Source organism: Poecilia mexicana, unplaced genomic scaffold (assembly GCF_051168715.1).
Source record: "Poecilia mexicana isolate PSO_F unplaced genomic scaffold, ASM5116871v1 scaffold_4, whole genome shotgun sequence".
NCBI classification, from domain to species: Eukaryota; Metazoa; Chordata; class Actinopteri; order Cyprinodontiformes; family Poeciliidae; genus Poecilia; species Poecilia mexicana.
The window spans coordinates 16928266-16992185 of record NW_028263373.1 but is presented as its reverse complement, the minus strand read 5'-3'; the positions used below and the strand labels follow the sequence as shown (position 1 = coordinate 16992185).

Genomic DNA, 63920 nt, shown 5'->3' with positions numbered 1-63920 from the left:
TGTCTCACTTTCCCTTAACATGCATCTCTTTGGTGGCTTTGCCAGAAAACGAAACCCCGCCCCCCTTTGCTTTGAAACAGCACGGTCTCCCAGCGTCTCTTCTTGAGCTTTACTTTGATGGTCTCTCACCTCAGACATCTTTATTAGCAGCTTTATTTTAGGTCCCACGTCCAGACAGAGAAGTTTATGTCAGCATCCTGAATATATACAAGGATTAACACTTTGCTCTGGGCAAAACCGTCAGTGTCTTGCCAAAGACACTCTAACTTTTTCACGTCATCAAACTAAAATCACAAATTTTAATATGTTTTATCAGGATTTTATGTGATAGACCAACACAAAAATGGGCGTAATCCGCAGCAACCAGTTGTTTTAACAGTATAGACACAATCGTTCTGGAAAAGTCTAGCTTAATGAAGATCAATAAACACAGAAGACAGGGCAATGATAAAGATGTGTACAGGTTTAAAACAGAATTAGTACATAAAACATTATACCAAGTTTCCAATACATCAGATGTCAGATGGCCATTCAATCTGTCATCTGGAAATGAAAAAAGTATGTTACAGCTAAAAGTGGCCTAAAAGTAAGACTGGACAAAGTCTACGGTTACTCTGCCAGCTGTGCTGTTGATCTTTATTGTTTAATAAAGATCAAGATTGTTTCGTAAAGATCAAGATTGTTTAAAAAAGATCAACAGCACAGCTGGCAGAATCTGTTGATAAAAACTTCTAGTTGTGAACTTCCCAAAACTGTCATTTTCTTAAAGCATACATCTATTGCTGCAATGGAACAGTCTGGATAAAAGCATATTCATGTGTTTATGTGCAAACCTTTCAGAAGAACAATGCTCATAGAGACATACCCTATCAAACTAGCAACTGTAATCACAAGAAAAGGTGATTTTATCAAATATTGACTTACTGCATTTTTATTAGTGGTATCGAACGCAAAGTGCATGCTATTAGATTTTTTTAAATGATTAATAAAATGCTTTGTTAACCTTGTATAAGTTTCCTTTCAGTTTAAAATCGTGTGCTACGTTGACCTTTGTTGTACTGTATACAAACTATGGTACGTGCACAAGTTTGTGGTGGTAATGTGACAAAATGTTCAAGGGTTCCAGAGGTATGCAAACTTTTCCATGTACTCTGTCTGAGTTTTAATGGATTCCAAATATAGAAAGATTGAATTTCTGTTTTATTTTTGCCACCAAGTTTATCAGATTTCAAACTGACATTTTCAACACTAAACATGGCTTTGACCATTAATCAATAAAAATACCAGATTGCCAACACCTAGAAACCTCCCGTCCTTTAGCCACTTAACTATTTAAATCAGTGGTAGCTGGTGTTATGAACTTTAGGAAAACCAATAAAGATGTGTCATTACTTATGACTTCCCAAGTTCTTTCTAATGCAGGAAGGGTTTGCATTTCAGCAAGTGATAATTTATGTTCACAGCACCCAATCATGGTCAAGTTACAATCAATAATTTAACACCAGGATGTGAGATGATCCCCATCATCATCACCACAGCAGTTTGATTAGGTTAATTCCATTTAATTGTTTTCTTTAAAACTCAAATAGAAATCATACTCTTGCGGTTTAAAATTATTGAGGATGATTTGAAAAATGAAATTAGCTAAAATCCAGTAAGAAGATCTAAAGTCTAGAGAACCATGCTTGAAATCACTAGAAATCATGAATGCACTGTGGTGTTTGGCTAAAATTGTTTATTTTGAATCTCAAATTAATCTGGTATATTGTGCTTTTACTCTTCCAAAATGTGGATTAGCCATTTAAAGTTTTAATGACTTTTCTCCAGGATGATTTTAGCTGGCATTAATAGCGGCTGAGAGGATTTTGCGGTCTACTGACTTAGTTTGGAGGAATTGTTAAAGGTTTTTACTCATTATCTGTTTTTATAAAATAAATTATTCTGGAGACTGAAGAGTTCATTCCACTTAACACTTTAACAAAACCCTGTCTGTGTCAGGAAGGCGAGACATGAGTCCCTTATTTTTGTACAATTGGACACACACACACACACACACACACACACACACACACACACCCAAGGGGATAGTCAGACAGACAAATGCTCTCAGACAGATAAATTTTCACGCAGAGGGCCTTCAACATTCTCAGCAAACCCCAGAACACAGAATCATGCTCACACACCCTCTCAGTGGATATAACCTAACCCTTAGCCTGTTATATCACTCTCATGTAACGGCGCAAGCCTAATGAGCCTGCATACACTGTGCTCCCTGTACAAATTAATATCTCTGTGCTGCTTGGGTCTGTGGGAAGCATCGTAAAGCATGCAAATCTATGTGAGTACACATACATTTGTCCAAAACATTTCCTCTGACAAGAAGATACGCCCACACAGACAAATGGGCTCCTGGACAGATAAATAGAGCTGTATAGACATTCTCAAGAGATATACGATTCATAGGGTGAATCTGCTTGAGACTGATCTGAAGATATTAGCATATGTAGTATGGCTGTCACATAGAGGAGTCTCAAGATGATTGGGACATATTTCTATAAGTAACACGGCACTCTGAGAAATGCGGTTAAGGAGAATCCTAACAAGACAGGCGTGGCCGTCTAGTAAACGGGTGTGCTTCTCAGTGTGCCACACGCATATGTTTTCTGTCTCACGGCAGAGCAGAATAACAGATTTTTGTTTTAGAGTAAAAGCTTGTTTAATTTGTAGCTGTTCCTTGAGAGACTGAGGCAAAACAGGTGGACGCTGCAAAAATCAAAGGCGTTCTTAAACTGCAAAACATGCCCGCGTTTCTCACAGAACTGTGTCTTTAAAGGACATCTTCGCAACCAAGACAAACAAGTCTGCATGCACTCAGGCAGATATTGTTATGGGCATATCAAAATTAAATTAGTCAGTGCTATTGCATTTCTCCTTGGCGCAGCAGAGCCCATCTGCAAACATGAAAGAACTGGATGGTTGTCTTTGTTTAAAGCCAGCTCTCACCTCCCAAACCCCAACTTAATAAGCGCCCATGTATTTATACAGAGCACATTTTCATTAACTGTAGCAAATTGCATTTTAATCCATGAAGCCCATTTCGTTGTAGAAATCGTTTGACTGGTTTGAGATTGGCATGAGTTACTGGCAGACAGAAGGCGAGGAGACAAAAGTGAAGGATGATAAAAGCTGTTATTTGTTCTCGGTTGTGTCAAAGGAAATTAACGAGATATGGGCATCCTAAAGAGGGTTCAGAGCAGTAAACATCTATGTAAACTGGAGGCCATCCAACCAGTTCCTTTCTTTTACTTTTAATCCTTGACAAGTCAAAAAATTGAATTACCCTCCTACCGAGTTGTCATATACTATGTATATGTAAGCAGTGTTTATCTACTTGTTTTATAGCATATCTGACAAGTTGCTTAGCAATATGGGGCCCATTTTCAGACAAACCTCCTTTGGTTCAAATATTATCAAACAATATATTTTCATTGGTTCGGCTCCTATTAGACCAGACTGTTGCTTTGTAAATCTCCAGAGTGGCTTCTCCTCCTGTCGTCTGCTTTGATCCCTAAGCTGTTTCAGGGCCTTAATTGCCCTTTAATTTGTGTGACTACTGGACCCTGATGTTTGAGGCTGATAAAGACTTAAAGCTCAGCTAAGTAAAAACAGTGACCCACTGTGTGACATGGGCAGTATGCTTCACTGACTCACACAGATCTTCAGCGACCCTGTGATGCACACTGAGTCTGAAGGGTGTGCGGTATATTGACGAAACACCAGCAATGGAGGTTTCTGCCTCCTAATTAGCAATGTCGGATGGGCAACTCAAAGTTTGAGCAATCCTCCATAGCAGAAGTCTTCTCTCTGGTGAGTTCTGCTTGAGGTGCTTATAATGAGGATTCTCCCATGAGTTTGCCAAAAAAAAAAAGAAAGAAAAGAAAAGACAACATTTTGTTGTTAGACAAAGTTATTTGAAAACTTTGGTCCTCGTCCAGCCTTGTTTGTCACTGTTCCAGTACAACTTTCTTTTTTTTTCTGTTTTTATCATGGTTGTGATTGTAGAGAAGTTTGGGTGAAAAGCTTTTCTGAATGGATTAGTAAATGTTCCTTGACCTAATTTGTAAAATGTACATTAGTTTACAGTTAAATTTAATGTATTATTATTGCAGGTTCCATTAACAGTGATTTCAGTAAAACGTGCTTCAATGAATACAGTCTTAATTAAAATATATCTAATGATGAGGCTCTGTACTGCACCCTATAGTTTGAGTTTGATTTGGTTTGTCCTAAAAGGCTCCTGTAGTTCGGGCAAGTTCCTGAGTAAGGTTGTTTCGGCAATGCTAAACTTTGTCATTATGCTTTGCTGACTACCAGGAAACATCTGTCTGTGAGTATTCTGTCGATATAAAGTGTTGTTGTTGTGTTAGACACTTATTTGAAGTATTTTATATTGTTTAGCCCTGAAAAACAACACTTTAATTAGCATTAGCATCTCTATTGTATTTCCAATGCAAATTAGATTCATGCTATCCGTTATTTGTGGTCATTTAGGCAGCACTTTAATCTAACTGGATTAGAAGCATTGTTTTTCATGTATTATTTCTAATGTTAACTTGTGTGAGTGTGATTTATTCCAGTGTTTGTAACTTGAATACAATTATGTTTTTTGTGTGTTCTTTATTTTTAGAACATTCACAGTAAGACTCTTCTGAGTATTTGTTAAAGCCACTGTTAGCTACCTATAAAGCTAGTTTTACACATTAGTGGAAGAATAGGCTTTTTTTTTTACATAGTTTCGAAGTACGTTTTGAAAATAACAACCTTTAAGCAGTTATTAAACCTACGTTTCATTAGCCCACATTTCTGTATTATAAATGTTTTTTTAGGGGTGCACCAATTGCAAATTCTTATTTTGTCTGAGTGTTGCTAAATACAGAAGGAAAGTTGCTGAGCTGGTAACAGTGGGATGACCTTCGTCAAAGTGGATGCACCCCTAGTTTGTTTAATCGGCCTAATGTAATATTCTGATCCTAAATGTTATTTCATTCGCTTTTAAGTTGAAATCCTCAATATTAACAGAAATGAATAAATTAATACATACAGTGTTTCATTTCGTAAAGCGAGTTACTAAAATAACTCATAAAACTAGATTATAGTTTTAGCTGATGTAAGCTACTTAAAACAACTAAAACTGAAACTGTTTATACCAACAGGAGGTAAATAATTTACCCCTTCACAAAATATCACAATGTAATTTGGCTCATTATCAGCTTTATTCCAACAGAAATGTATGTTGGTAAAGGCTCTTGTTATTATTGACCAGAAGATATTGAGCAGGGCTGGACTGGGACCACAAAACAGCCTAAACATTTTTGGTCATGGCAGCCCACCATGATTACAGTATTTATACAATTTATACAGTGGGTAAAAATCCCAGGACAGGTTAAATTCTGAGTCAGTGCCTGGTTTTGTTGATGGTGCGGTTTGATTCTACAAAGCCTCTTTCCCATTCTAGCAGGGCTTACTGTTTTGTCTTCTCTGCTGTTTTTGCTTCCTTCCACTTCCTGATGTGGGACTAATCAGTACAACTGGGAGCTCCTGACCAGTCTTCTCAGAGGGGCTTGTATCAGCTGTTTGTGTCTGCCTTGACCTTCTCTTTCTTCTGTCACTGTGTTTGTTTAGTGAGCTTGAGATCATGTTGGGCTTTTGGTCTACACTATACAGTAGTCCCAAAACCAGTGCTAATGCACTAACAGTGCCAATTGAAACACCCACGTTTCTCAATATGTTTTGTATCTGTTCATTCTGAAGTCAAAGTTGATTATTGTGCTCAGTTCGAAGATATGTCTCATTTGTTTTTGTCATGGCTCAGGATGTGATAGACACATTATGAAGATTTCACCAGATTTGCTATGCAGTTCCAGCATCTGACTTGTCTGGTTCATTTGCTTGGAGCAACTTAAAATGTGGCAATAGACATATGGAGTGACATTCAGCGAGAGCTGTCAGTCAGCACCGTGAGCAGGCATGCCTACAGCTTTTATGCATCAACATTACTGCTCATCTTCTGTTGATTTTTCTGTTAAACTCTCATTGCAACAAAAATAGTTTAATGATGTTGTTTGCAAATGTAATCCATAAGAATTTAATTACTAAAGAAGATTTAGCAATAATCCATAAAACGTGTTTACTCCTTGGAGCTGTGGTTACTGAAACGAAATGGAAATAAGCAATTTAAATATATATCGACAGCTATTTGTACCTCATACGACTAAAAAAAAAAACTTTAAATATTAATTATACATTCTGTTTGCAAAAAATCAGGGGATTGGGTTTGTTCTGGCAAAAATATAGGCAGTGGAAATTTTGACTAACGAGTCTTATTTTTTATCAATCATTTCAGAATGAATGTTAATCTAATATTTGCAAAAAACAAAACAAAAAAAAACTAAAATAACATAATGGTACAGTATAATATATTTTTAATGTTAATTTGCTGGGTTACATGTTATGTTATTTCTATGTGGAGAAAATACAACCATAGGAATTTAAGACCACTAAAGACTTGGTGCTTTAGCTGCAGCACAACTACAACAGCTAGTATTTGGACTTCTTGTTGCAGAGCACATTTAGGAAATTTTGGTATCAGCTATTTACACAAAACACATTAAACAGTTTAGCATTAATGTAAAGGGGAAAAGCCAAGACAGAGATGGGTATTTCAAGAACACACATATTTTTTTTACAACAGTCATGTAAAATTGATTTGTGACTTGTAAATGATCAGAGGCAGGTTATGGAGCAGTTCTTCTCTGCTGGTTTATGGTGGAGCTGTTTTGTAAAAGCATATTGGGTCTTGTTGTTAGGTTGTTGAGAAAACTGTTTTCACCTATTGCAGTTCTGACTTGGGGGTCAGAGGCTTCTTTTTTCATCTTTTCAAGGTGAAACTCAGATTTTTTTTTTATATCAAACATACAATACAAACATATCACTGTTATATTTTTTCCTTTCTTTTATTTATGCCAAAACAGGAAAGGTAACGGGCGATGTTGTTTTTAAGATGTCTTGACAACAAGGTTGTGTTCAGAAAACGGTGGTAATAAGCAATAAATTGAGTTTCCTCCATTTGGTTTGTAAGACGTCTGGCCTGGACAGAAGTTCCAAAAATTACTTTCTAGTTTGCTTTTCAGTTTCTTTTTATATACTTAATGAAGCCGTGAAACAACTATTGCTACTTGCTTTTTGTTGGATCTTGTTAATGACTTGTTCTCTGAAGTGTGGACACAATTGCAGAGGTGAAAACACTTTGCCAGGCTGCAGACACTGTTGAGAGATTGTCTCATTAAAATGTAAAGTAATATGCCTTCTCATTCAAAAATCAAAACAGGCACTGTCAGGCAGTGGGATATGATATTTCTGGATTAGACACAATTTGAGCTGATTGTTTGACAAGAATTCAAGACTGCAAGTTTAGCAAAATCTAAACCATTGTTTAATACGTTGAGGTTAAACGGGAATGAGAAAAAGCTGTAAACTGCTGACATTAAGTTGTTGGATTGTTCCCTAGTTGGGCATTTTTGTGGCCGTCTATGGACAGGTCCTCCAGGCATAATCATGAAGACGACCTGAGAGGCCAACATGCAAGTTTGAGAGAAGTTGAGTTCTGTGCTAAGCCATATTATTCCAAGCCGTGTTATTTTGGACAGTCCAGCCAGAGGGGTCATCACAGAATGACTTGTTGATGATGTAATAGGTGGAAAGCTGTACATGTGCCACACTATCATTTCGTTCCCTGGCTTGCCAAGCCGAGAGACAAATTTGAGCTAGAGAAAATCCCCATCTAATAGCTGTTTACGAGTGGCTGAGTCACCTTAGTGAAATCTTACTTCTGGCCAATAGCAGCATCACTCCAACTGCTGGATTCAGTAATACTTGCAACAAAGTTTTACAAAGATCCAATTCCTCTCAAAAATCTAGAGCAGAAGCCAGAATCAACATTATGACTCCTCTTTTTATTTAAAGGCCTCCTATTTGCTCCCATCAGGCGCCAGCGATTTGCACTGAGCAGGGTGGCCATGTGAGCCGGCCACCCCCGTGGTTACACAGATATGCAGACAAATGAAACGGAGATCAAGACACACAAGGCACTGGTGTGCTCTCAAAGCATAACGGCATCATTTGACCCAGAGACATTTGGTCATATTTTGTCTATTTGTGATGCAAAAAAAAAAGAAAACAAGTTGGAATGCTTTGTTTTTCTCAATGATCTCAGTGAAATCTGGCATTTGTTATGTGACTTGCTCAGACTACTTTCTCATTTTTCATCAGGCGTAACTGCTGCATATAAAAAACACTCCTAATCCAGTTACAATCAGGGTTCATAAAAGAATTTCTTGACATTCATAACTTGCGTAAAGTACAGTTACATTACATTGGATCCTTGCAGACCCTTCACTGTCGTCACAGCCACACCTATTCCCAACTTCATTTCCCTGCAAGCCCATAAATTCCACTAACTGCCACCACTTGCTCAGTATAACCACAAGAAGTCACAGCTGCTGTCTCCCTTACTCTCAATAAATACCTTCTAATACAACGTCATTAACTCTGATTGGGGTTTTGTTTTTATTATAAACTCTCACTAATGCAGAGAATTCTTTATTGCAATGTCTGCAGTGATTTTCTCAGCCACGCTGGCAAGGGCTCCATCTCCTTCTTTACTCGATCAGCGCAGCCTCTGGATCACATCAGAAACACCTTTCAACTGTACATCTGAGTTCCAAGGTCCATTAACCTGATGCAGAATTGAAGGTAGTTAAATGTAACTCGCCTACTGAATGATTTGCAAAGTCGTCTTACAGGACAAGCTGAGTGGTACAATTTGAGACAGAGCGAGAAAATGTGGAGAGGAGAAATGAACCTTCTCTTATGGGTTGTTCTTTATCTAACCAAGGCAATTACATTTACAGCTGAACATTTCCACCTTTCCTATTACTTGTGAACAAGCAGTAGTTCTCCTGCAAGCTTCTTTCTCAGTTGATGGAGTACAATTGCTGTATTGTCAGTGGCAAAATTTGCAGAAAAGTATTCATACCTCTTAAATTGTTTGACACATTGTCACATTAAAACTGGATAGTTTATTCTGTTTTTTTTTCCTGACTGTTCAATGTATCAACATTTTTAAATATCATAACGTTTATGTCACAACAACGTTTTGAAGACAGTCAGATGTGGAGAAGTTTAAAGCAGCGGGTAGCTTATACAACACTATGTCAAGCTTTCAACATCTTTCTCCTCAGTCCATATTCTAAAAATTGAAACAAAAACTCATTAACATTTTGTGTTTTAGACACAACTCAAATTGTAAGGAACCTCCCCAGTATCCCAATATGTGATTCATGAAACTTAGTGGAGTGTAAAAATTTTGCTAAAAGTCAGACAAAGTCAAAGAGGATTTTGTCAATATTAATTTCAGATGTTATTCTCGCTTCATATTATCGAATGCCACATCTAGTCGGGAAGATCAGGACAAAAAAGGCTCAGGTGATTTAGAGGCTTTCCTCTTCATACATCGTTGACCAGGAAGGGTGACTTTAAAATGGAGGAACATTTGAGACTGACTGAGGCTCATTATAACTTCTAATGACTTTACACTGGAAACAATTGCCCTTGGTCTCTCTGGTGATTATTCTAGCACAGGTTTTTAATTGATAGGATATAAGAGATGAGGTGTTTTAATAAAAGAGGGAAAATGGAAAAGGAACGTACTGTTCCATTTCCACATGTTTTCTAAACTTCTTCTAGTCACAAGAACAAATCTGGACAAATCACAGTTTGTGAGGTGGTTGATCTGATTTGTCTCAAGCAAACCAATAGTCTGAGAATGAAGAAGATACAAGAAAATGGGGAAAACGAGAGGTCTTTCCAAAGGGGAAAATTGGAATAAGAAAGGAGGGAATTTCTACCAGAGTCTTGGGAGCAAAAGTTGGGATTTGCAGCAGGAGAACGAGAGGGACAGGGGAGAGATTTAAAGGGAAAGGGGGAAATTGAGAGCCCGCATAGCACTTTCCTCTGTGAGCTGACAGGGCTTGACGCTCAACTAACAGGGCTGTTTTGACAGGTGTCAGATGGTCCATATTACTATTTCACCGCCGGGCCCTTGGGACCCTGCATCACGGGCCACAGCAGGACTGGCCAAGCAAAAAAAAAAGAAAAAAAAAGTGAAATGGCAGGAAAAGGAAAAAAAAAAATCCCTCACTTGACTTCCTTTCTGTGCAGCTCAGTGACTACGTTCTTCCAAACGATGGACATCTCCTTCGACTTTTCTGTGTGGGCATAATGGAAAAGGTGTGTGTGAATATAAAATAGACTTTCTTTCCAGCAATCTGCATAAGTGAAATTGAGAAGAGGTTGTCAGAAAAGAAAATGTGGAATTGTTAATTTTGTGCATCTGCAATAATTAGTTTGCAACCACACACAGGTGGAACAAATCCCATCATCTCTGAAAGAGGTTAAGCTGTAATGCTAGAGGCTTTCCTTAATGTGGTTACAAAGATCTCAGCAGGTAATAAAAATATTGATCCGATGGTTTTCATCCTGGAATCTATTATCTGTACATAAAATGCGTGCACAGGCAGTGTGGTAAGTAAGTAAAGGATTGTATAATTTGATTACGGCTTTTGACTTTACACGCTCTGTGATGTTAAATCAAAAGTCAACATGAAAGACTGCAGTCACAGATAATTTGGTTATCAATATTGTGATGCTAGGCAGTGCTTCTATTGCTAGATTACACAGCACTATCTGTAAGTGACAAAGGGATTCTTGGGTGCATAATATACTATACGTGGTATGCTGCCTGTACCACGACAAAAAAAAAGATAGCTATGTATATTTCAGATATTCAAGTTCTGAAGCATCCCAAATCTTTTGGATATTCTGAAAACTCCCAAATGCTCACAGCCATGATTTACAACAAGTTTGTAATTGTCTCTTGTTAGAGGGAACACTGCGGCTGCGGCTCTGAGCAGAACTGTTGCAAGTACTTGGAGCATGTTTCATAGTTACCGCATGAAACGAGAGAGTCCCCGCTTGCCTGATGCACTGGGACTCCGAGGGTGGATCTGATTCTGCTTACTGCTGCTGAACAAAGGCCTGGCATGACCAAAGGAATGATATGGTCTGGGATGTTGTTTTGAAAACAAATGCAACGAAAGACGGTCGACATTAGAACCATATGAGCTTGTAAAAAATATGGATACTTATTTTTCTGGTTCATTCATTGAACTGTAAAATCAAAATTTTACTCAGACTTTTACACTTATTTATGTAGGCAGAAATTACTAGCAAAATGAACTGTGCTAACCTATTAAACCCTTTAAAACAAATGTTGGAACAAAATATTGGCATTTTAATATTTTGAATTAAGCTTTTAAGTATATACTACATAGCACTGATTGAGCGACCATTAATCTGGTTCTGGACTGGTTATCCGTAGATATTTGATCTTAAATGAGTCAAATTGGAGTCGGGGACAAAATATGATGGTCACAGCTTGAATTAAAGGGGGGGGGGGGGAAACATTTGCAAGTTTGTGATTAGTTTGGGTGTTTTTTTTTCCTCATGGATTTTGTACATGAGAATTTACTGGATCTGCATACAGGAAAGCTACTAAAATATTTTGACAGTGTGCTATCTTAACATGCTTAGCTTTTCTATAGTCTTTAATAAGACTTTTTTTTTGCTGTAGAGTAGCTTGTGGAACTGCTGGATATTTAATCCATGTTTTGATATCACTCATAAATAATTTGTGCTGTGATCTTTTAGACTTTAGCTTTGAGTTTTCCTAATTCTTTCCTTATTTCATATGTATTCATATTCCGCTCACTTGTTCCCTGTGTGTTCTTCAGCAATGTATCCCATTAATTTAGCTTAAAAGGGGGTATTATACAAAATAATACTTTTCTGAGCTTTATATCATGTTATGATGTAATTTGGAGGGGGCCTAAATGACTCGTCATATGATGTGCTGTCTATTTACCCGAAGCTCTACCTGGAAGCTTCAGTCCCCAGCTCATCTCCCACCTGATAGAGCATCCCTCCCTCATGCCTTCCCCATCAAACTAGGAGCAGCAGCAATTAGCAAAGACCTGATGTGTGTGTCTGCTGAGCATATCAAAAAGCCCTTCTCCATGGGCATGGCTTTAATCCGTTCTGGCGTATGTTTTACGCACGCAAAATGATTGAGTGTCTGAAAGGGTAGGAGGTTTCTAAAGAAATAAATGCCAACTTCAAGGCAAGTCAAATTTATTTAAGATGTAAATAAATTTATGTGACAGGATTCTCATGACATCTGAAGATAACATAGTGTTTTGATGGACCTGGAAAATCCATAATTCCGTCCTTTAACTTCTCGTATTTGCCTTCCCTCACAGCTCCACTTTGTTTCTGATCAACCACCTGCTCCTTGTTCATTTGTCAACTCTCCAGCTTTAATAGCTCAGTTAAACAGGTAAGATCATCTTGTTATTCCCACAAGCTTGTTTCATTGTGTTTCTCTTGTTGTTATTTTGGATTTTGCTCTGGATCTTAGTTTTTGAATTTCCTATTTAAATAAAATATTTATTTTTTTTTTTTTTGGGGGGGGGGGGGTAATTATTAGTTTTGACCAGATTCAACTTATTTTAACACTGGGTTGCAAAATAAAGGGGGAAAAAAAGAAAGAAAAACAAGCTTAATTGCTTTCCTTTCAACACTTCTTAAACTGTCTGAAATAAATTATTCTAACAGGGCTCACACTAGTGACAACCAGATTGTCACTATTGAGCTAGTTTCAATATACACTGCTCAAAACAATAAAGGGAACACTCAAATAACACATCCTAGATCTGAATGAATGAAATATTCTCATTGAATACTTTGCTCTGTACAAAGTTGAATGTGCTGACAACAAAATCACACAAAAATCATCAATGGAAATCAAATTTATTAACCAAACGAGGCCTGGATTTGGAGCCACACACACAATTAAAGTGAAATGTTCCCTTTATTTTTCTGAGCAGTATATATAGTCTCAACTCAAAATGTCAAAAAAGTTTTCACCGGTATTTACTTAAATTCTCACATTTTGCCACCAAGAATTTTTTTAGGATTATTACTGTCAAAACTGTCAGCAAAAAAAATATAAATAAATAAATCAACAAAAGCAATGCATGCTATGTGTTTAAAATAACATTAGGTAGAGATGAAGAAATCGGGAAACTACATAAAGCACTTTAAGAGATTGCATTCTCTATTAAATTACTTCCACCTCTATGATCTCATATTAACTCTCGTAATATACTTTTATTTTAGTTTGTCCTTTTGTCTTCCTCCCTCTCTCATCCAGGCTTCCTCTAATCACTCAAACAACAAGATTAAAAGGGGAGAGTTTAACCCTCTTGCCAATCAACAAAATGGACAGTTAAAGTAAAGGTGTTCCCTGACTCTATAGACCTTTGCCCTTGTTTTTCTCTGTCTCATCATACCTGTAACCTCACCTTACCTTTTGTCTCATTTGTCTGAAAACAGAGAACTTTTAATATCTGCCGAATCAATGCAAGTTAAAGAGAAGACCGATAAAGTGCCCCTGAACTTTGCTTCATTATTCGTCATTCCAAAGCGAGCTCTGTTTTTAAAAGCGTCTGATTCAGTTCCCCATGAGTATGTTAAAACAGGAGGCCATTTTCAGGATTTTATGGGGTGTCCTGTTTTTCCAACATACCTCCTGTGATTTAGGCAATATGCTTGAAATAAGAAGTTCTGAAGGGTAAGAGGCAACTCGGGTTTTACTGCACCTCCTCTAAAAACTAAAATAAAAGTAATGTGAAATAGACAAATGACAGGCCAGAGCATGTACTCTCAGGGGTGGGATTTGTTGTAATGGCACTAAAGAGACCGCTGTCCCCAGCCCTGTTATCCAGCGTCTCGTGCTTCGCCTTGAGATCACACTTTTGCAGAAGTTGGCATTTAGGCAACGGTTTCGTACAGTGAATGTCACCTCTAGCAAAATGTGGAAAACAAATAAGACTTCAGAGCTTGCGAGGGACGAGAAGAGGGTGAGAATTTACGGCAGGCTGGGTGAGGTGAGCTGGTTCTCCGAGCACTTTGGCAGCCTTGAAGCATGTCGGCCTTCCAAGTTAAACACCGGTTCAGTTTCCTGAGCACGGCTATGTTCCAATCACATCAGCTAAAAGTGTACACAAAGAGAGTATTTACATCTGTCCACTCAAAGCAGTCTTTTTTTTTTTCTTGGCAAACAATTTTTGCTTAATTCACCCTGTCTGATCAAGGTTTAGGAAATTTTAAGATTTTACAAAATGTGAACAGAGCCATTTGTCATATTCATGTGCGGATTATTAATGTTCTTTTTTGTAGAATTACATCCACATAAAATGAATAGTCCCAACTAACATCCACTTCTGGAAAGTAAAGAAGAGAAAAGGGCCATAAAACCTTATAATCACAAGCTGAGAGGCTCTTCTTTTATTCATGCTTTTAAGCTCTTTATGTGTCTGTGGGATCTGCTTAAAATTCATAGCTCAACGTTGAAAAACCCTAACATGAACCCACTGTCCAAATATTTAACTTCAACCAGTGATACTGTATTTCAATTAATCTCTGCTTGTTTATTGGCTTTTATACTGAAGTTCCCATTTAATCAGCATTTTATTTGTTTTTTCTGTCAACGTACCTCGGTGTTTTCATCGATTTACATTCTCCTCGTGTCTCGAGTTGATAAAATGAAACAAATCCGAATTGCTAATCAGCTTGGCATCATTGCTTTCTGTTCTCATATATCTTACTATAGAACATCTGCCTTTGTTCGGCAAACATTTTAAGCTCTTTATACGCATTACGTTGTTTTCTTTTACAAATTAGACCTCTGGCACAGGGTGATTTGTTGCAGGAGCTCACACCTGCGTCTGGAGGAATTAAATAGGTTTTCTGGCACTCTTCCAGTCCTTTTATGGAACTCCTATAATTCCAAGTATATCGTTTACTGTGTTTAATGATGCTCTGTATTTTTTATTTATTTTATTTTTTTTACTGAATCCCTGTTTTACCATTGCAGACTAATGAGAGGGGATCAAGACTAAAGCTGAAGCAATTGGAGATGGTGATAAAAGTAGTTTCTGGCTGCGTTACATAAGCATAAAAATATTCAGTAAAAACATAAAATAAAAGCGTAAGTGAATGTATGTGCAATGAGGCTGGACAGCAATAAGAATCAACAACCCTTCAACATAACTGGGGCCTGTCAACATAAACTGCTGTTAAAAATTCAGACTTGACTAGCAGGTCCCAGGGTGAACTAAGTGAAACATGTAACGTTTATTGACTCCATAAGTTTAATAAACCTAGTAAAATACCTCAAAATAAGGTAGCAATTGGTGTTTTTGAACAAAATATTTTGTTCCCATGATACAAGGAATGCAACCTAGTCTGGCACTTTCTGAATGAAGTTATGAGTAATAATTTTATTAACTGCAAACGTCATTTGCCCTCTACAGGTCTGAATGTCCTTGCTTCAAGGTTTTCTATGTAGGTAAAATCGGAATAGATTAGCAGAAGACGAGCTTTTAATTCATGCAGATAACTTAAACTATATGTAAACACATCTGTGGTTCATCGAATGCAGTGGGATTGATCACATTCATATGCCCATAGAAAAGTAGACATGCAAAGAACAATAAACCAAAGGCGAACCTTTGGTTTATTGTTGAGAATTGAGAATGCTCAACAAAAATCAATTTGCTTTCTTGGAAATCTGTGCCATTCTGTGTTGAAGTAAGTGTCAAAAGTGTAAAAGAGCTTTTTTTTTTTTCCACTTCTGAGTGGAGACGCTTGGGTCCTCTTTTTGGTGACATATAACAAGAAATTATGACAACATTCTTATCGGTTCGGTATAATGACGAATAGCACAGATAACATGTTTGGTGGCGTGGGTGTTTTTTATTTATTTTATTTAGTTTGTTTTGTTTTTTTAATCAAGTGCTCCCATTCCTAAGTGATGCTTGCAAAGAGTTCAAGAGCCTTTGGTATTATTGGAGAAACCAGAATTATAAACATAAAAGGTCAGAATGACTCAGAAAATGGGAAATTCCAACACCATGTGAATGCAGCCCAGCTTGCCAGTAAACAGAACATAACAGCTGAGTTTGGAATTTGTGAAATTTTGTTTCAATTGATCAATTCTAGAGATCTTTTCTTTACATCAATAACTTTATTTACATAGATGTTTTCTGTTAATATGCTTTTTGCTTTTCATTTCAAAACTTATTTTAAAACAGTTTTTGGTCTTTAGAGTTTTGATATAACAGCCTTACATTTTTGCTCACGAGCCTTCTAAAGATTTTTAATTAATTCTCAAATTTCAACTCTATTCTTGAATAAATAAATTAAAAGAAAAAAAAAATCCACCATTCTGTTTTCCCCCAAAATGACTTTAATACTATTTGGTACAAATTACAAAAAAAAAAAAAAAAAAAAAATGTAATCCAATGTTTAACCTCAAAACAGACAACGATCATGCAGTATTTATTGCGTTGTATTCAGTCAAACCTTTTGAGAGTATGTCATAAATTAACTATCTGTTTCACATTTTCCCTACATAGCATCAGATTTAGATTAGCTTTAATTCTGCTAAATTTATGAAAAAAATAAAGTTTGTCAGTTTCAACACACTCATAAAAATCAGTTATGTTTGATCCCAGGTGACAGCCTTTCCACCGAGTTGTTGACATATTACAGCAAAGCTGCACCCATTTTCTGACTACTGTTGAAACAAAATCACACCAGTGGTTCTACAAACTTTAAACATTTTTCTTCCACAATTAGGAGGCAGATTTAGACCTGTTTTTGGAAAGCTTTCACTTTGTGTACAGAAACTCTGAGTCTGAAGCCACACTGGTAGACTGCAGCTCAAAGTCCATGCAAAGACATATCACAAGAATATTTACTCTTAACAGCAGGGGGGTTTGTGACCATGTGAAATAAATCCAAAAGTACACGCGATCGGTAATGAGGACTGGCTTGTTGTTTACTCTGACTTCATTGGGTGCTGTCATCATGTGGTTTCAAAATGCAGGCTAGTCCAGTTGCTTGACTACAAATGCTTGTGAAACACACACACACACACACACACACATAAAACGCAGTTAAAATAAAATGTACGGACGCATTTTTCCAGCTTGCTACACCCACATTATCTCGGAGAACAGCATAAAACGGGCCAGACATGAAAAATGAGCTGCTTTCTACAAAGAATTAACTGACGGCCTTTGGCTGCATAAGCTTTGTTTTAATTTCCTGAACTTGTAATGGTCCCTGCATGGAATTTAATATCCATATGGACAGAGTTTTTTCCCACATAAAATAGATGCAAACAAATGACCCCAGACACTTCCATAAATAATGTTAGTTTCACCACACAACTCCTTGGAGTTGTCTTTAGAGTCAGTTCCATTTTAATAACTGACTTTATTCATAAAACAGGATTTCCAGAAAAAACACAAGCCTTCTCTTGTCATGTTGCCTGTCATTTTTTTTTCATGTTGATTGAGTTACCATATTGTGTCCATAAGATTATAGACACACACACACACACACACAAAAAAAAAAACATTAACACAGAGTAATAGTGTTTCTTGTTAACAAATTCTGACATAAACATTCTGACTTGGTTACTTTAAAGATCATAATATTCTTTTTTTTTTGTTTGTTTGTTAAAATACTGTTAAGATTTCCAGTTGGCTGCGAGAAGCATTTAACCCTCTCCATTTATGTTACCAACTCTTGCTCTGACTAATATTCGTTAATTTTCGGGCCAGACCTACCCCAGTATCACATGTGGGGAAATCATGCTTTGCTAATGTACCATATCTCCCTGTTTGACCCTGTCTCCCATCAGGTTAAAATCCCCCAGTTTCCCACAGCTCTTCTTTTTTAAAGCGCCTTCAAAAGTGACATGGACCATGCAGTCATAGGCAGATGTTCTGTCATTTAATGGTGATAAACAGCGATAGATTTTTCACGGCCATATGAATGTGGGAAAAAAAAAAGGCCACTGTCAGTAATTAAAGTAGCAGATGAAACAAAATGGAAAGTGTAACAATTTGAAAACTATCTCTCCGAGATCATTATTCATCTGTTTTTGGAAAAAAAAAAGCTACACTTACTAGGTGAAAATGCGTGTTTCCAACAGACAAAGTTTGTAAGGAAATGGTGGTTTTAACAAGCACAAAGATGTTTTTCTTGGTCCTGCCTGTGATTGCCTCCCTGACCACAACCCCCTGACACACAGGTCTGGTAACATCATCAGACCCACACAAATCCATTAATTGACTTGGTAAGCCCGAGTCACTGCATGTAAAGTGAGCGTCATCTGCAAGCTGTGTTATATTTGGACTTGAATCAAAAAGGGGCTTACTCAGGCAAAACATTATATATCACTACTTTCTCTGCATACATTGTATTTCTTTAAAACTATATACATGCAGTACAAAAGCATTTGTATGTCTTGAGTGGGTTTTTTTTTATTATTGTTGTAGTTGGAATTTTTGACTGGCTACCATCATAAACTTCCATGCATTTTAAAGGGAGTTTATGTAAACAACCAACATTGGAGTAAAGCAAATAAAGTAGAAGGAACGGGACACATGGTTCTTAAATATACTTATTTTTCCAATTCATGGCCAACCCCTTTAGTTAACACTTTGTGGGACATCGCATTGTATAATTTTACAGTGCATATCAACAGTACTCAACCCTTTGGCCCTTTGGTTGTTTTACTTTTTCTATTGCTTGCACAAACCAGTCATAATCAACTTTTTTTTTTCTTTTTAAATTGACCAAAAAAAAAAAAAACTTTATTTCTACAAAATAATTACAATTATATAAAATAATTTTACATAAAGTAAGCGATTGCATAAATATTCACTCCCTTCACATCAGAATCAGATGCACCTTTTGCTGGATTCCCGGGATGGAGTCTGTGTGGACAGGTCTTAATCAGACCTGCAATTTTACTCCATATTTCCTAGCAGAACTGTTCAAGTTATGTGAGGTTGCATTCAGGTCAGATGTGAACAGCTCTTTTCAAGTCTAGCCACTTTAATCATAATCAAGAATCTTGATTAACTAGTGAATTGACACAGGTGGTTTTATACTACAATTACTTGAGACACGGTCACTGCACTCGGGTGATCTCCTCTCCACTCATTGTGAGAATACAAGCATCAATTGACTGAACCTCTGCTGATTTAGGTCAGACACTTTAAGTTTGTGATAGACAGGTTCCCAGTCCATCACAGAACTTAAATATTTACAGGACACATGGCATCACACTGTAGTTTTGGGTCCCGATTAACTATTGCACGTTTTTTTATGGCTTTCAGCAAACTTTGTACAAAGCTCCTATGGCTAACATTCTGCATTGGCATTTTTTCCTTGCCACTCTTCCACAATAAATACATACATCAATGTAGTGTACAAAAAAAAAAAAGATCAACTCTACTAATATTATCTAATATTTGACCAAAAGTTGACGTTGAATACTTAGTGTAAATTACCAAATGTTTTAGTAAAAAATGGTTTACACTTTAAGAGCACAGCTGGATCATTCTAATAATGATTTAATATTTTTTATTGTCATAAAGATGGAAAAACAAAACTTAAATATATGTTTCTAACAAAATTATATATTTTTTTTAAAAGAAAAGGTTTCTTTTTTAAGTTAAACTCAGTAAACTCTGTAGTTAACATAAAAGTATAAAAATATTCTGCTTTTATGTTAACAGTTTTAAAAACAGTTTTTAAAACTGTTTTTAAAACGGTTTTAAAAACATTTTTAAAAAACAGTTTTTTAAATAGTTTTAAAAAACTGTTTAAAACTGTTTTTAAACAGTTTTTAAACTGTTTTATCAGTTTAAATCTTAACTGATAAAAAAAATCAAATTTTAACAATAACCTACATTGACCTTACAGGAGGCCAAATATACTTTTTTGCAGTTTTAGGCCAACCTTGCAGTAAAATGTCAGATAGCTACATTTGCCTACATTTAAAAAAAAACTGAAAAGTTTGACTTTCAAATTTTGAAAGAAAAAAAATATGCAGTGTTTTTATTTTTCTTATTCGTATCTTCCGTAAAGTTGACATTTTACACTTTGTTACATAATTATACCTTGTGCAGTTCAACACAAGGTTAACTTGGCTGCAAAGGAGTTGAATGTATCTGGAATACAAGTCTAAATCGAAGTTGTTACATTTTTAAAATATCTTTACTGTGAATGAATTGAAGTCACATTTCTTTCTTTGCATACTTACATTTTTGCAGTAGTGCTGTTGACCATGTCTTCTACCTAATAGAAGTTTTGTGTGCTCCAGTAGTGTATGGTTTTTGTATGGCGGCACCAGAGCCCCCACCTTCATGAGCTCAGGACAATAAATCGTGTGTAGTGATAACAATCACAACCCACCCAGCACAAATCCTTTTTTAATCACTTCTAACAAGAGCAGCACACATAGAGGCCCCTTTTTTAGTAGGTGCCTTCAGTTTTCTACCACATTAGTAAAGCCCTGGAGCAACAGAGCAGCACCAGGGAGGACTATAAGAAAAAAAAAAAAAAAAAAAAAAAAGAAAACAAGGAATGAAGCAGGAGGGAACACGAAAGGGGAAAAACTGAGCAATCATGACTGTTTATATGTCATACAAACCAAATATATATGTACACATCATAAAATTACACTCTACTTAAAAGAAGAAAAGCCATAATTTTCCCGTCTAATCATCTTTTTAATCACACGCATGCTTTCTTGAATAATTTTCCAAACCTTCTGGTTGTTATGAATATACAGTGAAACCGAACAACGAGCCGGGCGCTCTGACTCGCTGCAGCTGTTCAGCCTTCACTTGGCATCTAGAAAGTTGAATGGACAAAAAAAAATAATTTGCAGTGGTGGGTGGAGATTTTTTTAGACTTACTTTGATTTAACCTTTTGTCCTGACACTAGAGTATTAATTTATCTTGATGGTGCTGCTGGAGCTTCTCTATGGTAAAAATCCTGCTTTTATGCTAAGCAACTACAGTGATCCTGTAAGTAAGACATGTTATGCTTAATTTTACTGCTGACAGAATAAGAGACCCACACTGCAAGTAAATGATAAATTCTTAAAATCACAACTTCATAATCTATTATACATAAAGATGCTTGTACATACGTTTCTATACACGGTAAATTATTTTTCACGTTTGTCTTTTGTTTGCTTGTTTGTTTTCATTTACATAAAATCCCAAGTTTTCCATGAAATATAGGCAAAGCTGGAACACACTCAAAAATGTTCTGAATGCAGCTGTGTGACCTATCCTGTTTTCAGCTTTGAAACCACTTCAGAAATATTCAAAGCAATGCTAATGAAAGTCAAGTCTGCGCATCATCTCCATGAAAAGGAAACAATCTGCTTCAAGCATGCTCTTTACCATTTCACAGCTTTTAAAATGTTGATAGCGGGGAAAACTTTGTTCTGCTAGAAATGCTCTCAGCCTCTATGTTCTCTCAATAGGCTCAGAACTTCACATCCCTCTCTATGTTTAAAGGTACCAAATGAAAAATAAAAAGACAGATTAGATTGAGGTGAGAGGAAATGTCGATCAAATTATATTTTTAAAGGATTTTTAAAAGCCTTCATGAGTTGTTTCATCCAAGCTTTTTACTGAAACTCCCATGATCTACAAGTTACAAAAATGTAACTATGTATATACTCTATAGTCTTGCTCCAAACCATTTTAGTGCTTGATGTATAATCTTAAAAAAATCCAAACAAATAAATCTCTCTTTTTTTTTTTTACTGTAAAACTGGATCTTCATTTGTTTGACTAAATGTGTATTATTTTGCCTACAAAACAATTTAAATCATTAGGCATTAGAATATGTAGCCCGAGCCTGACCTGAACCAGACTATACATTTTTAACATTGGATTAAGATGTCTCAGTGTGAGTCTCAAAAGAGAAAAGTTAAAAAATAAATAAATAAAATAACTACAAACATTGGTTACTTATCAGCTTCATCAGCTTATTCCTTTTTCAAAAAGGTACATAACTTTTAAACTTTTGTGCGAAATTTGCAATAGTATAGTTTATATGTTATGAGAAGAAATGACAATTGCGTAATATTTTGCATTCACAGTAAACTTAAGAGCTATGTAGGGTTCACAGTATGTCCTGTACTTTTCTGCTTGCTCCAGTAACTTGTTTTACTTTTCACTGTCACAAACTTCTTCATCTCTCCTCTTCTGTTAGCTCTGTTCGTCATTGTGCTTGTGTTGGCTGCTACTTCTACTGAGTTGAACAGGCGCTCAGTCTGTTGATTAGTTTGACCACAGCTGGCACTTTCTGACTGCCATGCAAGCTTGGTGGGAAGGAGAAACTTTGTTACTTTCCCAACGTTTCTCCTTGTAGAAACGTTGGTCCAACAGGGCTCGACTATCAGATGCCCACAGGCAAGCTCACCCACAGGTTAGCTCCAGGAGGGACCTAATCTGAAATTAATCTAATTTGCAGTTTCATCCAAATCTCTGAATCACTCTTAGTTTGGTCCCTTTTGAGACCAATTTGCCATGAGAGACCATAGCAGAAGTTCGGGACAACATATTTCCTGAGGGTCATATTTGATTCAGGATCATAGTGTTTTCAAACCCTTCTCCCAAGTTAATGATAAATGGCCTGTACTTGTATAGCAATTTATCAAGTTCCAGGACTACAAAGTGCTCAACACTACAATCAGTCATTCAACAATTCCAATTCACGGTGGTATGCCAACAGCCTTTCCCAAACCAATTTTACAACTTGACACATAACACTCTGAGAGTGTCATATTGCTTAATAATAAACTTGTATGGTTAAGTATGGAGAAATTGCTTTACCACAAAGGCAACATTTTTTAGGTTTGAGGGAGAGAAGACAAAATGTTTAAAACATAGATGATGCAATTTTTGTTTTTCTTTTCTGACCTTGGTATTCAGCAAAACCAATTTTCCTGATCTTGTTGTTTAAGGAAATGTGTTTCGCACATGTACATTGAAGTGGAACCAGGTTTAATTGCCATCCACACACAGCCAGAAGACATCGGCTACCATTGCTATTTTTCCTTGAAGAAAATTAAGATTTGACAGCCTAGGGTTACGATTATGTGAGGATGTTATTCATCAAAGGACCCAAATGGAATGAGGGCATTTATTCAAGCCTGAAAAATAACACACCTGAAATTCCTAATTGTTCTCAAGGCTTTTTGAATTGGTTAAGAGTTTTGGTTTCTTTTGGTTTAAAAGAAAACACGTTAGCCTTGACAAGAAACTCACAATAATGCAGAATGAGCTACATTTTGAAGAGCAGTGCTAATATTTTCATAATAGTCCAAAAAACGTTGCTGACAGTACTTCTTTTTCTTGGATGAATTTAAGGATTTTGAGAAGCATCCCTACATTTTTCTGTTCATTAGTCATAAAATACAAGGGCCTCACCTGAATGGAGTTTACAACATTTGGCAACACTCCACTGGATGAAAACCATGACTGGAGAAGACACTGTTCAAGGGCCGAGTCCACAGAGACAGGAAAGCTTATGAGCATCTTGGAGACATATGGTACAGATTGTCTGGAGTGTAATAAGATCAAGGTCCTAAAATCCCACCTCCATGCCTTAAAGAAGTAGCAGCTGGAATGTGATTGAGAGTAAAACACACAGTGGTAGAAAATTGTGAAGTGAAACAAAAGTTATGCATGGCAAATAAAATAAAATGCATAAGTAAAAACGTGCCCATATATTGTTTTGCTTTCTTTTGAGAGATGCCTTTCTTACTTAATGGTTGAATGAATGAAACATTTTGGTAAACTAAAAATATTATTGAAAAACAATTCTGCATAACATTCTAAAAACATTGCCCACCAAAATTAAATGGAGATCATTTGAGATCATTTTCATTACCATGTTCAGAGTTCATTGAAAAAAAAAACAAAAAAAAAACGACAACATAGAGCTGAAATAAGGTGAATCATGAAAAACAAAAAACTATGAGAAACTCCAAAAGGAGAGTAAATGAGGCATTGCATTATATAAAACAATTTTACTAAAAAAGTGTAATGTACATTTTATAATATATTCTTTTCCTTTTTAATTCATCTCCATTGGAAGTTGGCTCCACACTACACCTACGTTGGAGAGATCTGGAAAATCTGTGCGACATGATCATATTCATTTTACATTCCTTCTGTATAAATACTTGTCTCTGCAAAAAAAAAAAAAAAAAAAAAGGGTGTTTGTGTGCATTCACAATTTATGGATGTGCCTTCTGCTGTATTCTGTGTCACACAAACATTCAAAGTGGTAACTTATTCTCACACAATCAGATTACTTTTTTAAAGCATTCTGTCTAGTTTTAGAAAATAGTAAATGTTGAAAAAAGCTCAAAACATTCAAGTCTTCTGTCAACCTACTATGGTATATTATTCTCAAACATTTGCAGTACATTTAATTTTAAGACAGACATTAATATTGAAATGCAAGTGTTGCATGACTCAAATGGAGTCAAAAAAAGAAAGTAAAATTGTCACCTTTATAAAATTTGTACAATTTAAATTCCTTCCCTGGTCCAGTTTACTTCTGATCCATCGTAAGTACTGCATTATGATCAAACCGACCCAACCTCAAGGAAATTTACAAGCTCAAGAAACACAGGCAGCTCTCTCGTTCTGTATCACCTTTCTTCTAAATCCTGAATATCAGAGCCCATGATCAACTGAAATCTAATTAGGGGTAGCAGCAGTATCATTTCCCTTGTGTTTTTCTTCTTCCCCTCCTGGCTAGAATTAGATCAGAATTCAGTCCTGTCCTCTCCCACCAAGTGAACCCTAACAGTCCTTTCCAGACTTCCAGATTAAATTACAGATCTTCACACTCCTGGAAACCCCTCCCCACCCTCTGCCGACGCTCCGTCTCTCCCATGCAGATGTGACACTTTCCAGAGACTGCGTTTTCTCATAACACATCTACACTGTTGGGGATGGAGACGAAGGATAAACAGGAGGAAAGGAAATGTCTCTCCAGTTTGGAAAAGACAAGTCAGTCTCAGATATTAGAGAAAATACTTTTTCATTTATTCCATTAGTTTTTCCTAATACAAAACTTAAAACCTAGTACAAAAACCTAAGTAGGCTGTAACATTTTTTTCATGTATATCAACAATAAAAATTCTCAAGAATTTATGCAATGAAGCTTCAAAACACTCTTCCAGTGGTTATTTGTCTAGTGTAACATAAATAAAACAAAAATGGAACTCATTTTTTGTATTATAAGATGTTTTGTGTAAAAATATAAATAAATGTGATACACAACACAAAAGAATTCAAGTCCTTTGAATTTCTTCACCTTTTGTCACACTACAATCTCAGCATTCAAGTTATTTGAGGATTTTTTTGTGATAATTCAGCAAAGAGCATATTTTTGGAAGTAAAAAAGATAATTCATAATTTGTACAAACAAAAATCTGAACAGTTTGTATTCAGATCCCTTTCACTATAATACCCTTAAATAAAATGTAGTGAAACCAATTTCCTTAAAAAAGTTGAGTTGATCAGTAAAAGGAGTCCATCTGTGTGTAATTTAATCTCAGTATAAATACTGCTTTTCTGTGATGGCTTTGGGGTTTTTTTGGAAAACATTTGTGAACAAACAGTGTCATAAAGACAAAGACACACAGAAGATAGATCAGAGACTAAACTGTGGATACGTTTAAATCAGAGTTAAATTACAAAACAATTTCCCAAACTTTGAGCATCATTTTGGACAGTGTTAAATTAATCATGGGACAATGGAAAAAGTATGACTCAATGGCACATCCACCAAGTCATGCGTTCCCACTATGGGTAAGGAGAGTTTAATCAGAGAAACATCTCAAAAGCCTTTTGTAACAATAGAGAAGTGACTACCATGGCTCAACAGCAGGAATCTGTTGACAGTAAGACTATCAATAATGCACTCCACAAATCTGGACTTTGTGGAATTGCAGCAAGATGAATCCCATTGTTTAAAGAAAGTCATGAGAAATCCTGCTTGGTTTTTGCCACAAGACATCTGGGGGGAACACAGCAAAATATGGATGAACTGCACTTTTCTGGAAAATCAAAGCAGAGGTGGAATAAAAAGAAAAGCTGAAATAATAATAATAAAAAAACCTGTTAGAGTCTGCAACAGACTAGATGCTCCTCTAGCTCAACAATAAAACACAACCAAGGCTGCAATTTAATAGATTAAATTAAATCATAGTGATATGTTTGAATTGCCTAGCTGAAGTTAAAATTCAGAAGCTGTTCTGAATTTGAAATTGCTGTTCAATCCAGTATGACTCAGCTTAAGCTGTTTTGGTAGAAGCAAACCCCAAAGAAGTGTATTTGTAGAGAACTTGGTTCTACAAAGTACCGACTCAGGATGACTGAACGCAAATGTGTGGTAAACATTTTGTCAAAATTCTGAAAATCATTTATGTTTTCCCACCAGTTCAAAATTAGGCGCCCCATTGAGTTGGTCCATCATGTAAAATCCCAGTAGAAATACCACAGACAGAAACACCACAGTCCCTCCTGACATCATGCATTAAGTTTTTGGCAGTGCCCTAAATCATTGATCTTTTGCAAACACAAAGAGGTGTCTGAAAATACAGTTGGAAAAAAAAAACAACAAAAAAAAAAAAAACATTGAAGTGGTTTCATATGTTTAAAGCGTCGTTCATATTGCCTGGAGGATGATCTTAGAGAAACCGGCTAAAGAGGAGGATGGATTACTACCATGTGGTATTCATCTGACAGGAGAGGCATGCTTAGCATCATTTACAGTATTACCCGTCTGTAGGGCTGCTGTTTTACCTCTCATACTCGGAGACACACCGACTCTCTCTCTCACTTGTACCGTTTCCTCCACGTGCCTATACAGACAGCTATCCTTTTTGCTCTGCTTCCCTTCCACCCTGAGATATGCGAAAAGTTCAGGATATGATCAGGAAAACGGGATTTATGCAAGCCAGATGAGCTAAATCTCACTCGTGAAGAACAGTCTTAAAACTATAAATAGTGCATCCACCTCCAACTTCACCATGCTCACGCATACACACACACACATATGTGCTCACACACTCTTTTTAACCTAACTAATGCATTCAGGGAAGACAAAATTCTTTAAACATCTTACCTCAAAGTGATGTTGATGAATGGTTGTGTTTGTGCAGAGTACCCTGCAGATCGTTCATTCATACATATTCATACGGCATCTAATGAAATATATATGTGGTATGCATACACAAGAGCTTCTCTTAGATGCAGCTACTTGCAGACTTGAATATATTTTCCTGTGATTAGAATTAAGACTACCTTAGTTAGAAATGTGTTTAAAGGAGTGATAGAAGGAGAAGAGAGCTCAATTTAAATGATTACTCTCCTAACCTTCTGTTGCTTTACTAAGGTTGTCTGGATGCAGCGAGAGAAAAGTTTTCTGCTCTGAAAAATTAATTTCAAAAATTCTAAAATTAATACATTTTAACTGACAATTTTTGACTGCCCATATGGAAAGCGTTGCATTCTGGCGTCGTTTGTGCACAATGTCAGAATGCTACCTCACTTTGACAAAGCCAGAATGCTCATTTTTACCAAATATAATATTATTAAGATGTTGGGATTCAAACGTTTCATAAATAAGTGCAACATGCACAACATATAATCTAGACAAGATTACATTTGGTTTGGGTATGCACTCAGGGCAACTTTTAGTCACAAATTCCCATGAGGAGTAAAGCAATGTAAACAAATTATGAACAATTAGGTATATTATATTTAATAAAAACACAACATAACAGACCTCAGTCTATGGGACTGTAAGGTTGTGTGTCTGATCAGGTGAAGCGCATACTACAGGGGACTGTGCTCTCAGCATTGATTTTCACTCATTCAGACTTTCTGTACAAATCACATTCAATTCAATCTAACTTTAATTGAATACAATACACCACCGATTTATAACAAATGTCTCAAAGCACTTTACAAAACAAGCATATACAATTTGGAAATATGCAGTCAATTAAATCCAATCACATAAACTGCCTGGAAGTCAATCACTTGCATTCCAGTGCACAAAATATGCATTGAAATTATGCAGTAAAATGATGATTTGACTATGCCAGTTGGTAAAAAGGTCCTACCTGTCCATAACGTTAACTATTTAGAATAAATCTCCTAAGACAGTTTGTAATTGTCTAATGTGTCTGATTCCATTTGTGGATTGAATTGGACTGAATTTGATTGAATTAAACTCAACTCAATAAATGTCTTTTAACAAGGCATGTCATCTATACAAACTTTGGCTGGAAGAAAAAATACTTGGAAAACCAAGTGGAATTCAGTGAATTATTATTATGTTATTTTTTGTTTCATTAAAACTTTCTAAAGTAGCTACCTGCTGTTGCTCAATACCTTTAATAGCAGAGAGACATCAGTCTCGACATTAAATAAGTTTGTTGCATTTTGTATTAGTGAGTATACTTTACAAGGGCTAACAGTAGCTGTCACCGATCTTAGACCATTTGTTAAATCACAGTTATTTTCAGTGTAAGAAATGGGATGTTGATAAACAATCTCCAAAAGTTTTGCACATAGTGTGACGTGTATTGTGTACAATTCAATAAAAAAATTTAAATTGAGGTAAAAAATAAGGTTGCAATAACCTTACTGGATAAATGTGCACAACCCTAAAATCATATTTTGTAATGTACACGTAGATGCAATTTCATCATTCGAGATGAGACAAAAATGGGTCAGGAAGTCTGCCAAAAATCTGACAGTAACACTAAAAAGAGCAGCAGGAAATCCTGTTTAGTTCTGCTTGTTTTCTCCTTCTGACAACAGCCTCCTGTATTCTCCAGATGTCTGAACAGAGGAGTAGGGAGACAGAGGACTCTTCTTCCAATGAACACATCCAGGCTCGGCAAAACTTTTTCAAAGTTTTGTGGTATGAGGTTTTGGGCAGCAATTCCAAAGATCATTTCTGCATAAAAACAACACGATACTTAACAAAAATAAATAAATAAATAAAAAAAAAAAAATAATAATAATAATAATAATAACAATGAAACCCATTGGGAAGCATGGTGGAGGCAGTATAATGCTCTAAAGGAAATTTTTTCAAGGAGAACTAGACTTTTACTCAAGGGGGATAACTCATGAACTAAATGTGAGCCTTTTTTTGAACAAAAACCTTGAAATGTCTGCTGAAAAGATAACAAAGAAGAGGCATTTTATTGCTCAGATTTACCCGGGACAGGGTAAGCTTAATTGAACTAACTCAGAGGTGAAGCAGAGGAGGAACTAACATTTAGCAATTATTTGTAATATTTATGGTTTGTTTGCTATTGTAAAAAAAGTATTACAAGTCCTAAGAAAGACTTTGGAAACTTGCAGACTGCAGGAAGTGATGATATTTCATATATTTGAAAAAAAAAAAAAAGTTTTTTCTTTTTCTTCTTGTATTCATCCATCTATTAGTTTATTCATGTTTACAAAATTATGTGGCAGCCAACTAAACTTAAAAGGTATTTGGACAAGATAAGTTCAAACAACTGATCAAGGAAGAAATGATCATTTTTGTCAGTGTCTTTTCAATACACAGAGGAAGTAGTTTGCATTGTAAAATAAACTTTTAACCTAGCTAAAGAGACAACTTCACATCTGCCTCTTTCTTTATTCAGGTGTGAAGTAACCATGGTCTCAACTGAGCAGGCAGTTTGGATTCCAACTTCAGACCTTAGCAATTTGATCAAGGTCTTATGGATAATGTCCGACATTCCTGAAGTTACTTTTAACACTTTTTGGCTTTGATTTATGCCCAGATACGCTCAATCAAACATCTTCTGTTGGCACAAGAGAAACTTAATCGTACACCCAGCAGATTCTCTATACGGTGGTAAGAGCTATTAAAATAGATTGGTCCTCCTCCACCCAAAAGCTGGATCTTAAACTGCTCTCAGACACACTCCAAGGCCATTGACTGAAATAATAAGGCAAAAATCAGCAAACATATACAACATCCATATAAGCTGACCTTGTGACCAGTCAGAAAAAAATAGTAGAATGAACACTCTTTGCAAAACTCAAACTCAGCTCAGATTCTTTATCTGTGAGGTATTTTCTTGCAGAACACAGTATAAAGTACAGAAATTAAGGATATGTGTGTCCAAAATTGCTTTGGAACGACTATGTAAGTTTAAGACTTCCTGTTTATTCAATTAAAAATGATTTTTTTTAATATATATGAACATTTTTGTTTCTGCAAAAACTTTTATTTCATGTTGCTTTTTTGCGACTATAAATATAAATCAAACATGAGCCAGATGTGTTCTGGCTTGACTGCAGATTAAGTTGGTGCAGTAGCTGTAGCTACATGAGCAAGCTAAATATTGAGGTAGCAACCTCAACATTTAGTTAGCAAGTTAAATATTTAGATCTGGTGTAAATATTTAGTTTGGACAATAAATATTTACTTTGGAACTAAATATGTATTTTACAAACTAAATATTTAATTTGGAGCTGAATATTTAATTTGCACGTTGCTAAATATTTAGCCTGGACATGATCACTGGACATGTCTCCAGGAATCAAGATTTTTATGTTGTGTTTGTAGTCATGGTATTGTTTTCTGTGTGACCTTGCAGTCCATGTTTGTAAAGAACTTGCTTCATTGTGGACAACAATACTCTCTTAAGAACTTAAGGCAACATTTTGGCAAGGTCTTTTGCTGTATTTTTTGGCACATATATTTTTCGCGAAAACACTTTAGAGAGACAGGTTCAGTGTCCCAGAGATGAACAATAATGATCGCTTGACATTCCTGCAGCATCTGAACAGAAAAACACAGCAACGAAAGGCATCTGCCAACTGTACTCAACAATAAACCAGTATGATTTCTTGGTTGATTTCTTTTCAATTTAATCGTGATAGCACGCAAAGAAACATTGCATTTACTATCCACAGATGAGCCTCCATTTAACTCAAATGTTTTAAATTAAGTCATTAGCTTAGCAAACTATGAAATCATCATATCGGCTTTCCCTAATTGTCTAATGTAGGAATCCTGCTGTATCAAAACTAATGAATTTGAATGAAATAATAAAAAAAATATCTCATTATTGGACTTAGAAAAAAAAAATCATACTTTTTGTCATTCCAACTGGCCTAAAATGAAAACAGTCCAATCAAATTTAATGCCAGTGAAAAAATACAAAATGTATCTTTCTCTACAGAATACATCTGGTTTCAGCTGTTGGTGCCATGCTACTTCGCTTTCAAACATATATTCCTCTAAGCATGAATACTGCAGGTATTTGTTGATTTTCTGTGAATTTCCGAGATTGCGGACTCAAGAAAAACCAGAGAGACTGAGTGGAATGAAAACACTTCCTGCAGAACTGAACTGAACCTTTGAGACACACAGTAGCATAGCCCTTTTTGTAATTATGCCTAAATGCTCTGGAATGATTACCCAATTATAAACCAATTGTCCCCCAAGTCCTTATGACCTCAGAGGTCAGTGTTTTGTCTGCAAAAACAGTATTGCAAAAAACAAACTTTTTAACAAGGCTGAGTGCAAAGATTTTCTCTCTGCATGCTGAAGGCATCACATGGAAATATCCTTCCCTGACAATCACCAATCTAGCTCAACTTTCCTTGACCATACACACAGAGTCCATAATAACTCAGGAAGAATGGGCGCTTTGCTGTAAATCTATAACATTGAGCACTTACACTCAATCGAACAGTAGAGACTGAGGACTTCTAGTTGTCCAATACACCCTCCCTACTGATCCAAATCTCTTTCCTAATAGTTTCCCCTATTTTTCCCAACCAGCTGTGTCTCAGATCCTCTCATTGCTTCAAATCCTGATCCAAGCAGCCCTGATAGCCTGTGGAGTGAGGAGCGAGGTAATCTGACTTGCCTCAGGGTGAGTAGAGTACAGTGCCATGTTGAGCTGTGGATAAGGTTTAAGGGGAGTGACATAGGCAATTGGTTTTCATTTTGTCTGTAGCTTTACATCTATAATTACTGTTGTTAATAACACATTAATAAGGTAGTTGTGTTGCATGTTGCATATTTACTGAATCTTGGTGTGTTTTTGAAAGAGAAAGGCCTTACACGTCACACCCTAAGCTATGAAAACAGTATATTCTATGCACTGCGGTTCTGTTTGCATTGATGTTTTATGGAAACAAAAACAGAGTCAATGCCTGTTACTAAACTACTTGTTTTTAATACAAATAATTGAGAGTTTGTATCAGTGGATTTTGACTTCAACCCAAATGCTGACAGTAGTTTTAGCCTTCAGGAAGAGTAATAATTTTCTTTGGCTCAGGTTATGTCAAGCTGGTAAAAGTTTTCACTTTCCCTCTTCCTTTCTCCCTCCCTTCACTTCTTTTTTCTCACTCCCTAACAGCATAAGTCGGAAATTCCTATTTTGCTTGGTCACCCAGGATTTATTGGACACTGGCTCTTTTCTTAGGTTGTGGTTCTCAGCAGGTTAGCATTCAGAAATACTGCTGATGAGTAATGGCTTCTGTCAGGAAGGTGGCTGTTTTTCATTCCTTGATATGCACTTCGTTACATCTCAAACACCGTATGCTGCCGCTGGCCTTTAACCCCATATGCACTCCAGAGTATTGTGGGTGCAAATACTCAGCTGCTTGAATTTGGCTCATTCTTACCCACTTAAAGGAAAAAAAAAACATATCACAAGAAGTATTGAGTAAATATTCTTCGACCAAATAATTAGGCACAAAAAGAAGCACATATAAAATAAAATGGTGTCCTGCAAAAGTAATTATATCTGTATTTGTCCTTTCTCTTGATACAATCACAAACTGAATAATTTATTTGTAAATTTTTGCAGCACAACAAAACAAAAAATTGTGAAATAGAATAATGTAATGGTTTTGAACAAAACCCAAACAGCGTGAAAAACTTTGATTTGAATGGATGTTGGCCATATCAACAACTGCCACCGCTTTAATTGAAATCCAAATGAGGATCTCTGTCAAGTCTTAAAATTAACTGTTTACATACATTCTCCTTTCAATATTACTGCATTTCAGGTATGTTAAAAAGACAAATGGTGAAATTGTAGGTTGCTTTCTTTTCTGTGCAAATCTAATGAAAACAGATCCTGGAATTTAAGCCTGAAATACTTTTGCAAAGCACTGGAAAATATATTTGTTGATACATACTTCAAAATTAGTATGGTACTTCCGCATTTATATTCAGAAGTATGTGAGACTGATGCCTGAGAAAATCATGTTTATCATAATTAAAACAAAAAATAAGTCAATTAATCTCATCCTCCGCTATCAGCTGTCATTAGAGAGTGAATCATTTGCTGCCGCTAAATGTGTATCACAAATGCTTTTAATTGAATAGACTAATTAAAAGTGTTTTGTAGAGTAAGCCCTCCACTGCTAATGAGTTAGCCCTAAATGGCTCAATTAAATCAAATTGACAGTTTCAAACTCTCCTTGGCATTTACCTACATCCTTGCAGAACACATATCTCAATTTTTCATGTTAATAGAGCTCATGAGTATGATTAAGAAACTGTTTTCCATTTGTGCTGAGCGCGCAAACCAAAGTAATTTCTTCAAGTCAGCTTAAAAGCATTTGCATGCAACATGTTTCTCGATGACGTGAATTATGTACTTCTCGGCCCACATTGGCTCAGCTGACAGCCAACGCATGTGGCGACAGCTACAAGTAATTTACTTGTGGCTCTTTCACTTGAGAGCATTTGGACAAACTTGCGATCCCTCCCATTCACACAGCAAAGCATACACGCACCATCACCTTCATCATGTACAAAGCCTTCAGCGCTGCAGTGCTGACAAGCAAGGGGCACACATGAGCGGGGAGGTTTCGGCTTCTCTAATTAATAAACAGCACAACTTCAAAGACGCGGGCTTGTCAGAGAGACGCCCACACTAGCAAGAGCAGTTTGCCAGATAGCAATTTGACATGGCAACATATCTTAAAATTATTATTTCAGTATTTTTCACAAACTATCTTTAAAAGATTGGTAGAATTTGTCCAAAATCAGAAATCCAAACAGGAAATTAATATGCACATGTTTAAAAAGGCATTATTGACATTTTCCTGTTTGCACATTGTCTGTCATTAAATAAAATATTACATTTCTTCTTTAATTGAAGACAGTTGTCATAAATCTACATGTTGCAGTGTTGTTAAAAATGAACTTGCTTTAATTAAAACATGGTGTTTCTTGCTATGTCAACACTGAAATTTGCTTCAGATAATTAGGTTGCGCATACAAAAAATCAGTAATGAAGTATATGTTCAATCAACAAATGTTTTACTCTTGTTCTATACAATGTTGTTTTTTGTGATGTTCATTAACCCCACATTCAGTTACTGTTTTAATAGTTGCATACTTATTAGTTTACGTCTTTGAAGTTTCCTCCACTTTAGCTTCTTCGGTTATACAATACTATATTCCACTGAGGCTATCAAGTTGCTCCGCAGTGCTCTCTGCTAACAAAGGTTAAATACAGTCCACTAAGGTGGTTTGGATTAAAAGTGAGGGTAAAAAGGTAACATTAAGTTTTTGTCAGTGAAGACATTTTGACAGTCTTTCCAACAATGTGACTGTTTTTCCTACTTTTTTTTTTTTTTTTTCCTTCAAATCTGAGATACACACTGTCCAGGAAAGTAAGAATCAAATTTGCAGGGATGTCTAACAAGTGAAACAAAACCATAATAAAAAAAATACCTTTCATAAATTTTTTGCATGTTGGATTGCAGAGCAATCAGTGCTGGTCTCTAAATATTTTATACCAGCCTTGACATTTGCATGGAACCCAAAACATTTCACAACCCTGATTCTATTTCTTACATTTTTTACCTATCTCTTCATATTATATGTAATGACTCCCATTCCCAGGGCAAAAGGCATCCAAAAAAGTATGATGGGAGCTGCTAATGGCACGAACATTAAAACCAGCCAGTATTTAGCCCCTGTGCATGGACGCATGTCTCAGTTTCCCTCCCAGTCTAACCAGCACTGCCTCGGGCTCTTGCACTCATTGAATATGTTAGAGGTGCTGACAGAGACACAGTTAAAGATAACTGACCAGGTTTGTCTTTCTCTTTTGTCTAATGATGAGTCTGATTTCACTGCTGGCTGTGAAGAGCATTTATTGCACGAAGAAGCATGTGTGTTAAGTTCTGACATGTTTGTAGTTTTCAGTTCCAGGTTGTCATTTTCCTAACAATGCAATATCTAAACTTAAAATTTAAAGTAATGTCCAATTCAAATTTGTATTATTATTTTTATTATTATAAATTTTCAATTCACATCTTTAAGTTGGAATGAATATATATATATATATATATATATATATATATATATATATATATATATATATGTATATGTATATATAATTTTTTTTTTTTTTTTTTTTAATTAGGCATGTTTTTAGAGATCACACCAGAGTTTAATTTACCATGGTAAATAATTTTTTCTGGAGTTAAAGGATCACTGCCAAATTTAAGAATTGCGTGTGATCACAGTCCCCTCACCCCACCACACCACACCTCCACCCGAAAAAGTGACAAGCAAGGGACAGAAACATATTGAAAAACAGACGTCATGCTACAGAGACAAAAAGCGAGGCAAAAATAAATATATCTGAAAAAAGGGATAAAGGAGTATTTTTTGTAGTGCGAGAGAAATTAGGTGAAAAGTACAAAGAAAAGAACAACTGTTGACAGTTGGGAAATGAAACGATAACAGAGAAAAACGATGGTGGGACTGAGGGCTGGCGTCCCAAATATCCCACCAGATGTTCACCGATGCAGAGGAATTCTTCTCCATATTAACCTAGCTGTATTGTTACAGATGTGTCTCCATTGGCCTGATTTACATGCAGGCACCAAGCAGGTTGGACTAGCCTTTCTGGACCCATTTCAATCTAAATGTCACAGGAGGCAAGAGGGAGCTGTAGAAGAAGTGGCAAACTGAGTAGTGGGAAAAGATTGGACAGAAAAGTGGGCACCATATTGTGTCATAATAATGATTCTATTCCAAGCAGCTGGCCTTTGGAACAAATTTAACCGGCTGTTTTGGAAAGCTGAAAGAAAAAAAGCCGAAGAAATGTGTGCTTGGTTTTCAGTGCTTCTGTCCAAAGGTTTTGCGCTGGAAGGGATATCAGGCTGAATTAAAACTAAGTCGCTCTGTAACAGTTTCCAAAGGAACAGAAATAATTAAAAATTGCTTCAATCACAGGAGATCATCCTTTTAAAATTATCTGCACACATTTATGGATTATTAAGCGTGCCTATGAACTAAGTTGCAAAGGCAGATATTGCACTTTAAGGGGTTTGTCCACTTGGGCATAATGTTTTTGGTGGAGTTAGAGTGAAAATCCTAAATTTATGGATGGGACTGAAAGTCCTGCCTTCAGTTGACCGCTGAGTAACTGCAAAGAAAAAAAATTGAGAGTGAATATCTTGCTTGAGGATATGTCAACCACAGTTTGCTGAAATGGGGAGGAAAGTTCATCAGGAAACTAAATTTTCCAAACTCTTCTGGAAATCTTTGACAGATTTATGAGGCAGTGGTACCTTTTTTTTTTTTTTTTTTTTTTTTTTTGCTTTTGGGAGGATGGGATGAACTTGAAGACGCTGACTCAACAACTTGTATATAAAGAAGTCCAGGGTGGAAATTATGAAAAAAATGTATGTGAGTATATTTTATATTTTGAAAAACAAAACATGGGCATGGTTCAAGCAAATCAATATGTTTGTGGTCAAAGCATTATTTGGTAGGTTGTACTTCTTGGTTACTTTACTTAAAGAATAATTGTTTTCTACGAAAAACTTAACAGAGACCATGTTTTTATTTTAATTTTAAATTATTATTTTTTTTACTTTAGGTAATCAAACACTTTATCAGTCATTGTTAGTATTTATGCTCCATTGACAGTAACTTTTTACATTTTGATTTGTTGGCCAAAATTTACAAAGGTTTTCTTTAAGAGTTTAAACTGCTGATTATCTACAGTTTAATAAATGGATGTTCAAGTTAATGTGACAAAATTAGAGCCAGGGACTTTAATTTTGATGAGTTAATTGTATAAATTTTAACGTGTTTGAATTTTTATGCAATTAACTGCATTTTCTCTCATCCAAAGGCATGAGCCGGAGCCTTTGCTTGTAAATCTAACACACAGTGTCTACAAACAACAGTGTAGGACGACAAAACCACTTTTCTTGGCCCACTGGGGTTAAAGTCTTAAATTTAAAAAATAATCTGAGGAGACGTTGGAAAAGACGATTGTTGTGTGCAAGTTGTGCAAAAAGGAGTTGGCCTACCATCAAAGCTTTTCAAGCCTAAAATACCATCTCAATGCTAAACATGTCGCAGCAAGAACAGACTTCCCTAAGTTAATCTCAGTGTCCACAGTTCACATTTCTAAAGAAGTATTTTTTCAAGAAAGTTAAACAAATTATCAAAAACTTAATGGATATAACAGCATTTTGCACCAATCTGATTGCCGATTTATCTAAATAACAGATTCAAAACAATAAATATCTTTGTTGTGGAGCTCATATGTCTGTTTATTCAACAATTTTGCAGTCAAAAGGCTTCTTGAATTGAATGTTTTTTTTTTTTAAATAAAAAAAATAACATCAATTCTGAATTACTATTTACAGACCGCGTAATTCACTTGATTAAAAATTATGATTATGATTGAGATAAAAAGTTATTTGGATGTGAATACTTAGTCATGGCTTGCATAATTTGCTTTGTCTTGAAGTGCCACTTTCAGTATGCCTGCTTTACTTGCCAACTGTGAGATGAAGGACTACAACATAAAATTATCACTACTAAAAAGCAACGAGAAGAATTAAGCACAGGGATCTTCATGAAACTGTAGTCATAAAATTAGTGCCTACCTTGAGCCTTAATAAGTTTTGTTTTTTATGATTGCTATAAAAGAGTCCAAATGTTTTTGGAGGAAATGTCTATGAAAGTATATCATCTGTTAAACGCTAACTCCATCAATTTCATCTCTTCTTATTTTGCACTTGACAAAACAAATTTGAAGTGCTGCCATGCAGCAAGATGACAACATGCAATGGCTTTTCATTACAAGATCTGCAGCAGAAATGCAATAAATTCAGGAATACAAATAAATACCAATTATTACCCTGTCTTCTGGTCATTAACCAATGCTAAAACAAAGTACTAACACATGTTGCTCCTCTTGGGTTTCCTGTTTTGCTGCTTTAGTTTGACCACAATTAACTATGTTCCAGGAGAATTATGGGAAGAGAGTGGTGTATATGTGCATTTGTGGGATGCATTCCTCAGTGCTCATCCCCTACTCATTCATTTTACTCTTCTTGCTCTCAATTCTTTCCGTTTTCTTCCATCTCTCCATCACAGCCTGAGGCTCCTTCTAATCGTCCTCTGCTGTGCTGATTGGACTTTTCATTAGTCTTCTCCCAGAGGCTCTGCATGACCTCCTCTGGGTCACAGCCTACTGATTATACCCTTTCTATTCTTTTCAGTGTTGTCTTTATCAACTCCTTGAAGAAGTCAGGATGACACCTACTTTATCTGCATCGTTACGTCTGAAATCTGAATTTGTCTTAAGATTTTCACATATATTATGTGTATTTAATATAGGGTAAAAACTTGAATAGAATTGTACATACTTTTTTGGGACATTTGGATGAAAGGTTATGATTTAGTTGACTGAAAAATATATAGATGCTGCGGTGAAACTACAGCCTGCCAAGAAAAAGATTCAAGATAGGTCTCCGACATGTCGACTACTGCTTGAAATGGCTTAAGCTGTCTCTGCATATTTGCTGCTTGACACAAAACCCTTATTGGATCTTAAGCCTTACCTACTGCCCGTGACATGTCCTTGGAAGTCAACAAACCACCAATAAGTCAGTTACCGAAGGGATTTTAATGATGCAGCTATATGCCACAGGCTGCCAGCTGAGCACGTCTGAGGGCTTGTTTTATCGTTGTGTCCTGTTTTTTTTGTTGTTTTTTTTTTTTTTCTATGAATGTGCTCTAGGGTGGGAGGAAGATATGTTTTTGCCATGTGACTAACCATGACCTTGTCCAAATGAAGACCATAAGCCACACATCCACCCCAATCACACACTCTCACACACACAGACACAGTTTCATCTCTTTGCCCCAACCCCGGCACGCTCCAAAAACTGGAACAGATTACTCCCCTATGAGCTTGTTCGAGCTCTGATTGCTGCTACATCCAGCTAGGCTTTCAAGTGGCCTCCTGTGTTCACAGCACCCCTATGGGTTAGGGCCCACTGCACTACACATGGGGACTATTACCCAGGCCTGTCGAGGCCAGCATGGGGCACGCCGTGATCCCTATCCGCGCCACAACACTCTAAACACCCATTTCCACTCCCAATCACTGCAGTTAATTTCAGTGATAGCTCTGTCCACAGCTTTCCTTTGCAGTGGAGTGTTCAAGCTGTCCTGTCGGAGCACACAGAGTCGGTAGTCAATGACAAGCATCATCAACTGAGCTTGCTGTAGGTGGGTTTGGCACTTCCTGCACAGAACTTTTGTCAGAATTTAGAGAAATATTTCCCTGTATCTCTCTGTTATCATGAATTTACAGTTTCAAAACATAACCAGGCCGATGAATAAAGTCAGATCCGTTGAAGTTTAAGTTTGTAAGGTACAATAACATAAGTTTGTATTATTCATTAGTTGTTTCTTGTATGTAAATAATTAAGCTGATAATCAGTTTGATTTAGTTGGTAGTAAAGGCTTGCTTCAAGTTGCTTGCTTTTTAAACACCATCTCAGTCAGACATTTTAAATGTAAAGAATAAGTGATTTACTCATCACATTCTTAAAAACATACACATTATTAACAACATGCTGACAAGGATATATTGAAACAATGGAAGTAAATCCTAAAACCTAAAGGAAATAAGTACAATCCTTAAACATCCTGAGCAATTTTGAGTTCACTCAGCATGTGAGTGCTTACAGGGCTTACTGTAGACTAACTCCTACGTGTACACAAAGAGCTTCCATGGTGGTAAACCACACTGGGAGATTTATGACAAGTGAACATAGCATTAATGTTGTCTGCATGAACCTGATTTAATCTGTACTGATTTAAAATAGACACTGACAGAAAGGCAGAAGCATAACATGGGCAGAGCCAAATTTTCCCAGTCACAACTTAATTATTATTTGGTAGCCAGAAGACAGGAAGCTGGAACAAAAACATGTGAGTCATATTTGGAAAGTAATAGTTAATTGTTCAGACTGAACAGCGATTCAGAACACCGCTAAACTCCAAATGCCTCTGTGTTGGATTAATCTCTGATGAAATGGTTAAAAAAAAAAAAAAACACAAACGAGTGAAAGGTAAAACCTTTTTTGGCAAAAGTAAAAAGAGTATCTGGAAAAGGAAATGAGTCCAATCCTTACTCCCAATTTCCCCAAATGCAAAGTAATTTATAGCCACTATATCACATCCAATTAACTCCACAGTTAAAGTAGTCAATGCTGATTACAATATCGCCTTCCATTTTACATTTCCTCCTCTGCTCTTATGCTGTTTGCTTTGATTTATAAGAGTAAAGCTAGTGTCAGAGGTTGCTATTTGCAGCTAAGTTGTCACCGTCATTTGGCAGATCTTACTGTATATGAAGTAAGAGGTGCTAAAAGATAACATTGCATTGGGCACAGAGGCAGTGAAAAATGTTTTGGATACAGCAATGCGTTATTACATTTCAGAATAAGAATCTACTTATTCAGTGAGAAAGAGAAAGAAATGCAAGAACATTTTTAAGAACTTCATTTTATAACTGTTTTAAAAATAGTTGACTGAAAATGGCACAAGATATATATTCTGCAACACTGCATCATATTTCATTTTATGTATAGTAGTACACTGGGTAGGTCTTTAAGAATCAGTATAAAGTCATACAGTCTAGGTTTGCCTAGCACATTATGCATGGTGAATTTTATGCTTATCTCAATGAAATACCTTACTGCCGTAATTTATTGCCAATGAAATGGAAAAATTGATTGCATTTTTTTTTCTTAAGCACATTCTAAATTATATACAGTTTGTTAACTGGAACATAACCCAAACAAAACAAATACATTTAGGTTTTGAGTTAGCAAATTAGGCATAATGGTCATAACTCTGACAGCTAAATGGCATTAAAGTGTAATGGTGGGTTTTGTGTAAATATGCAATAACAGGCTATAGAGCCAGTGAGAAATAGATCTAATTTCAACACTAAAACAACACATAGACTTCATTTAGACATCAGTCAAAACACGTCAATAGCTAAGGTTTAAATGTATATATAAACCTTAGCTAGCTATTTTCTAGGTTTCCGCAGGGAAAAAACAAAAAAATGCTAATTTAAGAACCAAATATTTTGAGAATAGTAGGATATATGGCAAGATTCAATTTGCAATGCACATTTGCTGGCGGAACAACAGACATTTTAATCTAACATGGGATAATAGCTTTGAATTGAAATGATGTGGCTCTCACAGAATATCCCAGGGGCATATGAGAAACAAATAATTTGTAATTGTTAAAAGACGTCTCCAATTCATTCATAGCAATAGAACCATGATCAATAAGCAAGATGTCTCCTGGATGAACATGTCATTTGTCCAATTCATGGTATCCACTTTAAACTGCTCAATTGTGAGGTTTAAACCAAATGTAGTCAATTAAGCTAAGTTTAGCCTAGACATTTAGGTTTGGACATATTTTATTCTAAAAATGTTCACTGGTGTGGCATATGTGTACCATCTTGGTTGTGATGTGGTTTGAAGCAAATTCATGTCAAAAGTTTACTAGTGTTACTCTTTCCTTGAGGCCAAACCAGCGTCTAAAATGCTCTTTTTTGTAATTTCCCAAATGAATATAAAGATTCTAAATCTTTAAGATTTCAAAGAACTTTCTTAAGTTCTTAAGCATTTTGGAATGAAAGTGATAGCTCATTTAAAAACTCATTTAAATTTTAATAACAAAACAAACAAAACAAAGAGTAAAATACCCGTTAAATTTGAAGAGATGTTTTTGTTTTTTTTTGTTTTTTAGGTACAAGTGGACAATCCAACTCCCTTCCCCCTGACACAATGGCTCCCTGTTGAAGTGGACCGCATCACTATTGCAACAAAAAAAAATGTGTCTGATTCCATCCCATTCTTCAAGCAGGAATTGTGCTCAAATTCATATGTAACAAAGGTTGTACTGTAATCATAGCATATGTTTGCCTCACATTTCTCAGTGATGGAGGTTTGTGGAGTACAGGCAAAAATCTGACACAAAGCTAAACAGAACAACTGGCTTGTGTCCTCAAAGAAAGGCTGCCCCATTAGAAGTCATCATTCCGTTTTGCTCATGATTCGGGGTTGCAATGCTGCATGTGACCTCACCTGTCACCATTTAGCTGACAACCACAGTATGGTAACCTTGTTAGATGCAGGGCAGGAATGGCCCTTCCCTCATAGATAACAATCAGTGTGTCTGTGAACTTCGATATGACACAAATATGAACAAAACTGCAGCTCTGCAGCAAAGCCCACTCTGGAGAACATCAGGCGTGGACAGTTTCACAGGGCAGTTCCCTGTCATAAAACCCTGTTATGTCTCAGGGAATTTGGCTGGCAATGTCTCAAACCTCTTTAGAGGGATGACGGAGTAGAAAATATTTCTTTTCAGTCTTTCTCTTTCCTCGGGATATTTCTATTTTTTTTCCCTTACTGAACAAATCTTCCTTGTGTTACTGATGTGTGCCGCTGGATCTGTAAACATCACTCACGACAGATTCCACTGGAGAATTAGAAACAGCTGCAGTTTCTGTCTATGAGCTGGGAAAACTGAGTGTTCCTTTTCACCTTTGTTAAAAAAGTCCCCCTCAAACAGCCGTAGAGGTGGCGTGACAGCGGTCTGCACTCTGTCACGATCACATCACCCATACTGTGGGCAATTAAAAGCTATGCAGGTCAAAAATAAAGAACCAGTCCTTCTCTCTCAACAAAATGGACGGCCATATTCAGTGTTCTTTAGAAAAACATAATGTTTTGATTTGTGATGCATCTATAACACATTTTCGTCTCTTTTTAATATTTTTGACATAATTTTCATTTCAGTTGTGTTATAAATAAGCTTTGAAGAATGAAAAGAAAATCATTAGTTCTTACAAAGCAGTTTGTATCAAATTCCACTAGAACCCAAAGACAATCATTAGGGATGTAAACTACTTACAAATGTGTACATTTTTGAAGCACAATTTTAAATACAGTCAAATATAAAACCAGAATCTAAAACATTCTTAATTTATTTTATATGGGTTTTTAAGCACGAGACGGTACAAGACTAAAACGAAAGAAATCTCCATTTTCTTTCCACTTCCACTGCTGCTACCCTTCTCTGCTGCTGCTCTATTTATCGTCAGTAAACTAGGAAATGTGATATACAGCACCTCTGCAACAGCTCATACGCTATCAGTGATGTCATTAATTTACAAGAAACTCAACCAGCTGTACATTGGTTTGATTCCTGTGAACCTCCCTGCTGCTGATTATGCTGAAAGGGACAGATTTATTAATGGCTGCTTGTGTGGCATTTATTTCTGTGAGAAAAAAAAATCAATATTGCCAAGTTTAAAGAGAGAATAAGAAAAAGCATATGCTTGGCTTCCATACAAGGCCATTTTGTATTAGTCAAGAGGAAATATACAACAGATAAATACTAAGTATTCCAAAAAATATGATAGAAAACACCACTCCAAAGGGGCTGATGGAAGTGAAAAGTAGAAGTGAAAAAAAAATGCATATTACAATAAAATAATTCCCAGACTTCCCCTCTTTCAACTAAAGGGAAGAAGTTTGAAAAGAAAAAAAAAGAATTTGCAAAAGCTGTGGGAAAGTGTAATTAATCTCAATATGCATAACTGATTAACTGTGTCAAAATCTCTCTGGAAGAAATAAGGGAGCATGCCACACAAATTCAGACAATCTGTTCTCATTGCACTGACTGGAAAAACAAATAGGGAATACCCACAGCTTTTCCATGGCTGTTTTCTTCAGCTTAGGAAAATATTTTAGTCATTTATTTTACTCTGCCTTTAAACCCATTAAGACCCAAACTTGTTTTTTATAAGAGCCCCCCCTAGGACAAACACTTTTTTTAATCACACTATTTACCAGAGTAAAAAAATGACAGAATAACTATAAGCATAAATTTGCTCAACCTACCTTACTTCAAAACTTACATTGTTTTGCACTACAGAGATATGTAAATGTGGAGGTCTGGATGTAGCCTTGCTTTACCTTCTTTGGGTGTTTTACTTGCCTTAGTAGAGAAGCAGAGTGGCTGGAAGAAAATGAGTTTCAGCTAAGACTTTTCCTTGAAATGCCATTCTATACCTGAAATACTGAACTGAGTATTTTCCCTTTCTTATAATTGTTTTTTTTTTGTTTTGTTTTGTTTTTTTTTTTCAAAATTTGCTGGCTGCAGCTTGCATCGAAACTGAAAGGTGCTCTTCTACCACCTACTTGACTGGAGTGCAAACAGAAATAATGTGTGCACTTAGGATAGGAACTTGTGTGTGATTTGATATGATAATTTCCTGGCCCCGGATTTAGTGAGTCAGTTTTTGGTAAGAAATTTATGAAATTTAAACAGGTTATTTCACCACTAACTAGCTACCATGATACGCTCTAATTTGCAACTGATGATTTGACTTCGAACACATAGGTAAATTTATTCTCAGTGGAACTCCTTAACATTAGATTCTTGGAGGAAGTTGCCTTAACTCTTGTTGGAAAAAGCCTATGAATGCACTTTTTGAGTGGGAGTTGTATTCTGACAACATATAGGAATGTAGTGTTATATGCTTCTTACTGCCGTTTCATGTAAGTGGAAGTGACACCTGCAATATGGTCCCGATCATTCCCTATCACCAGACTTACACACAGCAACATTATATCTGCAAACCACATGGCCTCAGATTTCGGCTTAAAACCAGAACCAGTAACTTGATAATGATATACGCCGATAATATTTGAAGAAGGATTCTACCACAGTTGTAATTCACCTCCTTTTAAAGTGAACCAGTCATAAAATGCAACACTGTCCCCTCTCACTCTTTTTCTTGCTAACGAGAGGAAAATTCTTGGTCTATGGTGATTTCTTGTGGGACCCAAAATGACTTCATTTTCCTTGAGTATTGACCTTAGAACAACAATAACATTTACCAGGGATATTTTCGCAGTAAAACCACAACTGCGAGACCACTAAAATATCTAAGTTTTATTGAAAAAAAAAAAACAAAAAAAACATTCCAGACAAACTTTATTTTGTGTCTCCTGTGTCTCAAAAGTTCTATACACACATACACACTTTCCCTGTGTATTTACATGGAGATTTGTGTTTGTGCATTTGACTGTTTGTGTATTTTAATGTGGGAGTGTGTCAGTTTAAACTATGTGTATATCTTTCTCTACACCATCAGAAAAAAAAGGAAAAATAACTTTCTCTCAGCCACAAAATAATTGGCCCCCAGAGCCATTATGAGTGGCTCACCCATGTGAGCAAAGAGTCAGGGCTGACCAGCACTAGAAGATAGAAGTTAGATAATATTTGTTGGATTTTTCTCAGCTATGGCAAGCCCGTCCATTTTAATTGATACAGATTCCCCTTCTCGAGCATAGGTTTTCATCTTTTTTCCATTATCACTCTAAACTTATGAGAAGGCATTTCTACAGTGTAGTCAGTGTCAAACTCTGGTTTCGGGAGAAGCAGAGTGGCTGCATATCACTGGACCAGATCTTGACTACTGTGTAACTTCTGAGGATGTCAAGAAAGTTTGGTTGTTTGGTCCACCTGTTTTGTAGATCTGGATAACTGACTTGTCGCTTGAGGCATTTTGTTTTGCACTGTGGGGTATTGTCTACCGTAGTTGCAATTACTCTATCCTGTCCTTTTATGCTTGGAATGAGAGTTGGGCTCGTGTTGTCAGCTTGTTCACTGTGTAGACTTGACTTCCACCATATCTTAGTGTTTGTGGAAAGGATCTCAATCTGCATGGATAGTAGATTGGCTTCCTGGTGAACCAAAAAAGTCTTGTCTTGACTTTCTGTGGATTAAGTGTTGACCTCTTCATCCCCACGACGATAAGTGGATACTGGCATTGTTCAGAGCAGAGGATGCAGCAGCCAGGATGACCGTCTACCATCTCTGAGGCCATGGTTCTCAAAGTTGGATTATTTCCTGTGGGTGGCAGGTCAACTTTGTATCTTGGTGTCTTGCTTACAAATGATGGTAGAGCAGGAGATGAAAAAAATGCCATGGAACTTCATTTCCAGTACTGTGGGTGATGCATTCAGTCTTTTGTAATAAACAAAAAACTGATGGAAAAATCAAGCTTTTTATTCAGTTGTGTTTCCTTATGTGCTGTCTGCTCTGAAGATTATATTGTTAAGAGTGTCAATCATCTCAGCCCTGCTCCATTAATCCTTCACATGATTTCAGCTCATTACTTTGTCAATGCGGGCCTTCGAAGTAAGATGGGGCTTCCCTTGGTGAGCTGCTGCACATGTGATTTACACTATTGATCCAACATCCTGATTAGAATTTTTAATTAACGAAGGAAGCTAACTGCCTAGAGACAGGAATCCGTATGACCCTGAACACGCCTGATGATTTTCATAGCGGCGCTGAGTCTACGTTAATTGCAAGGCTGATTTGACTAGCCTTGCCAGAGATAATATGCTGTGCCACGTTTGAATAATTGACCTCTCTCTCTTTTCTATTTAAAGATCATACAAGCCAAGAAGGGAGTGTGAAGTTACATGTATCACTGCCCTAAACAAAATATGAATTGTGGCAGGCTTTACTGTGCACCTGTGCCCATTGTGGGTAATATTTTGCTTGTTTAGCTAATGAACACAAGATTCAGAGGGTTGGGAAATGGAAGGGGAGGGCATGCATTTCACAGACTCCAGTACCTTGACAATAATCTGTGCATTTCCCACAGCCAGGATAAGGGCCACTAGGGGTATTTCCACAGCCTAAAGGCCTTCCATTAACTATTAATCTTCTCCTGGAGTGCAGCAGGGGAACCATGGAGTCACAGCTGCCATCACACTGGATCTTTTTTTTTTCTCTCACCCCTCCTTTCCTCTCCACTGGCAAACAATCCACAGCTATGAGGAAGGGTAATTAATTTTAAATAAAATACATGGTTATGCATAATTTATGCCCAAAGCCCAGAGCTACTGGTGTTAGACAAATACACAAACTCCATACTGAATTACCAGCCATTTGAGCTGAAAGGAAGAGTGTGGATTGTAGCATTTTTAGGGTTGTGGTTATCCAAACAAAACAAACATTTTAAGAAGTATCATTAAAGGTTCCTGGTGTTTTTACAGTGGGCTGGTTTGGAATGAAGAACAGTTTCCATACAGTTTATAAAAGACAGTTTGTTTGGTAAGCTAGCATATAGGGATTATAAATTGTCTCTACACATGATTCCAAATATCTTACTGCCATTCTTCCATGAAACCATATTTATGGAATGCAAGATTTAATAGTTGTTTTATATTCTCTCACCTGAGATATGGATCTCTGCAGCTCCTCTAGAGATACTTTGGGACATTTACTGGTTTATATTATTGATGCTCGATAATATTCCCCTTTCTGCTCTGTTATTCTTTAGGTATACAGCAATGTGCTGGAAAGTGGGTAGTTGTGTTGTGGTTTGTCACAAGTGAACTATTTAGTAATTTGGTCACTTTTGAAGGCAGGTAGGTGTAATCAAGTAAACAAGTCTGAAATAGCCTTTTGCATTGGTATTTATAAAAAAAAACAAAACAAACAAACAAAACAATGTAACATCTATCATCCTACAACTACACAGTATTTTATTTTGGCCAATCACATAAAATTACTTTTAAGTACAATGAGGGTTGTGATATAAATTTAACATACACTGGCTTAATAAAAAGTCTTGTTCTAAAATTCCTGTCTAAAATTTCCATCTCTTCCATTTACTTTTCCATTTTTCAATTGAATTTAATATGGAAATGATATGCCTCGTTTTAGATGTTTTTTGTACATTAGTAAACATAATCTGGATGTGTGTCAAGCAAGGTCTATCAGTCAAACTTTGTTCTCAATTTTCCATACAAGTGGATGTACGTTCAAGAACTTCATGTATGATTGATAAATCTGTCACAAGACAGAATGTGTTGATATTTTAATGGAGAAATTAAACATTTATCAAAGACATAGATAAATTACATTTAAAAAAGTAAAATGAACCACATTAAAATTTAACATTAACATAATAAAAGTACTAATCTAGGCCAATGGAACATTCTAGAACTATTGACAGTTATATCAAAATGGTAAAGAAATTATAGGAATGTTTTTGTTTTGATTTCAGAGACACAGAATGACCGTCGTTCATTTTAGGATAACAAAGAGACAGGCAGAAAATTAAGAGGGGCTGCAAAGGAGAAAAAATGGTGGAGGATTAAACAGAAAGAAACATTCCCTAGCTGCCCCTGTTAATTGCACAGAATTGGAAGCAGATGCTCAGTTGCAGTGACGTTATCTGAGTAGACCTTGAAAGGCCTTCTGGTCTGAGGGCAATGGGAGTTGTGCAATAGATAGCAGGGAAGACGAAGAGAGATGACAGGAAAGATCAAATGTTGCCCTAGTGTGTTAGCTTGTGCAGAAAAGCAAAATAACAGATAATGAGTCTAATGTTGCAACTACGGCTTTGTTGGTGCAAAAACTTATAACCAACCAAGAGAATGACTGACATAAGGAAATATGCCTCTTACTACACTACATAAAATTGGTACAATGAAGAATACAGAAATAATGCTTCTAAAGTATGGTCAGTATAGACATGCCTCCAATTGTCAAGTTTTGATATTTCAGAAGAATTAGGTTTTATTTACTAGGTAGTTTACAAGGGACCAAAATGCACTTTCAAGATATACTAGATACTCTCATGAAGACTAAAAATATGTTTAAAATGGTGCTGTCAATCGATTAAAATGTTTTATAAGATTACCCACACTCTGGTGCTGTCAATCACTATGCCTAACTTTGTACATAAATAGGAATGGAGTTTTGCAAACCCTTCCTGCTGCTCTCCAATCAATTAAAATGCAAGCAATTATCAAACTTTTTTTTTTTTTTTTTTTAGCAGAAAGCAGGTAATTTGGTTTCCCAGTACTCAACATGAACTAACGGAAACTTACTCCACTAGACTTTCAAGTAGTAGCAAACCTGTTCAGTGGACGACTGACAGATAAGATGTAGTTTATGTGCCCCACTCCTTTCTGATGCTGCCATGGCAGCATCAGAAAGGAGGCTGTTACTTCCACACAGTGAAAAAGTATTTGCATTTTGTCAAATAGTTCAGAAAATCAAAGATAACTTGAAAACTACAAAAAACTGTTTTCAAAGATTATAATAGCCCTAAGATTATGTATACATTAAATAAATGCAGAATATGATTCAGCATAATTAGTTTATAGTGAACTTTACTACAGGGAAATCTCACTGTAATTATTTCATACAGTTAAGCTCACAATTATACATACCTCTTGTAGATTAAGATTCAAAGTAATCTTTAATTCTTATATAGAATTGAGATAAAGATAGGGTGTTGCCAATAAGGCCCTCCAACCTTAAAGACTTATAGCTCTTCACGAAAGATGTGCGCAAGAAGCTGGTCAAAAATTCTACAAAATGCTTGATTGCTGCGATGCCAATTAAGAGTTTTCTATATGTTATTATTGAAGTGCTATTTTGTTGCTAAATGTATAGAAAACCAAATACAATATTTTCAGATCTAATACCTCATTTACATTGTTTTATTGTCTTTTGAGAGATGTCTTTCTCATTTCCTATCGGAAACAAACTCATTGGTTCACTGGAATTAATCGTAAATCTCAATCTGCCAGGGGAGAGGAAAAATTTTGGGCTTAACTGTGTATTACCTTTGAATCTGACCTTTCCACGTTAAGGGGTTTTTGGTTCAGTTTTTCAGGGAAGACATCTCCTGTGCCTGAGTGTGAGTTGTGATTAGCAAATGGATCTTAGAGGGACGGGGCCTTAGGGCCCTAACTCCTATAATTACACTCCATCCCTGGAGAGGGACCCTGGAGTGACAGCAGTGTAGTTCCCATTTTTACCAGGTCAGATGCTGCGATTGAGCACACCCTGTACTCATGGCCCTATCCTTTTTAAAGAGCAATTCCCAAGGACCCCAGGACACCGGGAAAAGCTCCACATTGCCAGTGGGCACCTATTCTACCAACCTACTTTAATGCTGTGAGGCCTCTGCTCTCTGGCACTTGTCTGTGCCATTAAATAATGATTAAAGGAGAGAAAGTTTGGAGACATTTCAGATGCTTAAAATAAAAGTTTAAGAAAAAAAATCAAAGTGTAAAGGTTAGAATTATAATGCATACATTAAAAAGGTGCTTTTTCTTGCAGTTGAGTAGTTTTTCTATTGACCATTCTGCCAACTTTTACTCAACAAGATGTGCTTGAGTGAGATGTAGATGGAACTTTGGGATTGAAAAGTTCATCTCATGCACTTGGTGTGTTAAGATAGAAGATGTTTAACATATTCAGTGGCAGATGGTTGCAGTTTTGCCCTCAAGAAACAGATTGACTCACAAATCTCCCTGCTTCTTTCTTGGCAGATGTTAAGAGCATCTGATGTTTATGGCTCCACTGTAAAGCAGCTGACTACAGTGTATGGCCATGTTTTATCCCTGCTACTCACTCCCCGTTTTCTACAGTAACAAAGTGAATCCCAAAAAAAAAAAAAAAAATCTTTACATGGCTCACAAATTTGGTCCAAATTAAATGCATTCATCATAAAACGGTGCCGTAAATGAGTAAATATATGATGTAAACTGTGAAACGTTTAGTATAAAGTTGCGTGGATAACAAATCAGATTTTATTTTGAGAGAGTTGAAACACTTTAAAATTGATGTGCGACTAAAGAGAACAGAAGGGCAATAAACAACTTGCAAATGCTTAAGCAATATCAAAATTATTGCATGCTGTGATGAACTGTAAGCTATGAAATCTTTATTGAATGAAAATATTCTTAAATATATGAGTTTGCTTTTCGACTGTGAATTTAGTCCAAAATACTATTGGAAGATGATTGCTAATGAATTATGTTTTTTTTTTATTTGTTGTTGTGTGAACAGGACTTATGGATTGTTTTCAGTGATTATGAAATGGCAAAACACTGATTACAAAACAACGGGAAAAGTCATTGTCACTGGGATTTGCCTTTATTCATCCTGAAGACAATATTCTTGCCGCTCCATAGTCTGTGACTCTATTCAAGATGCAGCTTTACGTTTCACATAAAAGACATTTTCACTGTGACAGAACAGTCAAGCGCTCTCACTCTGTCTATATTGCTCTGCTAGTGACAACACTTTAAAGATGGAACTGATGTGTCCTATTGTGCATCACCATAGCTTAGAGCTTTCCAAAGTTTCATCATGTATTTCTGCATCAGTACCAGTGTTTCATGCATTGTAATCCCCAGATCATCAGAGACTTGTTTTTTTTGTTTGTTTTTTTTCTTGACAAGAACCTGGACAGATTTCTCATTTTAGAAAAGAAAACTTAATGTCCCTTTCCAAATGTAAGGTGGCTTATATGACCACAAAATATGGGCTCATTGTCTTTTTGTCTAGCTGAGGTGAACCTTTGAGATTAATTTGAAGATTAAAATTGTTTAATATCTATAAGTGATTACCATGCAAAGAGGCAAATTTTGGAGGTTTTATTTTTCTTCTTTGTACTTTTTGTTCTTCCTTATACTTTTTTTCTGCTAAATAAAGGTTTCAGTTAATACAAGTTTTTTTTTTTTTTTTTTATATAATAAGTGATTAGTTATTTTTTAGTAATTAAAATCTTTTTTATATCAACATCTATGTGAAAGAAATATTAGGATGAAACATCAGAAGGAACCTGTCTATAAACGTACAAAGAACTAAAGTTACAATTACAACAAAAATACACTGCTCAAAAAAATAAAGGGAACACTCAAATAACACATCCTAGATCTGAATGAATGAAATATTCTCATTGAATACTTTGTTCTGTACAAAGTTGAATGTGCTGACAACAAAATCACACAAAAATCATCAATGGAAATCAAATTTATTAACCAAATGAGGCCTGGATTTGGAGCCACACACACAATTAAAGTGAAATGTTCCCTTTATTTTTTTGAGCAGTATATTTGTCATTTAGCTATGCCATGGTTAATGACATTGGTTTGAAATTTGAGAGAGAGAAAGAGAGAAAAGTTCCATTTAAATTAAAAATCAGAAAGATAGTTCTGACATTGTCTTTTGTAACATCATAGGTTAACACCGAGATCCGTTAGTTGCAGGTGTTTTTCTTTTACCTACTGATTACTGATTTGTCTCCCAGGACAGAATGTATAGTTTCCACTTTTCACATGCCACATTATGCCTCAGATAGCCTATTTTCACTAGAGGATTTGAATATACATAATAAAGTCTTACATTTTTCCTTCACTTAACTCCTTTATACCTCGGCCTTTCATATGTGTTCCCGTTGGGAACCAGAAACATCTGTTTCCTCTCCATACCACGATTTCCCAATAGAATTTCACTGGAGAAGGGTACCGACCACTGAGAACACATCAAAAACCTTTTCCATACATGCAGCCAGTCATTCATCTTTTTGCTCATATTAAACTAGAGATAACTTTGTACATTCAGCAACCACAGCAAAAGCACTCAAAAGACTAAATTCCAGCAAGTTCATCTTATCTGTACCGTCTCAGCATGTCAACATATCTACCTAAGCAAAGAAGAGGACCTGGGAATGAAAAAAAGCAAAAGCACACAGTAGTGGGTCAGAGTTCATCTAAAAGTGATGAATGAGCAAATAAATATGTGTCCAGGATCTGGGCCTCAGAGACTAGCATTCTGTTCCACATTCCGCTGCTGAAGACCCGGCTCACCGCAGGGTTCCCCATAGGAGCGCTGCTCAACCCTGAAAAGGCTGTAGCCTCAACCTGGAGCAGTTTAGCAGAATAGGTGGAAACACACGACATGCTCTGTTGTAATTTCAAACTGTCTAAATAGAGGCAACGTTGTTTCTGAGTGAGCAACACTTGTGTCTTACACAAACCAGAACTCTCTCAGTGCCTCATTTTGCACCGCAGCTCTTCTGCATTTCATATGACTCGGATCTGACATCACGCTCTGCACGTCAATGTACACTTACAGTAGCTGCTGGTTATTTGTGGCCTGTTAAAGCATAGACACAATTTTGCAGCAGCTCATCTGTCATGTATCTTTCTGTTCTGCAGAACCTCTCTCGCCCGTTGACAGATCTGACCTGCAGTCAATAAAACTTTGTGAGACACTGCCCGCTGCAGAGAACCGTCAACTGACAACACTTTATGTCTTCACAGAAATTACACTTTTCCAGGGTATTTGAAATTTTGTGATAACTGTGAAGGAAAATGGAAACTATTTAGCCACAGACGAAAGTCTAGATTAAATTTCTAAGCATCAAGTCATTCCAATAAGCTCCTCCTGGTGGTAATTTATCAGTATTGTGACTCTGACCAGTGAATATTGCACATTATGGTCAGAATGTCCGTGAAATGTAGGTTTGTGATTGTGAACAGGCATTCTGGAGTTTAAATTTTTTTTTATAAAAATCATTGGTATGACGGCAAAGAACGCCTTGTTTTGGAAGAGAAGCTGCATGTCTAACTGCCTTGCTAACAAGCCAGCCAATTACAGGTTCCTCTTGCAAATGAGACCTTATGTCTCAAAGAGCTTTACCTGTATAAATAAATGTAAAATAAATTCAAACAACTGACCATTAGTCAAATGTGAGGGTCCACAAAACATGGTTTCCTTGGAAATGGAGGCCGGGCAGCAGAGCTGTGAGCCGACTAGGACTTTATGCAGGAAACTACAGTATAACTGTTTTGAATGCTAAAGTCCATCTTCTGAATAAACTGAAGGACATTTATCATGGAAAACATGCACTCAGCATGCAAACCTGCAAGTGAGGCACTCCTGTGTTTCTTTTTTTTGTTTGTTTTCGTTGTTATTGTTTTGACCATCTCCAAAGCAACATCTTTCAATCCAGCTGGAGCTACTTTCTAGCTGACTGGTGACAACAACCCAGTGTATATGCTGAGAAATCTAAACACTCCTGCCATTTAATGAGGTACACCTCACCTGTACCTGATTTGATTGTATTTATTGTATTATTTATGGACTGTATTTACTTCTCATTTGTTTTTAAACTCAAACAAATACATTCAGGAAGGGATGCACAAGTTCTGTATGCCAGCACAGCTTGCTTCTGTGCCATTTTGTTTTCATGAAATTCCTTATTTTTGCACTGTGAGCAATGTGGAAATGTCCTTGCCTAGTAATTCTCTCTAACCTCTCACTTGGTAGAAGTATGCCAAAACCCTCATGAGTGCTAAAATAGGGAGAGGAAGCCCCTCTGTAAGATTGGGCAGAAGAATGTGCCAGGAAATTTGAGCTTCAGAAATTCATAAGGAGATGGAAAAAGTAGGTGGCATCTGTTTATGCAAAGATAAATGGTAAAAGCACAACCTGAGCTTGCAGTAATTTTCCTGTTTTTAAGTAAAAACTCATATATTATTATATAAATATGGAATATGTTCAAAGGAAATCAATTAGTTTCATTTGCAAGAGGTTACATTGTATTTACACAAAAGAAGAAATTAGTAGAAAACCTGGTCAATCCAGTTTAGTTGCTATAAGCAGATAAAAAATATATGTCTAAATGGGGAACTGCGATGGTGCAGGGGTAAAGCACAACAGATGTATGAAGGTTTTAGTCCTCGATGTGGCCGTCACAGGTTCGAATCCCCGCCTGATGACTTTTGCTGCATGTCTTCCCCCTTTCTCTGATTACCCACCTTTCTGTCTGACCTCTGTCAAATAAAGGCCACTAGAGCCAGGGAAGACTTCACAGACTTCATAGCATACATTTATTAAATGTATATTTTATCAAGTCCATTCTTACGTTTTTATCATTTCACGTGCCCTTTTCCAGCTGTCAAATATGCCCAGTTGTAATATTTTGACTTTGAATGACAGCGCACGAGTTATTTTTGGGAAGCAACTGAACGATGATTGTAAATTGAACTGCAAATCAAAATCCTGTGTAGACAAAAAAAAAAATCACCCAGTCCATATCGCTTGATCAAAACTCTTCTCAGCATAATTTCACAGCCCCATGCAACCATGCAACTTCTGCAATCTCAAATTCCGCTCAAACTGAAATGTGCAGAAAGAGATGATGTGTAAGATTATTGATGGATATCAATATTTACACATAGGGCATAACAGAAGTGCAAATTCAAGCATTTTCATGTCAGCAGATCACTCCGATATTGTCAGAGAGGTAAAAAGAAAAAAAAGAAAATTCGACCATGTTGAAAGTGTCAAAGAATCTGGAGCAGGAAAGGAAACTCGGAGGACAAGGTGGAACTATTTGACTTTGAAATGAGGGGATAATATTGAAAATTGACTCATGTGGTTTTTAAGTAGTTGACAGTCCTATGCTAAATAGCCTACGTACTATCCAGCAACTCTCTGACCTGAAATGTAATTCACTCAAAGTACCCACTTTTTCTCCTTGCAAATATAATCCTGAATACCTAAATGTGCTATCAATTTGTTGCGGGTTTGTTCCACAGTATGTTTCTGGCAGGGTTTTGTGAGTGGCAGACATGCAAGTTAGTAAGAAAGAAAAAAAGAAAAGAAGAGTATTTTGGTCTTGGAAGGCACAGCTTTAGTTAGGAAGCTGCTACATGAAACCGTCTCTCCCTGATGTAATGAACTGGGCCTTTTTTTCTTTTCCTTGGGAGCTTTTGTTGCCAATTTAGTGGTGCCTGTGGGATCCAGCCCGTTTTTCCCCTCTTCTTTTTTGTCTTTCCATTTCAAAGAAAAATCACCTGGGATGCAATTAATTAATTAGAATCAGTGTGCCAATCTGGCGGGTTCAGGGCGGCAGGCACATGTGACTTAATGGTGCACCGTGGTCGATGTTTTACGGGTGATTGGGATTAATAACAGGGGAACCAATTTGGACTGGGAATCAACATGCTTAATACACATAAGGGAAGGTGGAGGGAAAGAGTTAGAGTGGGTGGGTCTTAGAGGAGCACAGACCCCCCTAGTCACAGAAACAAAAGGATCTTTGTAAGGAGGCAACATTACAGCATGCTCTTCAGTTGGAGAGACTGGAGGCCAGCTGTGGCTGTAGTTCTCTCCCTACATTTACTATCAGTCAAGCAAACATGCTTAACCAGTCTTCATATGGTTAACTGAAGAAACAATATTATTTGTATTATGAAACCATCAAATGTTTTTTACTTGTATGATTAACTGTCTTGGTAACTTCCAAGGTAGAAGAGGTGGAAATTAGTGGGTGTAGACATACTATCAAAATGCTAATGCACATTATTTAAACCTTGCTATTAGATGACCTATCATTTTAGATCTTTACATCCTTTAATAGGAGGAAACATCCCACAAGAAGTGAGGGAAGCCACGTTAATTATCTCATTTAAAACAAGTCACTCAATTGCTCCAAAATCCTAAAATTGTCTCTCTTGGTAACGCAATCAGTCCTGTGGTCAATGAGTTGATGGTACAGCGAAGTAATAAGCTCTTGCAAGATCTTTTATTTAACAGTGTCATTTCAGAGCTTATGAAAAGAACTGTATTGTTGGAATTGGATAATAAAGTCGAATGACAAAAAAGACATACATGGGTACCTAAGACCAAAGAGATTTTTTACCCAAACAGATCTCCATGTATAAAACATATCTCCATGTATAAAGTGCACACATCCTTTGGACGATCTTAATTTTCATGATATTTTATAAACAGAGGCTTTATTTTCTTGGGATCACAAGAAAATATTGGTGTAAAAATCAGGTTTTTCTTTTATTAGGTTTCTGGCCTACCTGGTGTCCACAGATTTCTTTTGTCACCATGTTGGTTCAAAGCAAAATGAATTAACATAACAGTTGCTTAAACATGTCGTGAATCCACAGAATGTGCATGGCTGCCTTCCCCTCCTCCTTCTCACATTCACAGTGCTCCCACACATCAAGCTTGCTGTCATAGTATCAGAGTGAATTTGGAGGGCTCTTCATCTTCTCTCTGTGTTGATGTATGCATGTATGAGAGTCCTACATGATTCACTTTGGATGCCACTTCCTCCCCCACCTGACAATACCAAGATTTTAATGTGGTCTGTGTGAGATTGCTCTAAAGATGCAAATGAGATCAAAGCCTAAAAGAGGCTGAGGCTACCGTGTGTTAACAATTTAGTGTTGGAAGCATATTGGCCAGACTATCATATCCCCTACAGACAGTTGTATGATGGATGCTTTGTAAAAAAAAAACAAACCAAAAAACAAACTGAGCTTAACTGAATCATTCAAAAGACATTGGTGCAGCTGTTATCTTATATTTAGATATAACTTTCCAAATACCTCCTCTTGCTCTGGTTAAGTAACGCCTTATTTTATAGAGATTACGGTAGGGAAAGAGGGAAATTGGCAATATTTGCAAATATGTAATATCCATGAAGTGACAGAGTAAACACTAATAGGTGGCTAATTTACATATATATTTTAAATATATGAATCCCTTTCAACAGTGTGATTCTAATTTCATAATGCCTATAATTGCTTTGTCAAATTTTTAAAATAAACTCTTCAATAGTTTTGGCAACAACAGGCTCTGAACTAGTGTGATGCAATGTGCAAAACAGTATTACAATCTATGCTTTGCACACATTGTTTGACTGGCTTATTAAGATAAAAGTGAATATAGCAGCAACTACAGTGTGATTGGCAGAATAGATGAAGAGTATGGACAGTAGTTTCATTCAAAATAAATAAAAACTGTTAGTAAACAATGACTGATCAATACTTCATCAAATAAAAAAATATCCCCATGAAATAAATAAAAATGTTTTTTTAATGTCAATTACAGTTTGACACACCGTCCCCACCCACAATAAACAGTGTTGGTGGGGCACCGCTGAGAGAGTACAGATGAGAATCTCTTAACGGTGTGTTATTTGTCACAAGTTTGAGTTGAGCTTCTGCAAGACAGACACTACTCTAACATAAAAAAAGTTAATCTTACTTAAACAGATGGTATGCAGCTTTCTTTCATTCTCTTATTTCCAGTTTACTCTCCTTGTTTACTGTTTTTAGACTGCTGCACCCATCTAGAACTTGCTTATGTTTGTCTTATGCTGTGTATCTTCTCTTCAGATTCGTGGGTCTCACGCTGTCTTACCTCACCACAAATGAGCAGTCTGCAAGTGTACACAGCCAACATATCAAGAACCCACATGGGAACCCCTTCACACTGTACTGTAGCACAGTCCTAATTAGTCTCAAAACTACAAGCTTCAGCCGAGAGACTGCGCGGCTCGCCCTCCCAATCCCCCGTCCAATGCTGTTTTTCTGGATGAGTATAGGTTAATTACATCCAGTTCACTCATTACTTGTCCCCTTGTCTCAACCTTTCTGCCCTACACTCAGCCAGAAGTTTTAGTTTTTATTCTTGCTTCTCCATTTCTCTCAACCATAATATTTATTTTATAAATGTGTTTGAATAAGCACAAACTCTAAAACTCACACAATGTCTTAATTTTTCTCTGTCTATGCACTGCCTGACCAAGAGATAATTGTCACCAAAAAAGGTCACGCCGTAATATTTTGTTGGAGCTTCTTTAGTTCCAAGAAAATGGCATTCAGAGTAGCAGTGTTTAAAAAGCTTCTGCAATGTTACGACTTATTTCCATCCAATGTTGCTTTAATTCTTCACGAATATCTGTGGAAGAGAATATGTGTGTGCGTCTACATATATATAATTATTAATGCTTGAGGGGTCATGCATTCACGTAAAATCAGAACAAAGTCAGCATTGACCACACTCAATATGGTTTTTACAATTTTCAGCAATAATATTGCAATTGCATATTTTCCTGATATTGTGCAACTCCTTCATAATTCTTTGAAAGTTAAAAAAATTACTATCTCTCTCTCTCTCTCTCTCTCTCTATATATATATATATATATATATATATATATATATATATATATATATAGAGAGAGAGAGAGAGAGAGAGAGATAGTTTTGCATAAGATATATATTTTCCACAAGTGCCGAATATTATTCAATTCATAACTGACATTATAGGTAGCAATACACAGCATTGCATTTGTGTTTTTGTTTTTGTTTTTCTTGTTTTTTTTAAGAAGGGGTAGGTGCAATAATTAAAATAAGCACACAATTAATAAAATGAACACAAAACAAATCCAATCACTGCAATAAAACTAAAATAACATGGAAAAAATATCAATGATGCTTTTCAATCAAATCTGAGGACACACCCATGAACATTCTGTAATCCAGTCTACAGGAAAGTTCGAAGACTTTCTCTACAATTGGAGAGGTGTAGTATATTAAAAGAAACACCTTACTCAAGACTGAATTAATGCAGCTTGAATATGATATATTTTTTTATGAACCAGTTCACAACCAGTGCCCTAACCTTCACACAATTGTATGTGCAAATAGCGCAAGAAGTTGGTTTCTAAAGATGTGGGACCCTACAGCTTTAATAGAAGCTACTGCCAACTGTCTGCAGGCACCAAAACACAAATATCATTTATCTTTCTGAAAGTGAAATGCCAGAACTTCAATTGCATACCACATTAAAGTAAAGCCATCATTTGAAAGTCAAAATGTACCGCATTCTTTCAGATGCCTTACAGTGTAAACATTGCAGAGTTCTCCAAGCGAATTATCTTTCAACTATTAAAAACCTGCTGTATTTTTTTTTATAAACTCACCTTTTCAAAACTCTGCCTGTAGTCCTCATTTGCTCCACCTATCAGATCTTTAAAAATCCACTTTACACAAGAAAATGTGACAGAGATTTTTGCATCTCAATGGATGAATGCAGACAAAGCGAGAGAAGAATGTGTTCAGAAAAGCTACAAAATCACAAGTTTTGTGAGATAGAGCTGATGCCAGCAGACGTTTTGTGGGAAATGAGCAGGGTCAGCAAACTCAGGGTCACTTTTTATTCATCAGTGTTTGAGTTTCCACACATCAGGTTCAGTTGTCGTATTGTAGGGTTGAATATTTTACAAGGCAAGATCAGGACCACTGACAATGACATAAAGTAAATGTCTTGACTAGCGTAGCTATACGAGGTAACCCCTTAGCGTTTAGTTGTTTAGTTATCGCCATCAAAAGCTCTTTGATGGAGATTTGAATGTATAAAGTTAAGAATGATCAGGGAGGCGAATACAGGCCGTGCTGACTGTGAGAAGAACCAGATGACTCTGCCTGTTGATGTGTGTGTATGTTTATTTGTATGCAGGTTTAAAGACATGCATGACAGAAATGTGGAAATTGTGTAATGTCTTTCCTTTTATCATAGCATCACTTGCCCTGTCTGTGCGTGTTTATAGAATACATCAGATATAAATATTATTAAGTTGTGGAAGGCCAGCTGTATAATTTTATGGAATTTATGGACCACCAGCACAGTAGCTTGGCTGTAGAAAGGAGACAACAAATAACACCCTAAAGCCCCAGTGCTATGTAGAGACCTAATATTCATATGTGTAGCTACAGTTCTTTTCACAGGCCACACAATTTTCTTTCAAAGTTTCCACATTTTGTTATATTACATCAATAAATTTCAATTATTGTCATGTTATTAACCAACATAAGGTAGTATATAATCATGGCGTTTTATAAGCATTTGTTTTCAGCCCCCATTACTCTGTCACTACCAAATAAATTCTAGTGAAATCAAAAACAATGCTTTGGGCCGACATGCAAAAAACCACAGTGATTTTGGTAACCCTATATTTTCAAAGTCACTCTGAACACACCACCCTTAAAATCAAATGCTCTCACCATCATGCTGGATCCTTTTGTTAAGCACGGACTGCAAGTGTGGTCAGAGGTAATGAAACAATGAATGAAATTAAAAAACAGAGGAATCCTGGGAGAAAACATTGTCAAAGCAGCATCATACTTTAGCCTTGGGTGTATCTAGCCTGGTTACGGCCTACCTATGCGCCTACCTATGTGATTCTTGCTCAATTTTAATATCTTTTCTCAGCTTAGTCTGGACTGAAGTGGAATCCTCTGGTACAATTTCAGTCAGCAAACAGAAGGAGAAGTTGTTCATGTCAATATTCTTGATTCTGCCTTTAGACAGGAATATTCAGTACGTCTTGGCCAGGCTTCCAAATATTCAATTAACATTGACAGCCATCTTTGGGTTGGCACTTCTTTCTTTGCATTGGAGGATAGTTGTTTACAGCGCAGGCAATTTCCGGTAAGTTTCATAGCGTCGAACTGACGCATTATATCACGTCATGGCATGGGTCAAATTTAAAACTTCAACAGTGTTCACTCCTACAGCAAGCAATCGTTTCTCTCTATCTGTCTGCCTGTCTGTCTATCTAAACAATACAAATAAATCTGTAGTTGTAACTTGACAAAATGCAAAAAGCATCAAAGGGTGTAGATACTTTTGCAAGACCCTGCATATAAGGTAGATTATTAGCGGACTTAAATATATATGTAAAAAGTCTCAGTGCTTCGTGTTGGGTAATGAAGAGAGCAGTATTTTTGGTAGAGTTGACAAAGGTTAAGCCAAGCTTGTTTGAAACAGGATTAACCCGCTAGCTCTCATGTTGACTCTGTGTGTGAGGGTGGCTCATGTTTTGGCCTTTCTCTCACGTTCACTCTTGAAGTCTGCCTCTGGACTGAAATTTGATAGGATTCTCTTGCTCCTCCAAATGTGAATGTCCTGATCAGGTTTTTACTTTCATTTAGACAAAAGCTGATTTAGATTGTCAGTGCAACAAGCCTTTTCAGCTGCATATCTCACTGAGAAGCATGGATTTAGTACACATAGACAATTGCATAAAGACTCTGGAAGATGATGAAGTGATGAAGTCCGTTGTTTTGGGCCATTTGTTTCCAACTTCTGTTTTCATAGGTCCTGTCCATTTTAGATCTATCTCTGCTCCAACACAGCGGATTCAAATGGACCAACTAACCTTCTCATCATGTCAAGATGTTCTGCAGAGGCTTGCCAATAAACAAATATTTGATTCAGGTGAGATGGACCAGGGAAATAACTAAAACATCCATGATACTGGCCCTGGAGAACTGACTTTATATATCACTGCTTTAGGCCAACAACATCAAATAAACAAAAAGCATCATACGTTTTTAAACTGCTTTGGAAGATTTTGTTACTAAACAAGTCAAGGAAAGAAAGTTTTCTCATAGTGGAAAGTTGTGTAAGGTCAATGGTAGCGTTTACAAATTGTATTCTTTAGTGTTATAGTATCCATGTGAAACATTTCCTTTCATTGCCAAATATTGCATCTAGTCTAGCAGGGAGAAATGTATTATTTCATGAGTTCTGACTAATATAAAAAACTCTTTAAGAAGCATCCAGATTAGGTGTAGTAGCATGTGGCCTTGGTGCAGCTAATTCTTTATTCAGCAAGAGTAAACCTGCAATGGGCAACATTTTAGGAAAAGGTTTAAAATGAAAGAGAAGATTAGCAATGCAGTTAACATTTCTACTGAATTTGTTACCAAAAGTATCAAGCGTTAATTTTAGGAACTGATGAAATACTGGAATTATTTGTCATGCAAAATGCATCTAGAGACATTATATTATCCTTATAGAAGGATTTAAAAGTCCTTTGTTGCTCGATGAGCCTGCCATTACTCCAAATACTGTAGTTTTAACCACTATGATTCCAGCATCATTCAGAGATGTAATTTCTGCTTTGGTCTGACGTACACAGCCATGTCTCAGCAACTTTTCATGTCTGGTTTTATGTTACAACAATGGCCTCTGTATATTTGACCTTTAAAGTGATTTTATAATCAACACTTATGCTACACTGTTAACATAAAAGCCCACATTGCAATGCTTTGCAATGTACTGCTGATTAAGCTCCAGTTTGTTTGCACACCAACATGTAGAAAGTCTATGGAACATCCCACAGCTATAGTTTTTTGTAGGACAAATAAACATGCTAATCTTTGTTTGGTCACTTGTCATTTTTCATTTCCTTTTGGGTTTGAATAAAACTATCATTTCCATCTGGTTGTCAACAGGGGAAACCTCTTGCCACATCCAAATAACAATGTATTATTATTTAAAGGGAACTGTTAACAAATTTTCATATTTTTGGTTTTTTTGCTTGTGTCCTTGTTTTTCCCCCAATTCTAATCTTAACTACAGTCTACTTCCTTGAATTCCCATCTCTTTCAACCACTCTATTTTGCTCCCCCCAGTTATTTAGCTTGCTGTGGCTGGAAAGGGGTTTGTGAAGGGTGAGTATACGGGTTTGATGAAGTAGAAAATGCATAAATAAAGAAAAGCAAAGAAAAATAGGAGGAAAGTGACCACAAAATGAAGCGGTGTTTGGTCTGTTTTTGTTTGTGTACTCGCCTACACATGTTTATGAGCCTACCTGGATTGTGTATGTGTGCCCAGAATGAAAAATGAAGACAGAAATTTCCTGAAAAGAGTGTTTGTCAGCAATAATGG

General features: G+C 36.4%; 1 long non-coding RNA gene across 2 annotated transcripts; it reads left to right on the top strand.

Annotated features, from left to right (window-relative positions):
- The first annotated feature begins 3981 nt into the window (after nucleotides 1-3981).
- On the top strand, nucleotides 3982-32066 carry LOC148159960 (uncharacterized). 2 transcript variants are annotated; one of them, XR_015762764.1, is made up of 3 exons: nucleotides 3982-4387; nucleotides 12435-12511; nucleotides 31979-32066. It is a non-coding gene; the product is annotated as an uncharacterized LOC148159960 (long non-coding RNA). The 2 variants fall into 2 exon arrangements; XR_015762765.1 differs by lacking the exon at nucleotides 3982-4387 and adding an exon at nucleotides 9753-10347.
- The last annotated feature ends 31854 nt before the right edge of the window (nucleotides 32067-63920 follow it).